The sequence below is a fragment of the Lagopus leucura genome, unplaced genomic scaffold (genome assembly GCF_019238085.1).
Source record: "Lagopus leucura isolate 7727_CA_CO unplaced genomic scaffold, USGS_WTPT01 Super-Scaffold_100009, whole genome shotgun sequence".
Classification (NCBI taxonomy): domain Eukaryota; kingdom Metazoa; phylum Chordata; class Aves; order Galliformes; family Phasianidae; genus Lagopus; species Lagopus leucura.
In genome coordinates this window covers 7,383,632-7,455,720 of record NW_024962266.1, presented here as the reverse complement: position 1 = coordinate 7,455,720, position 72,089 = coordinate 7,383,632, and the positions used below count along the sequence as shown (strand labels likewise).

Below are 72,089 nucleotides of genomic sequence, written 5' to 3'. Positions count from 1 at the left end.
ATTATAAAATAAAGCATAGTCAGAATTTAAGATACAATAGCTTTTAAGACAAAACTTGTTGCAACAATTAGGTAAGAAATCAAAAGTCTAGAAGTATCATTACCATGGAGGAATGGAAAGAAACCAAACAAATTATTTAACTAAATCAAGAACCGAGTCCAAAACAGACCACCTCCACTCTGAAATACACAGAAAGCCTGAAAATTAGTAGCTATATGGACAATAACATCAGTAAAACAGGACAGTAAAGTCTTTGGGAAGAAAGAAAACAAAAATGAAAGACGAAAAAATAACCAACAGCCAAGGCAAAGGTACAAGAACATGCATGGCATACTAAGCAATTTTGACCTACTCAGAATTCAGTCTGGATTAAAATTGATGTGAGGCTCTTTGACAGCAACCTGTGGAAGTTATGCAAAAGAAAAAAAACACACTAAAGTTGAGGGTTGAAATATTGACAAGAACAGTACCAGCTGCCTCAAAAGGACAGTAGGACAGTACTGTACGTTTATTTTCCATAGTCTAGTATACTCTAGCATCAGGTCTTTCAGAGGACAACTTTACAAAAGTTATAAGGTACTTGAAGCTGCAGAAAAGTGACTATGGGGGGGAGGGGAAGGTGACAAAAATTATCATTCAGATCAATGCCTAACTATTGCTGACCAAACCTTGAACTGGGTATAGCCTTGCTGTGGAAGTACCTCTATCCCTAAGTAAAATCCATCAAAACAGATTTTAATGCAGAAAAGCTTATTTAAAATAAATAAAAGCTGGGAACCTGTTTAATAGAGAGAACTCAAAGCACCTACAAGGATAGGACTAAGGAGGCTTGCACAAACCACCTCCTGCCTACTATCCCGACTTGTCAAGACAGGTTTTTCTTGTACATTTATTTTTTTTCCCCCCCTCAAGCCACAAAATCAATTTTTAGATGACTAAAAATTCCACCTTATTTATCTACAGTAAATACAGGTGGACAAATTTATCTTATGATTCTCTTTCTGTCCAGTATAACCTAGAGTTTCTGAAATCTCTTCTGTTGACAGACTGAGCAGTAGCTATGTTTTTTTGCATCAGTTTAGCTGTATTGGTGGTTTGTTGTCTTTTTTTGGTCTACGTTCCTACATAGAATTAAAAGGCTTTGGTTTCATACAACTCAACTTCATATTTCCCCCAAATCCTTTTTTTTTTTTTTTTTTTTTTCTTCCTTCTCCACCATTTCAAGTTTGAAATGGTACTTAATTTCCATTTTAACATGGTGCATTTTCAAGTTGCATGCACAGGTGCTTGGAAGTTGGAGATATACACATGGATTTTATTATTTTATCATTAAGTATGTCATGCTCTATACGGTAAATTTATTTCATTTGGAACAGCAATAGTGATCTTTATACGAATCAAGCAAAAAAAATCTAACATTAAGTTTTTCCTATCACATTAATTGACCTTCAAAGCATCAAAGTATTTTTTACGCTATCAGATCTATTCAGTAGCTCCACTGAAATTTGTGAGCTGCTCAGACTCTTAAAGATCTTATTCCATCAGGAGTAACAAAATAAAGAGAATGGAGAAGAAACCTTCATGTTATATTTTTATATAATTACCGATATTTTCAATTTGCCTATACAGTTCATTAGAAATGATTCTTCACTCATTTATTTTGTCTAATATTCTCTAAATGCTGTAGCTGAAATGTCATACTCCCTACTTTCTCGTGATCCTGTGTTCTCAGAAAGCAGAGCTCCAACAGCTTCTGTTTCAAACAGACTTTGCTACCAAAAACGTGCTTTTCATTAAATTACTAGTAAAATAAAAATGGAAACAAAGGTGGCATGAAATTAGATTACACAGTATGGAATTATTTACAGCAGCCCACCAAACCCTTCATCAGGGGAGACCGTAGTGCCTGAATCTACAGAATTTATGCAGCTTGACTGTGTTACATCTGGAGGTTGACAGCTGGTTGCTATGTATACCTAATTTATCCACATAGTAAATACCACAAGTAGAGAAGTCTACTCACCTAAGACCTATAGTTCAGCTGCTTTAGCATGTTGTGCTGAAAATGTAAAATAAATTATTAGCACTTCCTCACACTTCCTCAGCTGTGTGTGATACTCCATAGTGTAAATACATTAAATGAAGTGTTTTCATTGTAATTACACATATGCTAAAGAACAAGATTTCTGATGACAAGAGAAAGGGTGAAAAACCCTGCCAACTGCCTTTTGTTAGCATGGTAACAAAATTAATTTAATATGGTCTAAGTACATGACAAAGATTACTAACAATGATGAATGTCAGAACGCTAAAATTTATTTTCTAAGAAAATCTATAACTAATTTATAATCTACTACTAAGAAAATCTATATCCCCCAATCTTATGAGATTTCCACAATAAAATACAAAGATTATTGCTCCCTTTTTGAACTTCCTTAAGGTGCATATAAATCTCAAGTAATGCAATTTCCTTTCTGAATGATCATATATATCTTTTTCTCCTGTAAATATTGCCAGCTGAAGGATACAACAGTTTCTGGATAAGTTGTAAGTAATCTCACCCACTACCGTGAATATTATCCTCCTGTCATCATACATATCTCTTCCTCCAATTTTTATTTGTACCACATGGGCAGTATGTTTATACAATACATAACAAATCTGGGGAAACTCAGAATTCTTTCACTTGAATGTAAGTGCTAATGTTTGCTCAAATAGTATTGAGACTGTCTGCAGTGAGGTTTTGCATCAGAAACAGCAACAGAATATTCTGAAAGCTGCTACACTATTTCTACCTTTCAGCTAGCAAGCTGGATTTCGCTTCTAAGATCTCTCTGCTATGTGAACACATAGGTGACACAACCTGTAAGTACTCCCTTACTATGTCCATTTTGGTATTCAGCAAGCAACATATCAAGCTTCTCACTGACCTCACAAATCTAGTTGCATACATTCTTCCAGAAATGTATTCTCTCTGTATTACATACTCCTATCAGTTGGAAATACTGATGCCAGACTATTATTTTTTCAATAGGAAATGACTCAGTACCATGAGAAGACTGGGTTAGCAAGGTAGAAAAAAGCAGGGCTGCAAGTTCAGACTACTCCAGAACATTCCCTAGTGCTTCGCTTGTGTAACTTTCTCCTTCAACTCTTTCAGTGCCACAAGGTCAGTCACAATGAAGGAATACTCTGCTCAAGAGGGCCATGGATTACTTCACCCACACTGCATTTCCATGTCAACAGACTGTACAAAGATGTGGAAGTGATCATATCATTTAAAAGTTTTAATCCTCCTGATAAAACAACAAGAACAACCAGAATAGTTCTGTACTACTAAATTGCCTGTTTTGGACAAAGACGAAGTCATCTCACCTCTGCAGATGTTGAACAGTACAGGATCTTCCTGAGAGAGTCAAGTAATAGCTTATTGCATTTGGAAAAAATTCAAGTATTATTTCACAGAAATCCAGTAAAGTACAATTGATTTGCTATTTTCAAAAGAAGATAGAAATCTTATGCACAGAGTACTGCAATACAAACAGCACACAATCCAAGAGTAATGTAATATAATAATGTAATATGTATGTACTTGAAGGGAGCATATAAACAGGAAGGGGAAAGGCTGTTTATGAGAGTGGATAGTGACAGGACAAGGGGGAATGGTTGTAAACTGAGACAGGGGAGGTTTAGGTTAAGATATATGAAGGAAGTTTTTCCACACAGAGGGTGATGACGCACTGGAACAGGTTGCCCGAAGAGGTTATGGATGCCCCATCCCTGGAGGCATGCAAGGCCAGACTGGATGTGGTTCTGGGCAGCCTGGTCCGGCGGTTGGCAATCCTGCACATAGCAGAGGGGGAGAGGTTGTGAAACTAGGTGATCATTGTGGTCCTTTTCAACCCAGGCCATTCTATAATTCTATGAATGCCATTTCTGTTGCTAGATGGGTGACACAATGAAGAGTAAGACAATGAAGATAACTTAACCATCCAAATCTTTGACTAGCTATCCAGAACAGTTTATAATACATAGAAATACCACCATTTCTAAAACCTCGGTCTGTCTTTCACTATCCCACCTGAATTTGCCTTTGAGAATGAGAGCTGAAAATTGTAAATACTATGTATAATAATATAACTCTATTATACTGAGGACAAAGTTTTCCACATTCAGTACCTGAATCTACAAAAATATAGGTCAACATTAGGGTTCTGACTTCGTACTTCATAGCTAACATTAACATATTCTCCTTCGCATTTGATAAAACTTTTTATACAAAGTGCCAAAAAGCCCTCAAGTTAAAACATATCATATGGAAATACATAAACCTCAGGCATACTCATTCTCTTTCCAACTCTGTTGAAATGCATCATCCTCAGTTTCTTTGCCTTTGTTTTTAAATCACTTTGTTACATCTCCATCATTCTCTCACAACTTTCCGTGACCAAACAGTCACAATACCCTCCAAAACACCCTGCTTTATCAAGTTGTTCAGGTAAGCAATACTTAAAAAAACAAACAAACAAACAAACAAACAAGACTTACAAAACAAGCCTAAACCATGCCTTCCAGCTTAAACGATTTCAGAGATGTTAAAAAAAAAAAAAAAAAAAAAAAAGAAATCAGCACCACAGAAAGCCAACACAATGGCTCTGAAAAGTCACGTGAGAGCAAGCAGCTTTAGTTTTATTTATGTTTAACACTGAAGATAATGATTCACTCAAATGAAGGCTTCTTGTTTTAGCTAATACAGTCCAACAAAAACAAAACACTATCAGAAAAGATTCTTTGAATCAGCAAACAAGAAAGAAAGCAATCACAAAACAGTCAGATGTTCTACGGACACTCACAGCTGGGTAAAGTGAGTCAGAAGCAAATCTCTGCTCTAAATCTGGCCAAGCAAGCAACTATCTCATTCTTATTCTCTGCAGTTGATACATGTACAAATGTGGAAAACTAGCTGCAGTTCCAAATGAATAGCTGGCCATAATCATCATGTTTTTCTACACTTTTTACTCTTAACGCGTCTTACAAACTGCAGATATTGCTGTTAATAATGGTTAGCAGTTTCACTTTCTTTTTGGAAGATAGAAACCACACTAGATATGTTTCTGTGGTTCTGAATGCCTTCAATATTAAAAAGACAACAGAACTTCTATTAATGCTTCTTAAAAGAATGTTCCACCCCTGTAGCTCAACATTTTTTTAAGATATTGTGCACACTAGCTGTTGCTGCTTTGCTTGATTAGGATACTGACAGTTTTACAACTCTTAAGATCTACACATTCAAGCTATGTTATCTCCTTCATTTTCTTGTGTTTTAGAAGTTCAAGCCAGAGTCGCAAGCACAGGACCTGCAAGATCTTAGCAGAGAGAGGCTAGACTTTAAACAATGTTTTATGAGATGACCTATTTTTATTTTAAAACTCAAAGTAATATTAGTAATTGAACAATATTTAATACTGCCATTGCTTCAGAGTGCATGCTTTTTATAGCTGACAGATATGTTGTATAGAAAACACATTTATCAATAGTAATCGAGTATACATGTGAGAAGCTAAAATAACCTTCACTGTGCAACACTGCTCAGCTGCAAATAAAACATTGCTGTTATCAATATTTTCTTCTAAACCCAAAACACAGCATCATGCCAGCTACTCGGAAGAAAATTTACTCTAGCCCAGCCAAAACCAGGATACTCTGTTTGCATACAGTACTTTCACAGCATGAAGGAAGCAGTGATATTAATTATTCAGATACTTTATATTCGGAGTAAAATCTACTTGTGTCACAAATTGCAGACTGATGGTAAAGCTGATAAAGGTCACAGACTATATCACATAGCGAAGTCAGAAATACAGGATATCAATATTTTTGCCAATTCACTGACATTCATGACAACAACAGGAGGAAAAAAAAAAGAGCCAGTTGTTAATGGGTCAGAAAGTCTGTTGGGTGATATGCATTTATAGTGTCACATTTAACTTATTTCTACTAATTGTATGTGTTGGAGAGATTTAAATACCTTTCTGACTGACCTTCAGACTTGCAGCGTGTTTACATAACATGATGCATTCTTTTTGACTTCCTCATTATTATATTTTAAAAACACCACTGACAACAGAAAAGACTCCAAATAGCAACTGCACCAAGTGCAGCTCTCCATTACACGAATGGATTTATAATGCCTGTAAGATCCATTTCACTGTGGAATGCTACACTGTTTAAGCAGGCTCATTACATGCTGCTACCCAATTCTAGCTATAAAAGTTCATGTGTTGTTTAAGTAGCTTTGATTGTGCATACCCTTCAGCAATAGAAAGCTTAAAATACTATGAGAATATCTACCAAAGTCATTTATGTCTAAATGCTGCACAGACTAATCCAAGATCTCTTAATTTTTTTTTTTTTTAAATTTAATAGTTGATATATTTACTTCTTTAATAACATTTCCAGATTTCAATTATAAAAGATCCTGAAAAGTGAAAATTGGAATGGAAGCCTGGAAGTATACAAGGAATTTTGTAAGTCCAAATGTTTTTGAAACAGTTCCTTCCCCACCCCCCCTTCAAACTGTCAAGTTAAACTAAGTTTAATATAAACAAATCTTAATGCATAACTTATAATCCTCTTTAATTAAATGCATAGTTATCATTAAAATAAAATTACCATCCAATCATACTCACTCAGTATCAACAAAATGTTAGCATTTTTTTGTTAAATCTTAAAAAAAATCCAACAGCAACAACAACAACAACAAAAACAAACAAACAAACAAAAAAAAAAACGAAAAAACCCACACCTTATGATCACCTTGCAAGTTAATTGGCAATAAGTATTATCTTGAGTTGCCCTTGCAACTAGCAACTGTAGTCAATACACAAGTGAAGAATTTACACTGGACAAAAAGGCTATGTTCCATTTCTGATACTTTCTAGCTACAATTATATATTCCCATACTCTATTTAGGAATTCTCTAAACCATTTATTAGATGAATGTTAATTCAGAACTTGTCATCTTACAATTGTCATATGACTTTAAATGAAAATCAGCAAATAACACGTGCATACAGGTATTTGCTTATGTGTTCACAAGAGCAGAACTTTCTATTTATTTGTCATGGGCAATGACAGCCTTTTCTAGAGACACACTTCCAGAGAATGACAGCAACAATAACAGGAGTACTTGATTTCTCAATAGCACATTAATACACAGTAACAAGTATTTGGAGCTTTCCAGCCCAGTGAGCTCATCTTTCTCAAGTTCAGCTATACTCTCAGGGATTGAAACCAAAGCTCTCTGTCATTTGTTCTGCACAATTGACAGGTTGCAGCAATTTCAACTGCATCCATGCCCACAGAATATCTTGCAAAGTTCCCATCTCAGATACTACCCCCCAGCATTAAAGAAAACTAGGACAGGCTACACAATTCTACTATGCCAATTATGAAGAGGGTGAGAGAGATGGTTTGTTTTCATTGGAAGCCAATTTTGAACATCAGTGATGTATTCACAAAAAAAAAAAAAAACAACAACACAGCTGGTATGTGATATGGAACGTGCTGGATATTATCCCTGTATCAAACTTCCTGCTTATATCTCATCTACACTGATGATCAGCTGTTCTGCTTCTATAGCAGATGAGTAATTTCCACTAAAAAGTCCTGAGAATCACTTCCTGCATCACTACAGCCCATATTTCACAATATATACTTCAGCAATTGTAAGAGTTTATGATTTCCATACTTGTAGTTGCCAACAATTCTCCTCAATGAGAAAGGAAGCCATCTGGGGATTTCTGTTCCCGTTACTTGAAGGACACATGCAAATGCAGGAAAAGCCCTGTGCACGAGTCAGTTCAAATAAAAAAAAAAAAAAGAGAAGCTTGATTTGAACAGCTCCTTTGAACATCTAACGGCTTCAATACAACATCCTTAAAAGAATAACATTTATGTTTTTCAAAATACTCAAGTATAACCCTAATTCATGTAAGACTTGCACATGTTACTCTCTTATTTTGTATAGTGTTATAAACATACCACTGAACTAACACATTTAAATACATACCTCCAGTTTTGTGCATTAAGTCTTCTAAAGAATCATGAGTTAATTTCCCAGAAAAAAAAAATTCACTTCAAAAGAAACTTAATATTTTATTGGAAAATGAACTTTGAAGTTCTCTCTACTGTTTTGCCCTGTTCATATTTAGCAATTAAATACACATCAAGAATACACCCTGCCAACTCTGCAGAAAACATACCTCCAAAGGGATAACACTTCTTTTCATGCATTTATTTGCTGTGGAAACAGATTTGATAAACATCATGACAATAAGCAATCCCAGAATTTTTATACTGTGAAGTGAAAAATGTTTAAATGTAAAATGCATCTTGTGGCAGATACTAATTAAAAGGGGGTAACGTAACATTGAAAGAAGCAAAGTCAACTCAGTACATTAATTTGCTGAACTGTGTCTGTTTTATGTAGACTAACGGAGATTAAAAATATAAACAAAAAACATCCAAAACCAAACCTGAACAGAAATGAACAAACAAAACCAGAAGAACACAAGAATATATTCCCTACAATAAACAAAGAGGAAACTGTAATTGCATCTCACACAGCACATCGTACAGATGATGAACATTCTCCGATGCAATCATTCATTATTATCTTGCTGTATATTTTATAAATTTGTCTCACTTTTAATACTTTATTAAAAATGTACAAACAAACAATTCAGGTTAGTTTTTTCCTATCTCAGTGAAGATTAGTTACTCTTGCCAGATCCAATCAAATATTTAATTTGTGATGACTATGAGAACAGAAGAGAGTTTCATTTCTTCCGATAGCATACATAAAAACCATTTAGCTGTCTCATTGAGAGAAGTCCTATTGAAGAAAAAGATCACAAAACTATCAAGAAAAAAATCTTTTAGATGCAAGATTTTTAGTAAATATCGTCTTCACCAGTTACAAGTAGCTATGATAGCTATGACAGCCTAAATAGTAAAGGTTTTTTTTTTTTTTTCTTCTTTTTTTCATCCTCAGTGATCTCAAAGTTCATCTGAACATAGTCAGAGACTCAATGAAAGTCTGAATATTTGGCTCCAGCTGCCTTTAATTCATTCTGTGACCTTGATCAAACTACTGACCTTTATTTTTGTAAGCCGAGATACCATGAAAACTCCTACTACACAAATTGCTTTTGTTGTCTCAATGGAAAGCTACTACTAACAGCAACAGATCTTACCTTTTTGTTTAAAAGCCTGTAAGCTTTAAATGTCACATGCGGGAAAACCTGGGATATTACAGCAAGACCAAACTAGAGCCGGTATTAAGAAGAAACATACATTAGCTTCTCACATTTCACTCGTGTCAAAATTTGTGTATTTGAATGTAACATTGGTACATGAGGCACAAGGAATGCCACAGAGACCAACAGAGATTCATGTGTTAGAGAACAGTAGCAATCAGCATGCATTCTGATCTTTACTCATTCCACTAAGAAGTACTACAAAGAACAATCAGCATAATGAACTATCAACATATGTGCTAACAGAAGGTGCTTTTACTGTAACCTGTAAATAATACCTATCCAAGGAGAACTATTCAACACCCAACATAAGAAGCCTGTAACTGAACAAGGCCACTGAAGTAATTTCAATGCACTCATTTAATAATGATTTATTTATTCAAATTTCATTCATACTATGGCTGCTTATAAATTGATATTTGTATCCCTTCTAAAATCATTTACTCTTGTCAATGTACATAGGTCGCTCCAAAAATAATGCCTCCAGTTTATTTCCATTTGTAAAAGAAAGAGTAGAATAACACTATTTGATTGTGCCCTCAGCTACAAAACACCAGCTTTCAGCATAGTCAATACCACTAGCTGTGCATTTCCAGCAGCCTTGAGCAAAAGCCTGCATGCCTCACTCCTAATAATCTGCACCAGCAAAGGTGACTGTCAATGTTGCTACTTCTGAAACATGCCACCCACTGCCTCTCTGTGCTCACTTCACTGTTTGGTCTCCAGAAACGTTAACCAAGAATTAATGAATGTCAGCAAGGTGCTACTTTTTCCGCATGGAGGAATTCAATGACACACCTTTGCTTTTTACACACTTCCACATCAGACACCACTCTGTGAGACTGCCCTTCTGCTGCCATCTGTTACACAGCAAACACGTCACAGAACATTGGTGGGAAGGTTCAAGTTCTACTGCCACACCACCAACATCCACCTCTGATGTCATGGGCCAAATATTGAAACAGGAGGCATTAATTTCAGAGCAGCCCTTGCATTTTTTAAGACAGTTTGCATCAATCTCCTGAATTCACACAGCAGCAATTTTCTCTCTGCACATTTAGCTGTACAATTATATTTGTTGGCAAGCAATTTTGTTATAGAATCTTCAGCAATGCACATTGTTACCTATGGGGATTAACTTTAGGTTGCTCAAGCAGCATTTTCATTAAAACTTGAATTTTGCATGATTATTTTGTTATTACTTTAAGTTTAATCAATCTGAATTTTTCTCTGAGCACACATTGCCACAAGATTGCAATCAGTGCATAAAATAAATCCTTTTCAGATATCAGGTAAAACTTCATATGTACTCTGATGAACTAAAATATATTTCAGAAGTCTACCAATGCTTCACACACTTAATTTCATTTAACTTGTGTAGCAATTTCTTCACTGACAGTGAAAAAATAAAGTGTTTCACTTAGCACAGCTTTTCTTCTCACATTATTCTACATTACACAAGTGAATGAAAACCAGATAACAGCACCACATCTAACTTGAGAACATTATTGAGTATTCTTCCACAGAATCATCTTTGAGGATGATTAGTGCATTAAAACAGAACTAGATTAATCCTGCAAACCTGTAAGTGATATAAATCAGTTTACCCAACTGAATCTGGTGTCATTTAACTCAGTAACTAAATGGAAAGGAAAAATGGTCAAAATGAGTACAGAGGTGCCATGTTGCTGAGAATCTGATGTTATTGCAGATACTAGAAGTATTAGCACTGTTTCCTCCTCAAACAGTTCAGATAAAGAGCTATCATGGTGTATTCACATAACAAAGCAGATAGACTTGAAAGCGATTTGTTAATTTGTTTTCAAGCACTTGGTTCGTGGGTTAACTTTGACAGCAGAAAAGTTTAAATGCAGGAAAAAATAGAATTGTCCACTTTTCATCAGTCCTAGAAATTGCTCAGGATTTTGGAAAGAGAACAGTGCTAGAAATGTGATATACTGTTGACAGGCAAAATATTTATTTTCTTGTGAGATGCAGAGTCATATTCTTTGTATCATATTTAGGAGATGATACATACACAGCTTTACTATAAACAGAAACAGAAGAAGAATTACACACAGAAGGCTAATGAAATATTTGACTGTAAAGTATGTCAAGTCCATCAAAAGGGGTTGCAAAGGAGCTGACATACCTATAAGCTGATAAAAGAGAAACTGTAATCATGAAGGGGTTACAAGCAACAAAGCAAAAGGTTACAGAGGCCCCCATCTGATTAAGCTAAATTGACACAGCAGAAAATTACTGTCATTTGACATTTAATAGTCAATCATGAATCACAGTAACTCTAAATTTAAAAATAAAAAATGGATGCAAAATTTTATAAGTATGTGTCTTTTTGGATTACTTCATCCTGCAAGTCAGGACACAGAGTTGGAGACTTAATAGAGCCATTTAAACATTTTTTGCTGGTAGTTTGTTGTACACTTTTTTTTTTTTTTTTACCAGTTCTCAGCCCTACTTCTTACTATTTGCCAACCTTTTTAATTAGGCTCATTAGTAAATGACATAAACACTCCTTATTAGTAAATAAAGTAAACAATCTATGAACTCAAGATTCACAAAGTATTAATAATTACATTACCTAACTTTTGTGATCAGATATTTTCTAAGGCAACTATTTTTTTATTTTTTTATATATATTTTTTTAACTACTTGGGAACTGTCCGGAGCAATGAATGACTCCAACTTTTCTTTAATCCATGTATTATCCACAGAATGCTTCTGGCAAATATTTCCTGAGTTACACATAAACATTTCATTTCAGACTCAGTGTGGCAAGGATGAGTTAAACAACACACCAAAACAAGTCGTTCAGTAAGTAAATTCAGTAATGAATTCATTACACGTGCAGATTGGGGAACCCTGGGGAAACAGTTTTGGCTCAGACTGTGTTTACCAACTTCCTCAAATATCTGACATTTTTGGAGGAAGCAGGACTATTCCTCTTCCATGCTTCCCCTCACCTTCCATGACAAAACCCTTATGCATTTAACTCGAACATCTAACTTAACAGTCCAGTTCTCAATGTTGATCGCCCAGTACCTCTTGTTTACATCAAAGAGAAGCAAAGATTTTGGTAGTTTTCCGACATCCAATTTGTTTGTAAAATGCTAGGCCACAGAAATACAAAATCACAGAAACACCACAGTTGGAAATGACCTACAAGGTCATCCAGTCCAACCATCCACCTATCACCAATAGTTCTCACTAAGCCATGTACCTCAACACAACGTCCAAATGTTCTTTGAACACCTCCAGGGTTGGTGACTCCACCACCTCCCCTGGGCAGCCCATTCCACTGCCTGACCACTCTTTCAGAGAAGTAGTATTTCCTAGTGTCCAGCCTAAATCTCTCCTGGCGCAGTTTGAAGCCATTCCTTCTAGTCCTATCACCAGTTACACGAGAGAAGAAGTCGACCCCCAGCTCACTACAACCTCCCTTCAGGTAGATATAGAGCAAAATTGCCAAATGCAATCATCAGTAATGTATTTCTTAAAGGTGCTGTCTCTCCACTAGAGTCAGAGTGCATGCACTTGACAGATATTCCCTAGATAATTCCCATGAGGGTTATAAGCAATTACTTTACTTTCCAAAACACATTTGAGGTATGCAGTCAAGCAATTTTAACAAATATTTAAGAAATAAAAAATAATTCTAGGGTAGTTTTATAAGTTTTGCTTCCCAAATGCTGATTTCTTGCCCTCAAGTACCTTGGAAATACATCCACCTTTCACTTGTAGTGGATTACTACTAAATGGTATTTCTAAATACAGTTTAGGTCCTGTGAAGAACTCCAAGACCTCAATACACAACCAGGGATCTGGACCAACTAACAATATGGATAAATCCTCCTCAGTTCTGAGCTCTGCAATGGTTGTGCAGAAGTACAGCACCACCAGAAACAATCACCAGAAAACTAGGTAAAAACTACATTGAGTGATTCACAGAGATGCAACTAAAATAAAGCTTATATTTCACATACTATGATATATGCTGGTAAATTATAATACAAACAAATTTTCCAGATAATTGTCTACATCTAGGGACTCTAATTATGTTTTTGGTACATTTTAAGATTGAAATTAGGTAATTATAACACATTCCAATTTATGGAAATTAAAGAAAACCTCATGGCTGTAGAATTATCTCAGTGCTGTTTTCCAACTGTTCTTACTCTCTCTCTCACCGGTATCTGAATGCAGCAACTGATGGAGGAAAGTGTAAACATTTTTCTTCTCTGAAATTTTAGTATCAACATTCTAATATGGGTCCATAAGCAACAACCCAGAAACAAATATGATGTCTCTTACATTGTGTCAGTCTCAATCTTGTATTCCCATAACTTAATAAAGACTGAAGTGCAGCCCTGCTGGAGAGAAAATTGCAATGTTATTGTAAATCTTATTTAACTAGCTTTAAAATGGAAAGCAAATCTTTTGAGTTTTTCTTAAGTTACATCTATTTTAGACCAGTCTTCCGCAGTAGTTATCATTATAGAGTATTTCTCTTGTAAAACAAAGCCTGACATGGCAAGGTCAATAAGAATTGTCACAGAAGAGACATCTCATATTTCTTGTAAGCTCTAACGGATTCTATTCTGATGACAAAGTTGGTGGGAGAAGCACACAAAAAACTCCACCAGGTAGTTTTTAAACAAGAAGAATTTTCTGACCCCAGGAAGTTTTATCTTTTTTTCTCATGTTTTCTCTTGAACTTTCTTCAGCAAACTGTGATTTTGAAGTCTAACAGTTCTGAAGGGGCAATAAGGAAAACATGCTTGTTCATGTAGCTTAAATCTCATCTGGTAGGTGACAAAGAAACTAAGACCATGGCTGTTACACAATGGTACTGTGCTTTGAACAGCTGTATTCCACATAACATGGGAACAATATTAACGCCGTTTCCAAACTCACAGTGCTGAAGCACATAAGGAAAGTCCATCAGCAAAATAATTCTCAGAACATGATTGTTTTTCTACTAAGAAAAAGATTTTTCCCCCCAGACCCTCTTCTTTGAAGGAAATTTAATCTTTTTTATACAAACCACCACATCCTGGGGAATATACCATAGGGCCAATTAATCATGAATATAAAACAATACAAAACCCACATGTTTTCCAACACCATTTCTGAGAAATCCAGCTATATCTTGCTAGACTGGAGACAGCTACTTCGAGAGAGAAGCAAAACAGTTCAGTGCCAATAGCTCACAAACTACTTAACAAAATTCAGAGTTAATGGATTTACCCATATGTGAACAAAAACCCAAATATTTATATTACAAAATTTAATAACCCTGTTCCACAATGTTAACAAGCACAATGCAGGCAGTGGACTCAGTAAGCCAGTCTTACATCCTGTCATGACAAACATGAAGAGCAATTGAAAGAAGACAGCTGTGACAGTAACAACATGAAACAAAAAGCTATTAGACTGGCAAAGTAAGAGCAGCACTGCTTGACACTGAAAGCTTCCCTGAGGACTGATATAAACAGAGTTAGAAAACAGAGCGGTCTGAACACGTATCATTGTGAATGAAGCTGTGTGTCAGGAGTGGACACACAGTGGAAAGCGAAGAAATCATAAAAAGATTTGGGGAAGGGACTGAGGGAAACAATGTGGAAAAGAGTTTGCTTATTGGGTATGCTGTGCACTTTAAGGTTTTTCTCTGCAGACAGATTCAAAGCCGTTTCCTGTTCAAATCCTGCTGTGACCTGGGAAATGAGAGTTTCTGAGCAAACAGTAAGAAACAAAGAGCTGACAAGGCACAGGTGAAATGGGCAGTCAAAACTGAATAGGTACTATACAACAAACCGAGTTGCATATAAAGAAGGCTGCAGTCCTATTATCTGCTTTGACTCTGACAAAACTCTAGAACTAGATTCACTGCTGTTGGTTTTGAGGAGAGGGTCAAGATTTGATTCCATGTAAGAGAATAATGAAGATGGCAGGCCACTCATCTGTACCAGTGGTTACCTTCATCTACTTCTGTAGTTGGAGAAGAAATGAGGTTAACTGTCCAGAATTCTCTCCCATTGCTCCCCACAAACAGGTTGTGTTCAAACCCTCAATTTTCTTTCCCGTTTCCCCATTCCTGTCCTTCTCCTCATCCTTGGAATAACAGACACCAGTCTTGCTTATTCTACAGAAAAGTTTGGATCTAACCCCAAAATGAATTATTTTTATTTTAGCCTCCTGTCCAGATAAAATTGTCCATATTTCATCTATCACTAATCAGAAATATTTTGTGTAGAACTAAGCAACTCATAGTTCCTTCCTACTTTAAGGATTCTATGACTCTAAATTCAACGACTCCAATCTTTAATGAACTCTGATTGTCTAATTATCTGATCATCTTCTGACTTTTTTACTCTTTGTTTCTTAATAAGTTTAAAAACTTGTTTGTACCAGTAGGAACTAGGCTTACTAAGGCTGCGTACAAAGAAAAAATAAGAAAATAAACACCACAACAGCACATAAATTGTTTATGGTTTGTCATGATTGGGTACAGTTGAAGCACACTTAAGTCTGACTTAACCTGCTCCTCACAGAATAACGGAATAGAATGAAACCAGACACTGGTATCTAATAACTTCCTTCTAATGCCCAGGTTATTCTATACAATAACAAGAGATGCATTGTACAATGAATCTAACATTTATTTGGGCAACAGTGCCTTCAAAATAAAAATTACAATAAGATTTAATTCACAAGGGAGGGCAGGAGAAAAAAAAGAGGTAAAACAAGAGAGATTACGCAAACTCAGAAGGATCAAATCAAGGACTTGGATTAAGGAAGGAACCCAAGAAGATACATATTCCCAAACAGACTGAAAGCACGCTAGTAGAAAGGAGATTTAATGTTATCAACAAGCATTTTTAGGCTATTAAAAATATTTTGCATAACATTTTAATTTTAGCAGAATAACCATGACTACAGAACTTTTTTCCTTTCACTAAATATTTCTCTTAATGCTATGGCTTCAAAGCACAGCAGGTTGTGCTTCATTTATTAAAGAGAAGACTTCTGAATAATTTTTTTTTTTTTTTCTTTCCAAATTCTATTTTTTAATGCCATGGAAACAATAGTGCAAAAAACACGAGACACTGCTCAGGTCAGCTTTACTAGATAATTACGAGAGTGGGGCTGGGGCACTGTTTTGTTTTAGTGAATCTACTACAAGCAGAATTAGTTATCATACTTCTGGAATTGAAACTGATAAAAACGATTTTTACCAGAAGACGAATATTAAACTCACTAAAAATAAGGGAAGTTTACGAATTATGTAAAAATGTAGTAAGAACCTTGTCAATTCAAGAACTGTGATACCATTATTTCTCTTACACTAGAATTTAAGATAAATAACCTTCAAACGATAAATTTCTCATACATCCAGTGGATATTCATCTCAACTTAAAGAGCTATTAAAGAACTAACCATGAATATTTTCCCAGAAAAATGAGACTATTTTGCCTCTCCTTCCATTACTGCTCTCCCCCAGCTCCCACCACTTAACCTCACATTATTGACATGACAACATTGTGCACTCTTATCCTGACAGGCTGCATTGTGCATTTGGAACATACACTCAAGTCATTACTTTGAGATCTCAAGAAGTTTATTACTGCCAAAGGCACAGCAGGAAAGATGCTAACATTTGAAACAAATACAAGAATTATTAGGGAAGACAAATAAAGTAAGTAATTAAACGTATGGAATCTTCACAACAGAGTTCAGAAACTTCTACAAATGTAATCCAAATCCTCTCTAAAAGCGAATGCTTTTCCTAGCCCCACAGTGAAACAGTTAGTGCTAGGTTTATGATCCAGTTTAACGTCTCTGACAGTAGATAGTAGCTCTAAACAAGCTAACAAGCAGCAGCTAATCACATTACATGAGGAAAGACGATAAATGAGTAATTACTTCAATCAGCATGAAGAAATGGGGAAGCCATAATCTAAACTGCACCTCATAAAATCTTTATCCAGTGACCCTAAAGGAAAATACCTGACACATTCATTAGGTGGAAGACAAACCTCCAATATTCAATTGTAAGTAATGCAATAGGTAACAAATAACAAGATCAATAGTTATACAGCATCCACGGATACAGTACAAGAACAAGTCGTTGTACAAATCATACACACTAGAAAATTATTTTTATGGTGAAATAATTGCAAAGCTGAAATAGCCAAGTGGAGTTTAAGACGAATACAACATTTACTCCAAGAGAGTTTAAACCTGTTAACATCCTCAAGAACAACTCCATTAGTTTTCAGAGAAGATAATTTTTCCGCTGATTTTTAATAATTACATATAAAATTACCTAACAGTCATTTAACACTTCAGAATAAGTTCTGATTTTTGCTCCTGTTGCATTCTACAAAGTGTCTGATTTTAAGTTTAATTAGCATTTAAACACCATGTTTTATTGATTAAAATGGCTGAATTGAACACATAAATACATAATAAAACATTTAACAGGATGTGTTACAGCTCTCACAGAGGAAGTTCATTAAAACTGCATTAATTTCATTTTATAATTGTATAACATATTAGAAGCTCACAGCAGCCATTACGGCAAACACTGGATTTTTTAATAGGACTGTATTTGTACAATCTAGATTTCACTATCATATATTTTTAAAAAGAACCATCATTTTGAAATATAATTGAGAACATATGCAAGGAGGGATTATTTTTATTTTTTTTTAAAGGGTTAAACTATAGAATATCTTTCCCTTCCTACCTCCCTTAGTATATACTGCTTCCAGCAGTAAAGCAGCAAAAGAAATTAAGAAATAAACTGAGCCAAATTGATGCATTCACCCAACTAGTCTTTTCTCCCTCTGGCCAGTTTAAAAATGTGAAAGAAATTGATTGATTTGTAACCACACGTTCACTGTATCTCCAAACACAACAATATGCCCTTTTAGAAAATGGCAGAAAAAGCTACACTTTAAAAAGTAAAGGTGTCATCTAAATATAAAGTTCAAAAGTTCAGCTACTAAATGCTTTTTTAAAAATTACTCAACATCCGTTATTCAATTGCTGTATTTGATATATATCATATTTTTTGAGAATTGCCAATACCTCCTCTTGTTGCCTTCTTACTCAAGTTAGGGTTTGATTTAAAAGTAGGATTTAAAGTCTGGTAGAAAGACAATCAAATCTATCCTTGACTTCTATGTCTGACTGCAACTCCACAATTCCATTTTAAAATCCAGTGTTATTTACACCAACTCAAAAAGGAGTTGCAAATATATAAAAACTGAACTTTGGAAATCTTCAAATCTATTCTCAACTTTTTCCATCAGAACAGAAAACATGGCTGCATATTTTATGCTGCTGACATGACTATCTCCAGAGAGACACGCTCATCTGCACTGCCAAACAAACCCTTAAATGATGCCTGGGAAGGGCTATAGATGTTTATTATGCTAACACCATTGGTTTTAATTTTTTTTTTTTTTTTTTTCTCTCTACACTAGATAATGGAACCAGTTTAAGCATTATACATTAAAAATTTAGAAGGGTTAAAATTATTTGAAAAACAATATTTTAAAGAAATATGTATCAGCTTTATCATACATTTATATTTTATCATAGAAACATCATACTTTTCTTCACGTATTTTCTAACAAAATAATTCCATCCTTAACATTCCTTCTTGCCTGCTGGAGACCCCTCTTATGCTTTTAATGTATAGCTTTGACAGTTGATTACTTTAGATTCACTTTATTCTCACATTCATGTCTGAAGTATTCTCTTGCAACGATGCAATGCTGTATAGATGACTTCAAACTACAGGATTAAGTAGGGAGACTATAACAATATACTTTTCCTGACTTCACAAAGGATACATTTCAAACTAAATCCAAAACAAAGTTGATTCAATATACGTACTTTATATTAACACTCATACTAAAACAGACAAATGTATAAACTTACACTAGTTGATGGAGAATATGCCCTGAAAACAAAGCAAACTGAAAGCACTCCTGCTTAGAAGAACAGTCAAAATGGTATTCATGAAAGACTAGATGTTTCTCATTTAGCCTCTATGAAGTTTTCTTGCACTATTTTTTTTTTTTTTGAGTACTGATTCAGAAATGAGAAATAACTTACTGAATAAAAGAGCTTTGACATTTAGATGGCTATCTGCATATGAATTAGGAAGTTAATTACATTCTCATGAGCTGCATATAATGAAATTTGCAAAGAACATTTTATGTTCAGTTAGAGAAGTGAATTTGTCTGATTATATTAAGTGTTTTTAAAAATTGGTCATTTGCATAAACTTGCAAATCATTGAAAAGTTACATTTAATTTCTATGCTAATTTACTTTTTTTCAAATTAATAGTTCATTGGAGATATTACAACTTAAGTAACAGCAACTGTCAGGTTCGATAATGCAGAGTAGAAGTAAAACTAAGTAACAAGACAGCCACCACTATCCTCTCCACTTTGCTCTGATAGGTTGTTGCTACTTTATTATGTCCAGATATACAATATTACGATCCAAGCTAACTATGTATGCTCAGGTTATTATTCTCAAAAAAATGATATCTGATATCCTATGGTTATTCTTCCTATCTTCCTATTCTATCCTATGATATTCTTCAAAAAATATATCCCGAAAAACGATTGTCAAGAAAAAAAATCTGTTGGACTTCTTGTCCTTCCAAGTCCTCCAAATGTAATAAATTAAATAATAGAAGGATGCTGTAGATTCTTCCTATTTACTCGCATCATTTTCATTCTATACTCTGGAGCTCTGTGGGAACAATACAACTTGAGGCTCATAGAACTTCACTCCTTCCAAAGATGGCCATTATAAGCACATTAAAGAAATACCACATAAATCTCTATGTAAGATTGTAATACAGGGTCAGTCCTTTTAAGGACAGACAAATTGAACACCTCAGTTCACTAAAAGCACAAAAATTCCTCCTACAGTAAATCTACTACTGTAGAATAGCCTATAGATTTCAGTTTTTAGTTTTAATACTTTTCAAAAAAAAAAAAAAAAAAAAAAAAACCCAAACAAACCAAGTAAGAACTGCAAGAATATAGAAGCATACATGACTTCACACATGGATAACTGACAAAGAAAATGCTTTTATGAAGCTTTGTTGCACCTTCTATTATATAAGCAATGCAACTTTCTAAAACTTGTCCCAGAAGGACTGAACCTCTTATAACTTAACGGTGATAAAAGATGCTGGAGCCCATAAAACATCTACAGTTAAAGCTCTTTTGATCTAATGGAGATGTCTCCAGTGATGCTATGATAATTTCAGTAAGAGTCTCTTTAATCCATTTGAAAAGGATGAGCATTACTGTGAACTTTGCTTTGCAGGAGACAGCAGGAAGAACTTGACAAACTGTTCTTAAAGGGTTTGATATCCAAAGCCTACCAAGCATTTTTTTTCTGTCAAAGCCAACATGACTAAAACATTTCAGAGTGGCTTTGGGCTTTCTTTAACTGTAGATTGTTTTATTTAAGTCACAAAACATAGAAATAAGTAATTAGTATATCCCTATCTACACAGTAAAGGTAACACTTGCTACTACTAACACTGCAACTTGATTACAATAAATACGGTATTAAAGTCATTGCATAGTTAAGCACTCAAGAGTATTAGTATTATGAAAAGTGAATTAATAAGGGATGCTGAACTTTTGACCTCCATGTGGGGCCAAAGAAAGAAGTCAGTTCATCACATTAGTTGGGGATGTTTCAGGTTTTTTTGAGTTGCAACCGCAGCTTTGAAGTGGACTGTAAAGTAAGCTTTAAAAAGAAACTTTTCCTTCTAAAATAGATAGAATTCTCAATTTCTCCTCTAAAACAATCGCTCTCCAAAATCCAAAAGCACAGCAAACCACTTTGAAGACTAACAATTTAATATAACATAAAGGTGACTGAATGAATAACGGAACGTGTACACAACTCTGATCTAATAAGCACTGTATCTTCAAAGGTTCAGGTACAACATAAGTTAATAAGAAATTACTCTGATGAGTTGGATTACAGAAAACTCTCCAAAAAAATGCTCATTTCAAACAGGACAACTCTTAGCAGTTCTAAATAGTTACAATCATCAGCTACTATTTGCAACTGAAAATGCCTAGAACTAAGTGTGAAAGTGTTTCACAAAAACAAAAACAAACAAAGATCACTAGACAGTCAAGGTGTTTGCTGTTTTATTTATTATTACTCTGTGTACAGTAATATGGTAACAGCAAGATATGGCTTCATGTTGTTTTCTTCATTAAAAAAATGCTTTTATCTCTATTTTATTTTTAATTGTTAGTTGTTACACTTGTTTGGACAAGGACAATGCCTAACAACATAAGATTTTAACCTAGATTAACCCAACCTACCACCGCTGTAGAAGACCTTTCCGCTTCTCCAGCAAGATTTGGATTGCAAACTAAACAACAAAAATAAAATAAACAGACAAAAATATCCAGGCTTTTCAGTAGAGGTAGAATTCCACTTCCTTCATATTCTGTACTGCTGACTAACATTGCCTGCATTTTCTCTTACCCACCTTGACCCATTCACCAAGAGACTTTCATTCTTCTCTTGCCCCCATGTATCATCCTTAACAAATTAATTAGAATATAATTCTAAAAAGAAGTAATAGTAATTCATCTTCTTGCCACTTTATTCTCCCTGTACTCTCCAGTTATGATGCACTTATGATTTATAAATAAAAAATAAGGTAATCTGCCTGGTATTCATTTAAAATGGCATAGCATGGTATTCCATAACTCATCCTATTGCATTCAAACATTTAAAAAAAAATTCCAAACCAGAGCCAGAAGGCTTTTATTTCTTTCCCACAAAAGCTTTGTGGATGTGATTCTCTCTCTCTCTTCAACACATACACTGCATTTGGATCTCGTAAGTTTTCCTATTTTATATATATATATATATATATATATATATATTAAAATACGGATTTTTACTTTTCTACACATACAGCTGCTTGCATCACAAATATGGAATACAGTTACACTTCCCTTAATAATTTAGTATTCACCATAACCTACCGATGACTCAAAACTTATCTAGAATTCACATGAATGTCACAGCTACTTCCACGAGTTCCAATGTAATCCAGCAATGGTACCATGACCTGAAGCATATAGCTAATTATCTGAGGAATCAGAGCTCCTTATCCCAGCACTTCTATTCCAAATCAATGCAGTAAAACTTTACAAAATGAAAAAAACAAATAACTCCACATATCCTAACCATAAAACATAAGAGCAATTTCTTTTTTTCTCATTTTTCTTTTTCATCTGTGCTCAATTCATTCATGTGATGAAATTGGGGGAAAAAGAAAAGACTGATGTGAACTTATGATATGTACCATTCCTGAAGGCATTCAAGGCCAGGTTGGATGGGATCCTGAGCAGCCTGATCCAGTGGGTGGCAACGTAGCCCCGGGTAGGGGGCTGGAGCTACATCCTTAAGGTTCTCTCCAACCTAAGCCATTATATGATTCTAGATCAGAAAACAGGTTTGTCTTCCTCCTACATCCTCAGAGATCAAAATATCATAAAAATACAAATCTCCATCTCATGCTTATTTAAAAAAATAACTATTAATACCAAGCCTAAATTCCTTTCAACGGTAAAGATTCTCCAAATTCAGCACAATTTTATTTGAAACTACCAAAGACCGGAGTTAAGTCTGCATACGCACCATCAGTCATTGAACAGAGCTGCTTGCTGCATCAATTATTGCAGAAGTAGTTGTATGCTCAAGCAGATATTATTACTCTTAACAGGCTGCTCTGTTCATAGAAACCACGTGAAGAGAGCTGCAGCATGAACAATTGATTACTGTCTGGTTTTAAAACTGTTTCTAAGTTCAGTAAATATTAACCCAAGTTAAACATGTGGGGTTGGTCCCATCTCATACTCATCCTGGCTCTGGGGACATAATGACTTACTCAGGTTGCACATTACACATGCAGATCTCAGAAGAGTTCTTTATACCATAATGAAGTACTTGAACTGCCACCAAATTTGTTTGAAACAACATAAATCTAAACCTAATGGGTTAATTTATGTTGCTGGTTTTTTTTTTTTTTTTTTTTTTAAACTCTAGACTGTCCAGATTTCAGTGAAATTTTTCTCACATACTTAGTTTTAAAGATCCAGGTTGAGGAAAAGATAATGTAATGGTTTGTTTATGGTTTTTATTTTATAAATGCATGATTTCGTGTACCAGCAAAATTCATCATAGGGCAAGATCTTCAACTACTATCTTGTTTTTTAGGTGTTTATTTGCTTTAAGATAATATTCATGCCATGTATGACTAAGATTCCAGAACCATGCATTGACAAAGGGATTATTTACTTCAAGCACCAGACAGTTTCACTTCAGCGGAAAGAATACACTCAATGCAAGAACGATCATGTAAAGTGAAATAGATTATTATACTTGATAGTTATATATTTTAAAAGACTTGTTTGCTCTTAAGTTCTATAGAATTTGGAGCTAAATCTATAATTGTCTCTAAACAATAAGCAACATACTTTTACAATCACATTTGCTGTGTTGTTTTAGCACTACGTTTAAGCAGTACAGTACCAAAGTAGCTGATAAGCCCTATTTAACGACAGCTACACTACGTTCAAGTATATTTTTCTTACAACAACGTGAATGTTGTATTATAAATACTAAGTTTATAACGCTCAATTACACAGGAAGTTTGTCATAGCACATAAATATGCACAGTAAATTATGATGTTAATTGTTCATTTATACAAATACTAGTCAACAGCACTGAAGAGTACATAGAGGCATCTTGTAACATAATTTCAAGATGCATCTTGAAGAATACCACAAGCACAGGAACAAAACTAAATACATCTTTTCCAAAAACAACAAAAACTCTAGCTGTCTTCAAATCCAGCAACTTCCCAGCAGATGCTCTGAACTCAGAAGGATTTAATGAGTTTCGAACCAGAGAACAGTGAACTAAAAACACATTAGTACTGAGGAGAGTGCCAGGCCAGTGATTGAGTTCTAGTAGTTAAGAGGAGATTTACATTATATTTTAAGAAGCATAAAACAAATTGATTACCACATTTGAATACAGAGAACACGTCAAGTTCCTACTTCAATGATGTAACAAAGTAATTAAAAATTTTCATTAACATTTATAAAACTACACATGCCACAAGAAAACAGCTTCAAAAATATTATATTTTCTTACCTGCATCCATGAAGCAGTGATGCTGTGCTGTTCTGAGTGCTGCTGTCTATACGATATGACAACATTAAGGGACCAAAGGAAATTCCACACGCTGCTGACACAAAATCTACTGAGGGGCAAAAAGAAAAGAAAAAAAAAAGCCTTCTAGCACCTGTCATGAATCTTCTTTGATACTCCTAAATTGAGAGTTCTGACTTTTTATTTCCATATATTTTCACCCAATTCCATTGATGCTTAACATTACTAACAAGTCTCTTGTGTTTGAATTGCCCTTTTTTATTCTGGTAATAACCTCCCATACTCTAACAACTAAGGGAAAAGGCCACACCTGCTTTCTACTTGGAAATACAGAGCATCACAGGTGGGGGCATTTTACTTCAACTCACTGTTATTGATTGGAACATGCAAAATGGCTGATTTCACATGCTGCCTCCACGATCTCAGAGCAAGCCTCATCCCTGTTTCACTTTAATTCACTGCACAATAAAGCAAACCAGTGATGACTGCCTCAAATATAAAGAAAAAAACCCACACAAGTAGACCCTTTTCCTCCTGTTCTGAAGTTACTTCATTTTCACCACCACACCACAGGACTTTCCTTTGAGGAGAGAAAAAGTGGTACGGCAGTTGCAGCAGGAAACCTAGCCATCTTCTTCTGCTCTGTTTCTCACAGGTCCCACCATGCTCAGCGCTGCTGGCAGCAGACTGTGGCCCCTTAGGTACATCCCCACTTCTTTGCCACAGCAATAGTTGCAGCAGGACTGTCTCCTCTCTGACACACAGCAGTTGTGGCAATGGTAATGCTACCCCATGCTCTGGCACAGCATTGGTTGCAGCAGCACCCCCCTCAGGACTTTTCCCACTCTTCTATCAGTTCTCTCAGGAGGGAATTGTCCCTTCCACGCGGAAAGCACTCACTGTGATGGCCTGAGGTACAGAATGCTAAATGCCTCCTTGGTGGGTAACTTTTACATGAATTGTCTTTTTTCTCCTGGTCCTTGCTGCTGCAGGTCCAGCTGCAACCAATACACAGCCAATATCTCAGCTGTGCAACCCCCTGCACTCAGCAGCACATACCCAGCCCAGCTCACCCTACCACAGCTATGCCCAGACAGCTGGGACAACACTAACGAGGCCTTCCCACCAAGGTCAAATCCTTGCCTCCTAATTTGCAATACAACCAGGACACAATGGGAATAGAAACAAATGCAATTGCTCAAAGTAGAGAGGCTTAGAGTAGCGTTTCAACACAGCTCCTTTCTCTACAGATTCATTCTTAAGATGTATGATAAAAAAAATATCTGTAGTATGGAAACAGACTGATAACTCAGGAAAATGAAAAGGTCACTAATTCTGAACTCATCCTTGGAGCTAAACTATTTTACATACACCCCGTATATTATGAGTAGCCTGTATTCACACTAAATTGTGTTTTATTGTGAGTAATCTCTTGTTCTTGGCTAATATAATTGTGGTTCATCACTAGCGGAATATAAAGTCATAATGCTTTATCACTTCAGTGCCATCACTCTCTTGTAATTCATCCTGACGTGTAATAGGACTGCATGCCACTGTATGATTTGTTTTCTCTATTGTTTGTATTTCAGTAGAGCACAATGAACACTTGTAGTTGAGAACTGGAAGATTTTCAAGGACTTGAGTCAGATATGCTTTCATGAATGAGGCTACGCTCTCAGCTATATGAAGTGAGAGCTATTTAAAGCCATATATCTACTGAGAATCTATATCCTATTTGACAATGACAGAAAAAAATCATTATTTGTTTTTTATTTTTATTTTCCACTTCAAATTAGCATTTTTACATTTATACTACTAAGAGTAGACTTCAGAACCATGACAATGATGGACACCATGACTTTCAGAAAGTCAAAATAACTGAGATGCCTGAAGGGAAATTTTTTTAAAGAATGTTTCTTCATTTTCCACAAAACATACCTTGCAAGTTCTAACAAACAAGAACAATTTCACTATACTGTAAAGTCCAAATTATCTGAAAATCAGTTATTATCATATTTGATTTGGTTAAGGAAGATTTCTAAATACAATGAGTTCAAGGGTAAAGAAGTGCTCAATTCACATGACTTAAATCAAAATGAGATTGGAGAGTTTTACTGATTTATCAACAATACATTACTAAAAAAGAGCACAGATCAAAACTGTAGACATGAATATAAGGCTTACCTGCACTAAATCATTCAGACCTGAGTATTTTTGTAGCTTAATATATCAAGTGCAAATAATTTATAATTAACTCCTTATTGATTATAAACATACATCACTAGAAGTAAAAGCACTTCGTAAATAAAATATGCTTTTAAAAAAAGAATAGCATTAAGAAACTAGCAAAGAGCTGCCTTCCTGGCACTTACTTCATACCAGCTTTGTTTTTTACTGAGAGTAGAACTACCCCACTCTAAACAGATTCTTAAAAGAAATAAAATTCATTAGTCTTGAACCTATGTCATCTGTGTTGTTAAACAAATCTTTTTCCAGAAACATTATTTCTGTAAAAGGATTTTCCAATCCATTAGACCTAAATGGATTGTATTTATGTGCTGTCCTGCTTGGGAAGAAGCAAAATCACTTCTGACAGGTTCTTGGGTATACCAGGTAAAGTATTTCCCAGGTAGGCAAAAAAATCGTATACAAGAATAGAACTCACCTAACTGGGGAAAAGGCTCTTCAGCTATGCAGCACTCCTTTGCAAGAAGCAGTCTATATTAAAGAGATGCCCCCCCTTCAGAGGATGGCCCTTTTATGAGCCCAGAGTGGCTGCACACTGGGTCTACTCCTGCTGATCACCTGGGGAGCACAGATGCAAACAATCTGCCTGTGCTCCCCATGCCAGCCACACCCCTTCATCAGGTGCTCAATCATCAGCTCAAATCCCAAACTAACAGTTCCCCCACAGCTGTATAATATATGAATTATAGAATATTCATGCATGAAAGACAACAATCATTTTTGTGAGGGATATTGATCGATAACTCACCTTAGAACACAGAGTTGAACTGAAAGGTCCTTTTTGTTTCTTTAGTCTATTTTGATAGAGTAAAAAAAAAATAAATCACCAACCATTCTTAGGAAGTAATTGTACTAAAGTTACACTTGGGCATGTAATACATTAATCACTAGAAGAGAAAGTAGAGGGAAAAATGTTGTAAGCAGCAGCTGAACAATTGATGAAGTTATATTTTGAGCCAGATCCTGCAACTGGGGAATTAAGTTTTACAAAAATAGTACAGTAGAATACTGTATCTTGATCAACCTCACTTCTTTACAAAATGCAGAGGCAAAGCCAGATTTATTGTATGTTGTCTTCTTCAAAGGTACTAATTAGAATCCACGTTTTCCAATTAGAAGTAAGTGTTATGGAAAAAAAATCTTAGTAAATTTTACTCTCATTTGACTTTGGACTGAATTTGGATTGAAATATTATAAGCTACATAGAATGTAACAAAGTCTATTGTGTATGCATAAAAGGTTTGACAGAAAAAAAAAAAAATACTTTAAAGTAGTGTAAAATGCAAAATTAAAGTACCTGATTTTACTGATGCCATAACAGCAATGGCATTGTCAACAATGTAATTAAGAACATATGAATCTAGAAAGCTCCTGAATCCAGCTGAAAGGCCTCTGTAGAATTCTGTCTCTTTTCAAAACAGCCTGTTCTAAACTTACCTAATTACTGCTGTAAATAAACAGAGCAAACATTTTTTTAGCATAATTATTTTTACTGTGTTTTATAAAATTAGAACATTATGATAAAGGAATACAATTGGTTCATTTGCTCAACTATGCAATATTTGTAGACAGTTTACAATAACTTCTAACTTATCAAGGAGAAATAAAAAAAAAAAATTGATCAGCAAGCATTTTCATAATTGTCACTGAATATTATGCATTTGTTATTCCATACACTGATAATGTTGTCAGGAAAGACTTGCACAGAATGTCTATGATGTACTTTTGTTCCAGTATTCAATCATAATCAACAATTCTTGAAGTAGTAATAGTTCAAAATGGCCCCAAGGCTCCATAAAACAAGAACTGCTGAGCTTTCTGACCTTGATCTTTAGAAAAGTTAAAAAGTTTTAAGACTGGATGTGAATGTTGATAAGATGCCATTTAACACTTTTAGAATTTTGAAATATAATGTGCAATAATTTCAATACAAGCATTTAATAGCTTTTTAACTTCCATTCTAGCACTTGGTGTTTCTAATTAGATATAATTTGATCTAGTTGATGGTACACATTCCCTAAAAAAAGCCCTACAAGATAAATGCTGCAGGAAATGTAGTATGACCTTTTCATTACTGCCTTGTCAGGACATCTGTCAATAGATTTTTCTTGTGTTCCAAAGCAGTCAGACATTTCAATGAACTGCAGTAAGGTAAAGCTTGCTCTTGGTAGGAAGCCAGACTATGCTACCCAGTAAAATTCATAATGTACTATAGTCAACAAGATATCAAGATACAAGGTATGTAATAAAAATGAATTTGTCTTTTGAAGTAGAAAAGGTCAACAATTTACTGCACTTCTGAAGGGAAAATATAAAAGAAAAGAAATAAATTGCATTTTCCACATCCCTGGTAACATTATCAGTGATTATACTCTAGAATGTATTACATAAATTTATTTCAGAAACCATTTAAATAAGCAATTTTGTAACACCGGCAATGAAAGGCAAATAAGAAATGCAGCTCAATATTTACAGAAGAATAGACAGAGGGAGATAGTTCTCTTGCAAAAGAAAAGATTGCGAAGATATTTCAAATTCTGGAGACAGTAATAGTTACGACAGCTTTTAGGAAGCTCCTAAAAACCATTCTATCTTCTCAACTTAACATGAATTCTTTCAGAGACAAAAGAGGCGTGCCAATCCAAAAAAACCTTTTTCAAATTCTAGTTATTATAACGGATACAGAAGTGACAAACTGAGCATGTTTTCTAATTCTCTAATTTCTTCGAGAGAAATGCCAAGTGTAAGGAAAGCAAAAGATACACGTCAGCAGTATTGACAGTTATCTCTGTCGGGAAAATTCCAGAGGCCTGTTAATCAAAATAATGATATTGAACAAGTTAAAACTTAACAGTAATCAAATACTGTAACAACAGAGCCTCAGACAAATATTTACTAACTCTGAGTAGTTATGCCTTCATTCTAAGCAATATACAACAGAAATATTTAGAACCTTCTTTAAACTTTTTTCCTGTTAATTAAACGTATTTGGACTACAGCCGTCTTTCTTTTCTCTGAGTGTTTCAATTCACTTGTAATATCTATTATATAGTTGACCTTCCGACCTTGTAATTGTTGGTATGTGCAAAGCCTGCTGAACCCAAATGAAGTCCCTTTGAATCTTTCCACATCTCATTGTACAACTGAGGCCTGAAATTGCATTCTGTGAAAAATAAGTTTACAGATTTCTTTTTCTTTCTTTCTTTTCTTTTTTTTTTCTTTTTCCTTTTTTTCTTTTTCTTTTCTTTTATTCTTTTTCTTTTTTCTTTTTTCTTTTTTTTCAACTAAAATTTTTATTTTTTTTAATTTTAATTCTTATTTTAGTGAAAATCTTACATTTTCAGAACTTACGGGTGGCTGCTGGGGTTCAAAACAATGTTCAGAACAGAGGCTGAAAAAAAGAAGTTTGACAGGATGTGGAAGAAGACACTGAGAACAAAAGCTGTCTCCAAGAGGCAGGAGCACAAGTCAACTGGGGAGCTTAATCTCCACTTGGCAATGACCCTGACTGGAGAAGCAGTGCATAAATAGAAGCAATTTGTGGCTCTGATTGGATGAGCACTTGCATGGGCAGTTTACTGCCTAGACACGAAGTGTTAAGTGTTCAGCTGACATGCTGGGGGGGGTGGAAAGTTACAAGAGGAAACTTAGAAATTTATATAAGGGATACTGGAACCTTATTATGGAATAAAGGATTTGGATTGTTCACATTTGCATCCGTGCTTCAGAAGCTGCAGGTGTCAGGACACGTTTAGCAGAAGGCAGACAGTTAGGGAAACACTGTGAGTCCAGCCCCACAATATCAATGCTATAGGACTGCCCTCAAATATATATGAATAAACACAGGTCATTATTGTAAAGAACAGTTGCAGAAGTCCTCATCCTTCTTTATCAGCACACTAGGGAAGAAGGCAACTAGAAAGAGTGCTTCCCAAGGTGATATTAAGGAACATTTTGGAAAGTCAATATGATGAATCAAGTACTTCTTATCTTGTATAGTTCCATATGATGTTTCTAATGCTTGCTGGCTCTCCAATGAGCCCTTTTTATCTTCCCCAAAGGGGAAGATAAAAATCCCAGGATCTTCACCCTGGGATCCATGCCTGCTTACAAGCCCAGTAGCCTGGTTCTTTGTCATTTCCTGGACTGGAGTCATGCTTTAGCATGTCTAGATTATATCATTTTCATAAACTTCTCATACAATGAGTCAAGCTGAATTTTCTAATGCATAGAAACTACCTACAGCAGCTAGTGACATGTATGTTTTAGAGCATGATATTCTGCAGATATCTGACAACAGAAATTGCTTTCAGTGAAGAAAGCAGAGACTCACATCTCAGCAGTTAAACCATTCAGAATTGCAAACTTTAACTTGAAACACTGGTGAGAGACCTCACAGTGAGAAAAAGATAACAGAGCAGCCATCTAAACCTGGCTTGCTATTGACACAAATTGACTCACAGGTACCACAAACTGCCCAGGCCAAGCAGAACACCCTCCCATTGAATACCACAAGCTGCTCACATCCAGCTAGAGGAGTAGTGGATCGTGCAGCACTGGGGATCCAAACCTAGGAAAGTGTATGTGACCATGGGACCCTCAAATAGCATTCACATGCTGTTGTGCACATGACAGGAACATACGAGGAGCAGTTATAAAAAGTTTAGAAAATTGTAGGTCTTCATTAGCATTTTGCGAGTGCAATTGTAGCTACGTTGAATGATTACCTATTTGATATCCAGTTAATAACATGGTGCCACCTAGCTGCTTCAACACTGATCTGGTATAAACCACGAGTTGATCAGTTTTCCCTGTGACAGCCTAACTCTCAGTTGTATTATACACAGAGCTCCATTCTGGGCATGTGCAAGTTTTCCATGTCCTGTAACTGTAATTCTCCAGGATCAAACTTTCCCATCAGGACATTTTTCATACCTAGAAGTGTTATGGTAGTTTTGGAAGTCATTTTCAATTTACTTAGAAGTGTACTGTTTGGCAGAATCAATGTCTGTTCCTATTTATCTTCAAGAGAATGTTTTGTTTCTAAACAAATTATATCCCAAAGGACTAAAAGCTGTATTTTAGCAGACTCTAAATGTTTCTGTTCTAAATAACTGTAAATGTGCTGGTTGCTTTTATAGCGTATGATCTTACTTCTGTGCAAAGATCCAAGAAAGACGCTTTGGATATACAATTTCCTTGGGGAAACAAATCCATTGTTTGAATTAAATTACACTGAGATTTCTATGCAAAGCTAACACATTGCAACTTTAGTGTTAGTCTGATAGTACCTTGCTGTTCTTGCCACACGCTATGTTTACCCTCATCAAACTGGGGCTCAACTGAGAGTAGGTTTCAGTGTTCCAAACAGACTGGCAGGTGGTTGAGTCTAGAAGACTTTTTACAAATGTCCCTGAGGTCAAGTACCAGGAGTTAGCACTCCATCCCAGGAAGAATATTATACTTATCATCAATAAATGCTTTTGGAAATGTGGCATAAAGGTTGGTGTTTCTGGCAGCCACATTATTTGAAAAACAATGCACTACTTCTAGAACTGTTTCGGCAAAAATAACATCTTCTTTGCCTGACCTAAATGCAGGATTGTTCCAAGTGATTCTTTGCTTGTTGTTTTTTTCCTCAGATATATTTGTTCAAAAAGCATGCCTCTTCTGCAATCTTAAAACATGGGACTGACCGAATCCAAATTCCATTTGGTTTCTTTACCTATACAAAAATGTTGTGCATCTTTCTGATCGGATAAGACAACTATGAAGCAACTTTCCATTAAAGCATATCTCCCCTTCATAAGCACCACAACTTACTTGTTCAGTGCACCCTAGCAGTTTACTTCCTTACAGACTGTAAACATTTTATTAATGGACCATAACAATGTATCTATCCTGCTCTAACAGAAGGTCACACTTCTTCTCTCTCTAGCAGTGTGTTTAATCTTGTGAGAATCAAGCCACTTCTTCATTCTCCTGAACCACAACTCATTTTTGTAGACATGCTTCTTACTCCCAAGTCAGAATCACCAAGATTAGAACAGAAACATAATTATGGTTTTTACAGGTGTGTGCATTCAGGTCCGTAGAGTCTCTGCTGGATTCTACAATGAAAACTCATCAGTCAGCTAACTAATCCTCTCACAAACCATCCCTATTGGATTCCCTATCTCTAATCTTTTCCTAATTTCACAAGAGTTTCCTTCTTGGCTTCTCAGACCATCATTTATCTAATAGATCACAATGCTCTGATTTGCTCAGACCATGGAGTGCTCAATAAGGTTTTTCTCCCCAGAGACTGAACTGCCACTCACTATCTGAATTTTCTGTGGGATGACAGCGTTACAGATTCTCACCAGTCCTTTTAAAGGTAAGAAAGTTTAAAAGATCACAGGTTTGAACATTGTATTTAAACTAGGAAATACTCTCAATTGCAGTGCCTCAGTAGTGTTAGAGAACTTTAAAGGAGTAACATGAGCTAGAGTAACTCATTTCATATTTAGGTTGAACCCTTTCTGTTCTCCAACTTAAGATTCATTCAGTACATACTGGAAATTAGACTAACTTGTATAGGCATACCTAATCTAGTAACCACCTGGTAGCATGCACTCTGATAAAACAAAATTTTTTGTGTCTTAATTCCAAAAATTCTTGAAACAACCAGTGTTTGCTGAGTACTGCTGGAGGAGCACTGTTGTTCTCAACTTTAGACTAGCCAAGGAGACTATTTGCTTTCGGTGTAAAAGTCGTAACTTAAAATACTTTTGGTCCTTGGAATCACTAGGTGTGGTCATCAAATCCTTTCTGTTCAGTTAGAACAAGTCACTTTGTGATAAACAGAATTTCTTAACACATCTAAGTACCTGAGCTGAGGATTTAAGACACTGTATTGAATCAGATAAAGCACAAACCGCAATTTCAGCAATTTTCTAACCAGTACATTAAATTGTTCTGTATATGTTATGTCTAAAACTGGCAAAGATTATTTTTGTTTACTGATATCTCCCTTGAACAGAGGACTAATTTTCTAGCCAGACCTGCTCCTAAACTAGGGATTTTTCATATGAGTGGGAATGCATGGATCAGGACTTCCCTGATGTATACCGCTATAATGGAGTAACGTTAGCTTAACATCATGTCTTGCAAAACAAGTCTAACTATCCATACAATCCATCTACCCATTACAAAGTTTCTGAAAAAAAGCATAGCCATCCAGCCAGAAAACATTTCTTATAGTTCCAATTAACGTTGATTAATCCATATTCCAACAGTGCAAAGTGTTCAATGCATTTTCTTACACAAGACAAGATCTTCTCACAGCAAAAAAGTTACGGAAATTTTGTATGTATTTAATCATTTACCTGGAAGAAAATGTTATATGTTCCTGTTTGACTGAACATGTAAAACTCCCAATGTTCATAATGTGTAGTGCTTGTTGCCTGATTAATGCCTAAATGTTCCACTCAGCATGCATATAGAACCTAACTGGTAGAAATAACCTCAGAAGAAAAGGCATATAAAGTATTGTGTTACATTGGTCTGGATGATAGAAGTTTGATCTTGATTCTAATCTGCAAGATATGCACCAAGAGCTCTGTGCACCAATACCTTAATTAAAGAAGGAAGTATGGATTTTTAATATAATTTATTGTTATTATTATTATGTGAATTATAGAATCAAAGTAAAACATCCAGCCAAGAAATGTTAACTCAGTTTAGAATTTAGATTTCTATTTTCCCTTCCAGGTTCTTACATTATACCAGTTTGTATCTATCTCTATTTATTCAGATTCGTAGACAACTGTAGAAAGAAAGTTTGTTTCCCTTCACACTGATCTAGGAAATCCATTTGCACTAGTGTACATTAAGAGAGCAATCCATTCTTAGTAATGATCAGAGTAAGCTGTTGCTGAAGTAAGAACATCAATCAGGTATTTACAATCCATATAGAATGCATAAACATAATTGAAAACATAATGGACAGGTACTTAATGTAAGCTCAATCCATGAAAAGCTGAGAGCAAATCATGTTTCGTGGAATTTTTCAGGATTGTGGGGTTTTTTGTTTTGTTTTAAATAAGAGAAACTAAAATTCTATTTAATTGGTGTATTAAATGATGTGCTGTAGTAGAAGGTATACCAAACCAAGTTCCTTTCTCAAATGCAGATCGTTTAATATTCTTTCCCTGTGTTACTTTGTGACATGCATATTCAGTGTGTCTTCATCTGCACTGCTAAAATGGTTTTTTTGGCCAGTGGACCAGTTAAGAAAATTACATACTTAATCCATAGGTCCACATATAACTGCAAAAGTTTAGAAGGACAGTAATATCACAATGCTTTTTCCCTTCTTAACTGGGAAGCACAAAAATGCATGGTTGGAAGGGACAGTCAGGCATAATAAGAGTGCAATAAATAAACAATAAATAAGGTATACTTTCTAATTAAGAGCTCCTTGTTCTCACATTTCTTAGCGAGGTGACAGTGATCCTGTAAGACACTGAAATATATACTGTTGAATGTAAAACATTTATTGTGTTATGATTATTTCCAATGTCTGTCATGATATGCCCTGCATGTTCTCCAAGACAAAGAGCCCATGGAACACAAAACACTCTACAATGATCAATGAAGAAAATTCCTAAGGAGATAAATGGCTAGATAGCATGCAGTCTTTAGAATCAAAGAAAGGATAGCCATAATCATTGATGAATAATTTTTCTAAAGATAAAACAATTGGAACAATACTCAGTAAAAAAAATGAGTAGCTATTCTGAGCTAAAAGTCCCATTTAAGTACTGATTGACAGCCTTGCACTATAGGACATTCTGAAATGGTAATACAGGGTGCAGTTAAGCAAGCATTACATTGCCTCCCATTTAAAAGCCGCACTGTTTTTCTCAATCAAAAATATTTATATGCATCCAGCAGATGTATTGTCTGATAATATCTCATAGACAGCAATAGTGTTTCTGCTCACAGCAAAGCTGGTAACAAATAGAAAGTTATTATAACAAAAAATTAAAGTACTGCACTATTTAAAAAAAAAAAATTATCTGTACATAAATCGCTAAATCCTCAACACACAGATAGCCTTCCACAATCACATCCAAAACATGCTCAGAATATAGTGAGCTGTGAGGCAAAATATGAGAATTTACTTTTTAGTAGCATGTCAGCAATAGCTATTAAAGTTATTATTTCTGATATTATTTTAGTGGGAAATCATAACACCATTCATGTACATAAGTCAGTTCAAACATGCCCCGTCCTGCGCCATTCTCCTTCCCCTCCTTTACACTAGACTAGATTTAGTACACCACTGTTTGTGTGAGTGAGCATATGCAATTCAAGCAAATGCTACTCATTTAAACTCAACTTGTACTTCACTGCGTTGCTAAATGCAAATATTAAGGAGGTGAAGAAATCATTACAAAGATTGCATGCTTGATTTTGCATGGTAATTGAGTATATATAGACAGCCAATTCATAACACATATTCTTAGGAAATTATGTAATTCACCATTCAAACTAAGACACTGGTAATCACTTCATTGGTTACCTTGTGGAGCATAATATTTTATCACTATTCCTTTGGCAAGGATAAAAAGCTTTCACTAAAAATTAAGGGAAGACATCCTACTTTATGTGACGGAACTCAGATCCAGCCCCAGGCACTAGGACTAATGCTAGGTTTGAGAATACCATGTCAGCTGTGTCAGACCAGGTGACAGATCCCTGGCCTCCATTTATAGTTCAGAATAATTCAGGGCTGTAACACATGCAGAAAACCAAGTAGATGTACTTCTAATTATTTGAGTGAGTAGCTCAGAGACACTAGCAATACCTACATGTTGTAAAGAGCTGAGAGTCAGGACTATTTTCATACTATTTTCGTAAATGTTCATTCCTTTACCTGTTAGCCTTTCAGACAGTAATAAATGAAACATCAATATCAAATCCTCTTTTTTTTTTTCTAGAAAAATTACATTATGAAGTAATTTCTGCAGAATTAGATGCCCAATTTTTTTCATGAATAAAGGTTTTAGAGCCATTAGATAATACTGATTGCAGATGGAGGAGGCTTTGGTAATCAAGCTGACATAAAGAAGAATATATAATCTTATGCAACAGTTCTATTACTCAAGATTAGGTATTGTTAGTATAATTATTGTTATATTGCTGCTATAGCATGAATTGTCAATATAAAGCCTTACTAGAATAACATATTCCCACTCTATTTAGGAAACATACAGGAAATATTCTAACAAAATGCTTATCTATGAGTTTGAGTACCTATGTAAATACAGGGGAAGGCAAAAGCAGATTAAAAAAAATCCTGATATAATTCAGAGTTTACACAAAGAATTACACATTTCTACGGCGTCCTACTACTCTTTCTGGTAAGAAGCTAGCTCTGTTAAATGACATCTAAGACAGTTACATTTGTTTCATACTCAAGATAGACTCTCAGAAAGTAGTATACAAAATTAGCTTGCTGTACAACAGTGTGGTGAATAATTTCACCTGCTTAACAATTTCTCATTTACAATGTGTACTTACTTCTAAATGTAAACGGACGGAAAGTCAATGCATCTTAGCGGACACGTTGACTCATTCATGGCTTAGCTGGATTTGCTAGCTGTCTGTGGCTTTTATTTCCTTCTGTGTATTTTTGAAGGCTAACTCAATCAGCATACTGAGGTGAAGTACTGATCTCTCGGGGAAATGATTTCCAGTGGGCTGAACAACATCTGAAGAGAGAAAACAATAAGGGTTGGTCTTAACCTGAAGAAATACAAAAATTTCTATTGGAACTTCAAAATTATTCGATTTTCAAAGGTGCTACTTCATATTTTCAATTTTTGTTTGTTTGAATCCACAAAGTATATTCCTAGGTACTGAAGATATTTGGCAGCAAAAAAGACTTCGGTGCTGGAGGGGAGGGGAAGGGAGGAGAAGGGAGGGGAGGTATAATTACATTTATTTTGCTATTTTTTCTGAGTAGATGGTTAAGAGAAATCTGGACAGAATTGATTGTTAAACTTAGTATTGCAGAAGATTACAGTATCAGAACTCTACTATTTATAGAAATTATTTTGAAATTTTGTTCAGACTACCATTCTACTTACAGATTTAAAAATATAAATGAATTATTATAATTTCAACAATCTGTAATTAAAACCAGCACTGCCTATTTTCTGCCTCAAAAGAAAGTAATCTCAAAAATCAAATGCTGCCTATTTAACCATCTACCATATAAAAGCTTAACAATGTTTCAGTACTCAAACAGAGTATTTCTTTGCAAGTTTTTAGGATTTTGTTCTTTAATCCAATTTCAGTGGGTTACAATTTATGTTACCTATGTAAATTTCACGTCACATGGAAAAGGCAGAACACATTGGAGGCAACCGTCTTTCTCAGTATAAAACAAAGGAGCACATATAATCATGTGTTGCATATACTTATCTTGTGTACACTGAGAAAAATAGAGCTCAAAGGAGCCAGAGTATGATGATTTGTATGGTCATTATCTAAACTATAAATTATATGTCATGTCAAAATAGCCACTGAACTTAAAGCAGCATTAAAAAACTTCAGCTCTGGTTCCAAATTTTTTGTAAGTAAAGTGAAAAGTGTTCATTTCCAGATAACCTGGATTTTTACATATCAACAGTGAAGTACACCTCAGTTGGAAAACAAGCAATCTCACAGGGAAACTGAGGCCTACTTAGATGAAATGTACAAGCATCTAAAATTTATGATATACATAACTATCTTGTATTGGAATTATAGTACCATACTTTCAATAAATTCTACTTTTTTTACACATCGTGTTTTCTTAAATGGAAAAAATCAAGGGTGCTCTAAGAACTGTAGTTTTAATTAGGAATTCTCTTCTGCTTATCAGAAAATGAGTTTTGATAGTATGAAGGCCATTTTGAAAATAACACCTCCTACTTCATTATGTTGGGCCACATTGGGTTGAAACCTTCCCAACAATAATCCATTCCATTTTGTTGCTGTGTGACAGATGGCAGCAGAGGGACAATCTGACAAAATGGTGTTTGACTGGAAGTGTGTATGAAGTAAAGGTGTGTCATTCAGTTCCTCCATGTGGAAAAAATGGCACCCATTGACATTCACCAATACCTTGAGACCAAACAATGACATGAAAGACAAGCCACATTCTGGACAGCCATGCATATTTTACAAGCACAGCGTACAGACTTGTTCATTGCTGATGAAAATGCAAAGCTACTGATGGTAACTATGTTGAAAAATAGTGTTTTGTAGTTGAGAATTTGCTCTATCAAATAGTGTTATTGTGCTCTTGGTATTTGCTGTGTTCTTCATGGAAATAAACAGGAGGCATTACTTTTGGAGTGACCTCCATACGATGAAAGCCAGCTTTTATCTTCTCAGTCAAATGGATTTCAGTTAAGCAGATGGCTCCTACTATGTTGTTTAGTGGCAAGACTGCAATCCAGAAGAAATATATCAATGAAAAGAAAGAGATAACACGAAACTAAATAAGTTAGTTATATATCAGTATTACAATATGAAACAGTAGTTTGTTCTGTTGCACAGTATCTACTACAGCGGCTTTGGCTGCTAAATACTGCTTAATACAAATAGTAAGAATGAGAAAGCGAAGTAGCTGTGCCGAGAACATACTGGGATTTCACAGTACCAATACGGAGACTTTGCACAATCTCAGGATTTGTTAACACGTAGTAATCTCACAGGTATATATATATGAAAGAAAACCATGGCATGGAGACTACACTGATGTACCATTTACTTTCTAAAGCAGAAAATAAAAAAAATTTCTGTCCCTCAACACTAATTATAGACCCTACGGATCTTGCACTGTCTATATCAACTTCATTTCTTCGTAAAATTTTGAGTCCCAGGTATTGACTGCTAAACTGTTCCTCAAAAAATGCTGAATTCAATTTTATTAACAATATTGACTCACATTTAAACTGTCTCGTGCACCATACCTCACTGTAATTCATCACTGCTAGTTTAAATGTTTTCTATATATTTACTGCAATAAAAATTCCATTGCAATTAAGAATATTTCAATATTACACTCAAAATCATCAGTTTTAATTGTTATCTGGGAAATACAGGCTGTTAATTCTGTATGATAAGCTTTTACATAGCCTAAACAATTTATTATAATGAATGTTTCAATAGGTATGTGATATTGTTTTTAATGGTATTAAATTATTCAAATTTATCGTAGTCAACATGACCTTAATTTATTGTAATGCATTATTATAAGGTAATTGCTTTCCATATATTCAGTATACATCTTGATTGCTGATTACATTCAGTAGCTTTTCTATTTCCCATGGAGCCTGGCACAGCTCAAGCAGTAATTGCAAGTGCTAATGCAGTGTTCTTAGACAGTTCATTCCTACATTTTAAGAGAGCGTGGAAATGTTTTCTTCCCTAACATTTTCTCCCTTTTTTCCACAGTAGAAAAAAGTACTTTGGTTTAGGCCTAAGAAAACTTTTCTTTACTTTGGGATTGTGATAGCATATCGTAAAATATTTCATAAAAGTATGAAACAGAAGGACAACAACTGACAACAACTTGGAAGACACCTTCCACCCTGTCAGAAATTAAAAATCTGCTACCGAGTCTTATTCTGAACTGAATCTAAATTATATGATTCAAGGATTGGATAACCAGATTGATCTCCTGGTGACATGCATGAACTTTTTATTATTTTATATCAGTATCACATCATATGACTGCAAAAAAAAATTGTACTTCTCACTGAAATATCCTCTGCTGGTACAGAAGCAGAATATTTGACTTATGGTAGCTGCTTCAAGTAATTTATTAGATCCAATATCATATTATTCTGAAAAAAAAAATAGTGTTCTCATCTGATTAAGTTTTCTGTAATAAGGAGAAAAATTGTTATGTACTTAACAAAATATTAGAGTTTGGTACATTACATGCAGCTACTTAATGGATTAACAGCCTCTGCTTAATTTAACTTTGGATTGTCCTTAAAGTCTAGATTAATAATGAGACATCATTTTACTTTTAACAGTAGCAATATAAGGTAGATTAAGGCCACGGTTCTTCAAGACCTCATGACAAAGACCATATGGTCTACTCAAAACTAGTGAGATAACCTATGTACAGATGTCAAACTGTGGTTGACAGGAAAGCTGTAGGTTGTATTCTAGCCTCAGTTACAGTGGCATAAGAACCTTATGTTTATATCTGTTATGTTAATTTAAAAGCTGAAAACATCTCTCCTCAAGCTGTAGTTACAGATAACTTCCATTTTTCACATAGCTATAGTTTTCTTCCACTAGAGTTATCCTTTTGATACAGGACACAGCAAGAACAGCATACAGTCGAGAAAGAGATTACAAACCTAAGCAGGAAGTAAAGCATTTCCACATCAAATATTGAGTTTCTATTATCCTACCATTCTCAAGAATTTACCAGTGCATGGAAAAGATTTTAAGTCACGTATCTGCCTCAGGGATTGACACTGACAAACTTAAAAGTATTAAAACTACAGCTGCAGGATGGGCCACTTCTGCTTTTGGCACACCTCTGGAGGTGATGGCTCAAGGCACTAGGTTCTTGCACCTCTTCCTACTTCACTCCTTTTTTTCTCAGGTTCAGAAAACTGCACTGTGGCTACTTTCTTTAAATGTCTCTGTGAAAGAGATGTATGATTCCTTGATAGCACCTGGAGGAGTTAGATTTTAAAGGAATGGAAATTTAAATGCATTGAAGATGTAAATAGAATGCCAAACTACCAATAGACATATGAAAATGCAATTCAATAAATTTCATTCTGAATTGGCTCCAAAGCATCCAGATGCATCTGTAATCCTAGCAGGCAAAGTTCATTTGAGAGCACAGATATAATGCTACTTTTATAGAATAACAACTCGGACATCAAAAGCATTAAAACCATTTAGCGTAGAACTTGAGGAAATTTTTACAGAACAAATTTCAGCATTATATAATTTATCTTAGCTTTACTACTTCCAGAATCTGAACAGATTTGGAATACATAAGCTCAGTTTTTCCAGAACTTCACTAAATATCAAACTTGCTGCCGTGTGAGAGTTACAAATATCAAATCAGACCATTTAACTCTTATATTGACACTTAAGAGAACAGCTGTTCTCTCTCATCTGTGCTAAGAACCCGATGATTAAGATTACTTTGCCATAACCATAGAAGCATTTTTCGATACATATGCTGTTTCTTGCCAGCTTGATTTAAACTAATAACAAACACGTCTTTATTTGCTACATGCTATTCCTTGCACTGTAAACTTTGTAAGCAATATATTCTGAAAACAAACAAAAAAATACACACACACACAAAAATCAGGTAGTGAATATACCAATATTTTCCCTATTTTTTTTCCATTGCTATATTGTTTGACTTAAAGTGAGGTCACTACTTGCTAGGACTCTATTCTCTGCTTAACCTATATAAGGAAAATACCAAAGCTTAGTAACAAGCACAGTACATTTGTCACAGGTTTTGATAACATCTAACAATTATTCTTAAAAAAAAAAAAAAAAAAAAAAAATCAACACTGATTTGCTATGAATGTAACCTTCTTGATGTTTTAAAGCAATTTATAAAACCATAAACAAAATCTCTACACACAGAACACTTGAAGTTTGAATGAAAGTGAATGTTTCACAAATAGGCTGCAGATTAAATTTGAATGACTGCTGATTTTTTCTGCTGATAGTACTTAAAGTTCTTGTTAGTATTTTTATGGATGAATTTTATTAGTTCTTAAATTCCTTTCCACTGTGGATCTGCTTTTGAGACTTTGTTCATTACTTAATTTGCCTTAAATCCTGACCCATAGGCTACTGGTAGGAAAATCATTGCCCTTTATGCCCTTTTATTATTAATTTTCTAGGTAGCACTGAAGGAATAAAAAGTCATCATGAAAAGAAATTACACAAAGGTCAACTGTAATCATGGCTTTTATCCGTCCACAGTATTTGTTTCAAGTTAATTTCAATTAAACTAGATACTAAGAAGGTGATCTGAAAATACTTTTCCAATGTTGAGAGTTATACTGAATAATTAAAATGATAATAGTTGACTTTTTTGTTTCTTTGTTTGTTGGCATTTTCAATCTTTCACTTAGGGAAATAACTTCTAACAAAACTTACCAGATTAATCATTTTTCTATTACTGGGAAAACAAAACAAACAAACAAAAAAAACCCACCTCTAGAAGCAAAATCAATATCCCATGACAGAAGCAAAGAACATGACTAGTAGATTTGTTATAGGAAACGGTTCACAAACAAAGAGGGAAAAGACATTTGTTAAAAGTAAAAAATGAGAGTAACTTTTAATGAGTATTCTTTGCTAGATAGTAGTGAATAAGTTCTAAATTAATGGCATTTAAAGTTGTCATCTCAGTATCATTTTTCATTTCTGTTAGTCAATACATTTGGTTAGTGAAAAAGGACCAAAAATGACTTTCCACTCTTTCTCTTTTAGAATGAATGTTCTTTCCCAAAAAGCTCTTGCTATTATAGGTATATACACGACAAAGATGATTTACTGGTATCACTGAGATATTTTTTATTACAGTCTGTTCTACAGTGTGTGCCTGCAACATGTAAGGGCTGCTCTGAAAGAACTGCCTCTTATTTTATTATGTTGCCCCACAATATTAGAGGCAGATATTGGTGACATGGCAATAGAGGTTGAATTTTTTCACAAGTATCCCATTATATGTCATTGCCATGTGACAGATGGCAGCAAGAGGGCCAGTCTGGCCAAATGGCATCTAACAAGAAAAAGTACATGAAGGAAAGGTGTGTCACTGAATTCCTCCTTGCAGGGAGAAAGTTGCACCCACTGACATTCATTGACACTTGCTGAACATGTATGGAAACCAAACAAAGGACGTGAGCACAGTGAGGTGGTGGGCAGTGTGTTTTAGCAATAGCGCCATCATGGGAGCTGTAAAACACTGGGTCATCTCTACTGGTGCGGACATTACAAGGTTTCCTTGTTCATTGTTGGTGAAAACGCACACTTAATGGTGATGACTATGCTGAAAAACTAGTGTTTTGCAGCTGAGAATTTGCTCTATTGAAGATTTTAATGCTCTTTGTCATAGTCTCCACAGAAATAAATGGAAGGCATTACTTTCAGAACATTCTATGTACTGATTTGACCACAGGGGCTCACTGCTGGCTTATGTTCAGTCTAGTAACAAAAAACATTTAATAATCAGAAAACAGTTTATATAATTGCTCTTAGCGTACAGTAAATCTCTACCAGAATATTTGTGTCTTCAATTAGAAGACTGTGTTCTTCAAGTCTGTGTACAATACAAATGATTATGCTGTAATATGGTGTAATTTTATTAATATGGAAACTCTTAGGAATACAGAAACTTCTGTTTCTCTAGTACCAAAACACAGTACAGCAAACAGTGCTGTCCTTCAGCTTTGAGTTAATATCCCAATAAGAGGCACGATGCCTATACTTCAGTGTCTCACTGCCAGCATTTCAGGTCCTCAGTAAGACCACAGAATTCTGTAGCATACATCACAACTTTTCATCCTACCATGAGCACAATTACAGCTTTTCTCACATGGCTATCTGTGCATGCAAGACTCTTGCTGAGATCTAACCAGTACTTTGTAATTCCTTTAATTTGATTTTATGCATCTGGGATTCACGCCAGTATCCTGTTCCTTCTGTCAAGTGTTGACACCTTAATTCTTTTTGTTGCTCAGTGTTCTCGAACCTTATATGTGGTCACTGTATTCTAGCACTTATTCCTTTTTTATTTCTCGAAAAATTCTGCATTTATCTCAATTTACTTTTGATTTCTATACAAGGACATCAGCTTTTACCTTTACTTTCTGGAGAAAAAGAATGGCACTCTAACTTGAAACAAAAGAGAAGGAAGTGAACTTTCACTCCTAAGTCATCTATAGCGGTTATGAATTGGACTTTTCTAATGTAAAATTGAGACAACAGTATCAACAAATAAAACAAATCTTATTTATTTCTACTTTTACACACACATAGGAATTTCCTTGTGCAAGCAGCATTTGTACATGGAAAGTGCTCCAAGTTAACCAGCTGTGCATTGAAAGACAACTGAATATCCACTAGGCTGCACTGTACTATAGTGCAATGGTTTGCAAGCTATTACAAGTGTCTGTTGGTTTGGTTTTTTTTTCCTCAAATCTATGAGCAAGTCTTAAAACTAACAGCAGAAATAAGAGCAAAAAACCCCATCCCTACTACTGGGGAACAGTTTTACTCTTATTTACACTACAGCAAAATGCTACTGAAATACCAAAATTACTGTATTTAACTTTCATCAGTTCAATGCAAAAAACAGAGATTCTTTGAAGGTTATTTGTGACCTGAGAGAAATAACCGTCTTCAATTACCCAACATATCACCGAAATCAACAAGGCACAATACAGACTCAGTGACTGCACATTCAAAGCAACTACAGGGCTTTTAAAAAAAAAAAAAAAAAAAAAAAAAAAGAAAAGCCTCTGATTTATGTTTGCTTCTCATATTAAACGTAGCATTCAACAGCTGAAGAAAACCTTTTACAATTGAGTGAAATGCCTCCAGAGAACCTCAGATGGAGCATTAAGGAGAGAAAAGGAAAAGGAAAGGGAGGTTTATGAAGGACTATTTTGATTAAAAATGAAATCTTCAAGAAGAAATTAAGACACAGAAATTACAGGCATTTATATTTTGTCACTAGCTCATACGAATTATATAAGTTATGCTGTCAGAAAATAAGTAATAGAAAATTCAAAATATAATGGTTTAAAAGTGCTTAGTTAAGAAACATTAAGGCACCTCCTGTGATGAACACCTGCTAGAGTCTTTGCACAGTTTCTGAATACTTGAGTTTAGAAACATAGTTTTTACAATAATTAAACTTTGGTTTGGGGAAGCAGGTGTGAAACTGGTACCATCCGAATTTTTTGGCCATGTTTTCTTAAACAAATAATACACCACTTTACAGACAAGGAAAGTAATTTCAGTTTAAGAAATAGGTGTCTCACCAGTGATGTTGAGAGAAGGGACATAAAAAGGTCACATAAATATGGAGATTTGTTTTGAATCACTCTTTTCATTGTCATAACAAAGGATATTACTGTTACAAGGCAAGATTAAGCATATGCAGCAATGTCAAAACTATCAGATGTAAAATACTGCCCTAATCTTTGATTCCCTTCTTGAACTTTCGTATGACTGAGTAAAAACTGCATAAATAGATTCCGTGACTTAGAATTTCTTAAGGGTATAATTAACAACCAAATACAAAACATACCAAGTTTATAGACACCATTCTCCAGAAGTATTTCGAAGTAATAATACTATCTCTTTGATTTAAATTGGCCAGGCTGCTGAACTACTGAGAACTGAGCCCACAAGGAGAGAGCACAGGTAGAGAAAGAGGAGACAGAGTGTGGCTGTGTGACAGTAACAGCCTGTGTCCTTTCACAGCAAAAGACAGATGCGAGCTTATCTTAACAGTAAAGACTTCAGATATTTTTCTTCCAGTAATTGCTTTTCTAAGATTTCACAAAAGTTAGAGGAGGAAAAACTAGGTGAGGTTTTTTTTACATTAAAGGAACTGAAACATGATAAACAAGTAGGGAGTTTTTCCTTCTTACATCACAATGACTGACTTCTCAATGGATGCTAATACAAATCATTTGAACTAGACAGATATTACGTGGGTTCACAGTGCTATCTATGAGAGTCATCACTAACAAGTTTTAATTACTTGTTTTTCCTTAAGAATCCATTTCACAAACTGAATAGACGGGGATGAAGGAATCAGGGTTGAGTTTCTACTCTGAGCCACAGGGCTTTTTGTAAAGCTGGGTTGGGCATCTAAGCTTGCCTATTCTAAATTATGTAGGGGATTATGATTTAGATAATGGCCGTGTTTATTTTATCAGGAGAAAGCTTCTACATGTTTGCAATATTACAAACATGGCTGTGTAAGTCCCCTAGCATTTTTGAGATTTCTCTACAGCACAGCGTTTGGACTCCCTGTAAGGATATTTCTTTTGAGGAGCAGCAGAAGCAGGGCAGCTCTGTGGAGGGAGACCATGAGGAACTGAAGGTGACCCAAGCACAGGCTGTGTCTTCTCCATCGCTTGCTGTCTCGCAGAGCCTGGGATGGGCAGGCAGCTTTGGATGTGGCAAAAGGATGGACCAGGGCTGTCCAGGGAAACAAGGCAGGGCTAGAAACAAGGCTACAGCATAGACAAGTGCAGCTCAAGAAGGGCCTGATCCCTCACCTAGAGCTCAAATGGATATCCCATACCAAGGGCAGGATGTATGGAAGGGACACAGGTGAGACTAGTCAAGGCATTTAAGGCCTAAAGCTGCTCTCAGGCCATGGCAATGTCCTGGAAACTCAGATAAATTTGTCTTAGAAGTGATATGAGTTAAGTACTTTCAATCTAGTTCAATTTGCTCTTTAGTAGCTTAAAAGAAAGCATGCCCAATTGTCAGGATGCCCAGGAGAGGGCTGGTAATGAGATGACAAGCGTTTGGCTGGACTGAAGCAAGCACTGTTGGCAGAGCTCTACAGAAAAGCTTGTAGAGCACCTGCTTCCATTAGGCTTGGCTATAGCTACCAGATGCAGCTTAATAATTTTTAATTTTTTTTTTAACATAAAATGTTTTTTTTCTTCCTGGAAGGAATAAAATAGTCACATAAAATATGTCCAAGGTAGTATGTTTATTTTAAGTAGTTGAAGCAGCAGAAGGAGCTCATAGGGAAAAAGAATCAGGAAAGCAAAACACAGCTAACAAGACATTATTATGGGTTTATAACACAAAATATAATCAAGAATGAAACTGGCATAATCTATCATGTAGTAGATCAAAATATTTAAGAAGCTAGAGAGAAGACATAAAGAACTCTTCGAATTAATGGCATTTACCTCACTACTTTCCTGCTTTATTCTAATTGCTATTACTTGCTCAGAAGAGCTGTAGGTGTAGCTGTACTCTTTCCCAGTCTCTTTCACAACTACTATTTTTTTTTTCCCCTCCATTTTTCTTCATCTTGGGATGCTCAGTTTTCAACCCTTTCTACTTTGCTCTGCCCTCTCAGGATCCTACTATAATGCAACAACACCTAAATATTCCAGTCAGTCTCTCTCTTCTCCCATTATGAAATTGCAACTGGGAGAGATTAAAAGATGCATTAGTTAGCAAGCAGGAAAAGTAAATATTTATTTAGGGATGAAAGTGACTATACTGAAGTGGCAACTTTGCTGGTTTTATATGTTCAAAGGGATTACTGGATTTTAAGAAATATTTTTGATCTGACTGTATACAATATCACTTTGAAAAGACTGTGCTGTCAAAGAATTTATTCCTTTGGATATAGGTAGATATGGCAATTTAGGTACACATAAACAGAGATGAAAACATATCAATTCAAACATGCCATCTTCATTGCTATATATTTATGCAGTAATGTGTTGAATGAGCCATGCTTTGATCTGTACTGCCCACTATCATCTTATTACTCTGTGGAGAAAAAATGTGTGAAAAATGCATTATGTCTCTTGAATTCTAGCACTATGATTGGATAATAATAGCCCAATATAGTTCTTGGTCTGAGAAAGCATTATGGCCTATAAAAAACCAAAATTTTTTTCAATAGGACAGACAGAAGCAAACTGAATCGTAAAGATCTTTTAGCAGAAATAACAGCTCTAGTTATTTCACCCCTTCACACTTTATCACTGACAAACTTAAGCGTTTTTGTAAGATATCCATATCATATCTGTCCTCACCAGTACTCCCAATGAATTGTCACCAGTCCAGCTTTTGGATACACAACTGAAAAGATATGTTTAGCAGAAAAATATTACTATTAAGTACTGTAATTAATGCAAATTATGCAAAATGATTAAAACCCATTTACCAAAGAGATTATAACCTTTGAACTGAAAATTTAACACTAAATGCAGAAGTCCAGACTGTAATGCCTTTATTGTGGCAGAAAAAATATTGAACTTGGATTTCGGTTCTACATAGAATCATAGAATCGTAGAATGGCCTGGACTGAAAAGGACCTCAAAGATCATCCAGTTTCAACCCCCCTGCTGTGGGAAACGTTGCCAACCATTAGACCATGCTGCCCAGTATAACATGCTAAGGCTGTTTATAAAAAGCTGCATAAATATATAAAATGCTAATATATGAAATATGATGAAAGAAATGTATTATATGAATGTAAACAGGTAGAAAGTCTCTCTTAAACCTCTTGTTTTATAGCATTTGATACTGCTCCTTAAATCAGCTGTTTAAGAAAGTGGCACACTCTAAGTTTCTTACAGAGGATAATAGGCTGTATTCCCTTTTTGAAAAAATCCTTGTTTTAAATTACCAAAGTAGACAAAATTCGTCCAAAGTTGCTGAGCTTCATTAAGCCATAACTTCAAACACAGCATGCCCAGCATTTCAGTATCTTGAGTTTTTGTGGTGTGGAAACTTACCTGAAATCTTAAATTCAATTGCACCTCTAGTCATATTTAGAAGGTCAAGAGCTTTTTTTTCATAATTATATTATTTTTTAAATTAAAAGTAATATACCTTTTAAAATATTTTTAATATTTTAATATTAAAAAAATAATATAATGATCAAAGAACAATCAACATTCTCTGTACAATTATTAGTTCAGTTACAGAAGGCATGAAAATGTCCTGGTCCTACCGGAACTAGAGGATTATGGAATTCCTGTCAGGGAAACAGAATTCCACCCAGACATGTAATCAGATCTAAGATGGGAGGGAGTGAGCTTCAGAGCTTTCTTTTTCAAACTCCACCATCTTAGACCTCTTTGGCTGAAGGGATTATATGAGTAAATTTCAGGACACTTGAAAATTCACTTGAAGAGGAAAGATATTTTTCATAACTGCCAGTTATGAACTAAGCACTTTAGGAGACAGGTATTCTTAATTTCAAGCACTGTATGAGTGTGCAGGTTTATGTAAATGTCATACATCCAGTGTAGCTGTGGAAGTTCTCATGCATTTCTTTTACGAGTCCTCCAGAGCTCTCCAATCCAATTATGTTGCTCAGCAATCTGTCTCAAATATGACTTATTTGTCATATTAAAAAGGAAGTAATTCCTGTGTTTCATTTTATTTTGTTCTACTCAGATGGTCTTTTAGGAATAAAAGATAGAAGGCGTGTGTTTCATACTGAGCTTTCTAGATTTATATTTCAAAATCAAGACTTGCTTTGCTGTCAGATATTTCACATGATTACGTTATGCCAAATGTGTGAAACCAAACGTATTTCTTCAGAGGTGTCACTATTTAAATTCACCTTGCAATCTAGTTGTTTGTCATGCAATATCAGCGCTTTTCCCTGCAATTCAGGTCTCAATTTGTTTTAAAAATAAATAAGGGTACATTAATTTTAAGATGGCTTATGCCAATTAAAAATACAGCTGCTGTTTATCTGAAGAACATACATTAAAGTTTTAGCTATTGCTTTAAGTATGAGTTAAGTGATGGTCAGACACTGAGAGATGTGAATATTAAAACAGTTTTGGAGAATCAGACAATAAAACACTTTGGTAAAATACATTTGCTCCAAAAGTAATGCTGTCTATTTATTTACAGGAAACTACAACAGAAAAAAAGGAGTACAGAAACATAATTTGATAGAGCAAATTATCAGCTACAAAACACTATTTTTTGAACACAGTCACCATCAGTAGTCTGCATTTTTGCCAGTGATGAACAAGAGTCCGCAGGAAGAGGGGAAATGTCCTTAAGTTGTGCCAGGGTAAGTTTAGGTTGGATATCAGGAAAAACTTCTTTACTGAAAGGCTTGTTAAGCACTGGAATAGGCTCTCCAGGGAGGTGGTTGAGTCACCATCCCTGGACATGTTTAAAAACCGTTTGGATGTGGTGCTCAGGGACATGATTTGACAGAGGGTTGTTAGAGTTAGGGTAGTATGGTTAGGTTGTGGTTGGACTCAATGATCTTTAAGGTCTTTTCCAGCCTAAGAAATTCTATGATTCTATGATTCTACTATTAACCGTGGTGCCTGACTCCAAAGTAACATTCTTTCACCAGTGTATACTGCACTTACATTCTCCAGCTGAGCTTAGAGGCCAGTGAAAACACACATCACTGGCTTTGCCCAGTCTTGTACGCTCCTACATAACAAAAATCAAGATCTGAATACACAAAATTTTGAGGTCACCTTAGAAATCATTAAATACATACATAAGTGACAAATTGATGCATTTTGAAATGATACAGAAGTTTAAAAGATGGCTTTAAAAAGCATTATTTAAAGTATTTTCATATTAATATTACTAGTCCTGTACTGAATTCATGCCAGCACAGAGCATTAGCAGTTCTGAAAACAATGTGTGATCATGAAGGCAGGACTAGTTTTTGAACAAAATGAGGCAGGAAAATGGTCTCAATACAGGACAACCCAGTGGCAGTGCATACCAGCTGTTCAAGAGGGGTGACTTTCAAGCTACTGATCTTGTACCGCACAGCCTCATGCATAGCTGGTCCTGCTCCTGCAGCCACCACAAAATGCACAAAACTCAAGATGTGAAGGAGTGACATCTAATAGTTCTACATGGAAGAGGGACTCTTCTCCAGATGGAATGAGTTACCCCACTCAGAAGAGCCATGTTACAAACTGTACCAGGTAAATAATCAACCATAACGGAAAGTAAAGGCTACTTACCAATAGTAACCTATTCCTGATGCAGCGGCCCACTCCCAAAGCAGCTTAGGTTCCCAAATAGCAAAACATCCTTGCAATGAGTCACTGGTAATTTTGGGAGGGTCCACATGGCTGTATAAGCTCTAAGAGGACTACACTGCGTCCCTCGTTCTTAAAGATGGTGCTTACACAGAACCTCAGTCTAACAGAAACCGCATTGTTTTCAACAAGTTTAACTAACATTCCAATGTTTTTAAAATGATGGAGATATTGTGGAGTAAAAATTGAACAAAAGCCAAACACAGAAATGAGTCACATTCAGATCTAGAGGACAAAATAACTTATTGTCAGTTTCCACAATCCTTATTTCATCATTTCAGACAATTAAAGTCCTTTCATGAATTTCAGCATAAGCAATGATTTTTTTTCTTATCTTATTTATGCTATAAACATCAATTTAACGCTGTCATTTTTTGCAGCTGTATTTTGAATCTGTGAATAAATAAGTTTATTTTTTTTTTATTTTCCTGAAAATATGATTCTAACAAAAAAGCTAATCTTAAAAACAACAAAAAAATAATAATAAACAACAACAAAAAGAATAAAGGCACCCACAAAACACAGTCTTTTGAGGCCTGGGCATTCATTACTCCTCGCTGCTTGTGGAAAACTTTTATCCCCTCACTCTCCTTCCTTAGAATTTAAAAAAATCTTTTCCAATTGAACCGAATTTTCCACTCTGTTTCTGGAGAAAATCCAGGAATGAAAGTAAGATTCTTATTTCTCCTTATAAGACATAAAACAATGAAAGGGAATTCTTTCTGTGATGGATGTAGAAAAGTCAAAGGTGCAATTGTACTTTAGCTGAAAGCAATAGAAGCTCTGGCAATCCTTTCAGTAAGCCAAGATTTGCCCAAAATATTTCCAAAATTCTTTCACTCTTATGCTGAATATTATATAAACTATTTTCCTATGCAGTGTTCATGCAATCTAAATACTTGGCATTAACTTTGATGTCAGCAGAGCCAGAAAACAAAGTCCTGAGAGAAAGAGCTCATTCCATAGCTACTGGGTTATAAGAGATTAGTGCAAATGATTCTCTCAAAAAGATGCATCAACAGTTCTTAGAATCTAAAACAATTCTTGAAAAATATTATGCATACCTATCTATTTCCATTATTTGTTTTGCCTAGTAATATCACACACAGAATCACACAGAATCACACAGAATTGTAGGGGTTGGAAGGGACCTCCAGAGATCATCGAGTCCAACCCCCCTGCCAAAGCAGGTTCCCTACACCAGGTAGCACAGGTAGGCATCCAGGCAGGTCTTGAACATCTCCAGAGAAGGAGACTCCACCACCTCCCTGGGCAGCCTGTTCCAGTGCTCCGTCACCCTCACTGTAAAGAAGTTCTTGCGCATGTTTGTGCGGAACTTCCTATGCTCCAGTTTCTGGCCATTTCCCCTTGTCCTGTCTCCACTCACCACTGAAAAGAGTCCGGCCTCGCCATTCTGCCCCCCACACCTTAGATATTTATAGACCTGGATCAGGTCCCCTCTCAGTCTCCTTTTCTCAAGGCTGAACAGACCCAGTTCACTCAGCCTTTCCTCATAGGGGAGATGCTCCAGGCCCTTCACCATCTTTGTGGCCCTCCGCTGGACTCTTTCCAAGTCCAGCGTTCCAAGACTCTGCACCACCAACAACGACCCTCTGTGCTCTGCCAGTCAGCCAGTTCTCAACCCACCTCACTGTCCACTCATCTATCCCACACTTCCTCAGCTTTGTTATAAGGACGTCATGGGGGACAGTATCAAATGCCTTGCTGAAATCAAGGTAGACTACATCCACTGCTCTCCCCCTATCCACCCAGCCAGAGACAACATCATAGAAGGCTACCAGGTTGGTCAAGCACGACCTCCCCCTTGTGAACCCGTGCTGACTACTCCTGATAACCTCCTCTTCTTCCAGTTGTCTGGAGATGACATCCAGTACAAGCTGTTCCATCACCTTTCCAGGGACAGAGGTGAGGCTGACTGGCCTATAATTGCCTGGGTCTTCCTTCTTGCCTTTTTTGAAGACCGGGGTGACGTTGGCTATCTTCCAGTCTTCAGGCACCTTCCCCGTCTTCCAAGACTTCTCAAAGATGACCGAAAGCGGTTCAGCAATCACCTCTGCCAGCTCCTTCAGCACCCGTGGATGAATCCCATCGAGTCCCATGGATTTCTGAACATTGATGTTGCCTAGGCGCTCCCGGACCACCTCTTCCCTGACAGAAGGGGGGTCTTCCATTCCCCAGATCCTCTCACTAATCTCCAGGGTCTCAGATTCCCGAGGGGGAGCTTTTTCACTGAAGACAGAAGCAAAGAAGGCATTCAGTATCTCCGCCTTCTCAGCATCCCCCGTTACCAGAACACCCCCGTCACTTAGCAGGGGAGCCACATTCTCCCTAGTCTTCCTTTTACTGTTAATGTACTTGAAAAAACCTTTTTTATTATCCTTTATCCCCTTTGCCAGATTTAATTCCAGGCGGGCTTTAGCCTTCCTTGTCGCATCCCTGCAGACCCTGACAACATTCCTGTATTCTTCCCAAGTAGTCAGACCCTTTTTCCACATTTCATGGGCCTTCTTCTTTCCTTTGAGTTTGTGCACGAGCTCCTTGCTCATCCACACAGGTCTCCTGCCACCCTTTCCCGATTTCTTCCTCACAGGGACGCACCGATCCTGAGCTTGGAAGAAGAGCTGCTTAAATGCCGACCAGCTCTCACAGGCCCCCTTGCCTTCCAACACCCTAGCCCATGAGACAGCTCCAAGTAGGCCCCGAAAGAGATCGAGTTGGCTCTCCTAAAGTCCAGGATAGCAATCCTACTTTTTGCTTTACTTCTTCCACTCAGGATCTTGAACTCCACCATCTCGTGGTCACTACAACCCAAGCTGCCCCCGACCTTTACTTCCCTGACAAGCCCTTCTCTATTAGTGAGAATAAGGTCCAGCAGTACCCCTCTCCTTGTCGATTCCTCAACCACCTGCATCAGGAAGTTGTCTTCAACACATTGCAGGAACCGTCTGGACCGCGCGTGCCTGGCCACATTGCTTTTCCAGCAAATATCTGGATGATTGAAGTCCCCCATAAGCACCAGCGCCTGGGATCGTGACGCTGCTTCCAACTGTTTGTGGAAGACCTCATCAACCTCCTCCTCCTGATCAGGGGCCTGTAGCACACACCCACAACGGTGTCAGCCATACCAGCCCGCCCCTTGATTCTTACCCACAAGCTCTCCACTGCTACACCACTCTCCCCCAGGTGGAGTTCAATACATTCAAGCTGCTCTCTTACATAAAGAGCAACTCCATCACCCCGCCTTGCCGGCCGATCTTTCCTAAAAAGCACATAGCCCTCCATGACAACATTCCAGTCATGCGAGCTGTCCCACCACGTCTCTGTGATCGCAATGAGATCATAGCCATGTGACCGCACGCAGATCTCTAACTCTTCCTGTTTATTTCCCATACTGCGCGCATTAGTGTATAGACACTTCAGGGAGGCAGCATTCCCCTGCCACACTCCATCCCTTCGAACTCCACCCTCGTCACCCATCAAATTCACTTTTGAGCCTTGAACTACCTGAACCTCAGCAGTGCTCATTTTGTCCCCTTCCCCCTTCTTACCTAGTTTAAAGATCTTTCAATGAGGCCTGCCAGCTCCTGGGCTAGGATCCTTTTACCCCTTGTAGACAGTTGAGCTCCATCTGCAGCCATCATGCCAGGAGCCGAGTAAATTGCCCCATGATCAAAAAAACCAAAGTTCTTCTGCCTGCACCATCCTCTAAGCCATTTATTGATGAGGAGGGCCTTTTTGATCCTTTCAGAGTCCTTCCCCGCCACTGAAGGGATAGAAGAGAAGATCACTTGCATTCCCGCACCATCCAGTACCCTCCCCAGACCCTTGAAGTCATTTTTGATTGCCCTTAGGCTTCTCTTGGCAGTATCATCACTGCCAACCTGAACTACCAATAAGGGGTAGTAGTCAGACGGGCGAATAAGCCCAGGCAGCTTTCTAGAGATGTCCCTGACCCATGCCCCAGGAAGGCAGCACACTTCCCTCCGGGTGGGGTCAGGACGAAATATCTTTGTGAAGTCTTCTAGGCTGCAGTAAGCTCAACCGTATGAGCAGGTTGGTACACTGGAAATCACATGGAAATTACTCTGATGTGCTTAATCTTTAGTGCGATGAATTTTAACTGAGCTTGGCTAGAGATGCTTTGCCCTGTTTTTTAGAAAGGAGACTTGAATTGGTATCAACTTTTTGAAAGACGAAGAAAAATCACAGAAATTGAGTATTTTGCTGTCTTGCCCCCACCCCCCCTCCTAATCCCGAACTTTTCTGAGCTTCTCAGAGAAGGAAGCAACATGCATGTTACTGTGAAAGTCCTATACTAAATCTTTTTTACTGTTTTGTGTTTTATCTCAGAGAACTCCCATTTAGATAGACAACTAAATTTGCTTCATGAATTATTGTTCTGTATTGTACCCTCTCAACTGTATGGTTCACTAAATAGTGAATAATATCTACACAGAGCAATATCCAATATCTACTATCTCAATTTACACCTGGAAGGCAGGTGTGTCCTGCAGATGTATTTGTAGCTCTCTCACACAAACCTTTAGCTTTGGCAAGATCACAATGGAATAACTTTGCTTTCATCATTTAGTATTTTGTTTGATAATTTTACTGTAGACTTGCACATTTGCTTCCCTAATGCCACTCTGAATTACCAATAATCCTGATATCAGTTTACACTGCGTACTAATATCAAGCTCTTTGGTGGAGTCAGAGCATTCATAAAAGATAAAAGAATAGAAAACATGAATGAGAATAAATCCACACTAACAAGTAGAAAAACTGTTACTGTCAAATTTGTCTGCAGCTAGTTTTTATTCTTGAAGAATCAGTACAGATTCCTCATGAAGTTCAATTAAAAGCAGCTTTCCCTTTTAAATAAGCAATTTTCTAAGGCAACAAAAGGCAAAACTGTGTCTGAGATACTGATTTTCTGCAAGTTGAAAACAGTAGAAAATACTACTTCTACGCTTAAGTAACTGCACCTTGTTTATTTTGTATCTAATCTTTTAAAGTTTCATACTGAAATGGCCAAGATGCAAGAAACCAGTATATTTATGATCAAAAACTAAAACAATGGTCCTAAAGCCCATCCGGTTAAAAACAGTGTCATTTTCCCTGCTTAAAATAAAATTTTTAATGAACTCAGTGGCAGCTTCAGAGGATATCTATCCTACTACTATTCCACAGAAAGGTTGTCATAGAAACAAGAAGTAGTTCAGAATTATTTGCCATTTTATGAAGACATTTTAAAGCTATTTCGTATACAGGGGAAAAAAATGTGAACTCTAAGGTACAACTTTTCCAATTTTCCAATTAAATTACTCAATACCAGAAATCCAAATATATATATATTTTTTTCCTTTGAAGCTGAAAGTAAAGTAATATCTCAGGATGAACAGACATCATTATTCACCTAATGCAATTCTTTACTATTTAAATTCTGCTGTGTGTATATATAATGCCAATAAAAAGAACTTTCTGTCCATCTGTAATACAATTTGGTGTTAAGAAGCATGAAAAAAAACCAAAAGAGTAGAAATGAAAGAACTGTGGGCATACAAAATATTTTAGATGTAAGAAGAAAATGCTGTACACACATTCTTGTGATGGTAATTCACACAATGCTTTTGACTTGATTAATTATGACAGCCGTACTAAACTTTATATATATATATATATATATATATATATATATATATATATATAATTATTACATAGACTTTTATTAAGTTGGAAGAATGCTTTCAAAATATTTCATTTTCTCGGGAAACAAAGGAAATGGAAAAAATACAATGAAACAGTGGAGGTAATGAAATAATAGTCCAATGTGGACTAGTGAACAACCACATATGGACTTGTTAGAGATCACAAGTGCAACCCAAAAACAATGAGTCACTCAATTCCTTGTGAGAAAACAAAGATACATGTAATGTCTGTGCACCTGTACATAGACATTTAGGACTTAGTTTGATAAAGAATGAAGAAAAATTTACTGCAAAAACATATCAAACCATACATGAATGCACCAAAGAGGAGTACTAGGAAAGATGTAGGCATTACGAGACCACGCAGACATATGTAAATAGCCATGTAATCTTCACGTTCTCTATTAAAAAATAAAAGTGCAAGTATACTTACTCTTACCAGACCAGACAGTCTCAGCACTTACAGACTGATAATGGAATAACTTCTGCTGAATGTCTCTTTGATGTGCTACAAACAAATATGATTACATTGTTAAGGAAAATAATTTATGTTGATAAATTATTAGAGATTTTAAACCCAGAGTGGTTAAATCCAATACGTTTTTTTAAATCTAATCTTCAGAGACGAGAAGGTTAGGTGCATTATATAGAATTTTTCTTTTCTTGTTATGTACTGAATTACTGCTATTACAATAAGTCCTACTACTGTGGAAAGGCATTTTTCATAATCCATCTCAACTGATGTTCATGTGAGCAGAAGGGGTAAAGTACCAACTAAAGAGACAATTTCAGACACAGAAAAAAGATTGTTCTGTTTCTTTCTAAAGTAAATAAGCTCTTTTCTATTATTGCACAATTAACTGCAGAACCAGTGTACAAATAGTACAAATGTAAATCCTGGAAAAAAATACGTACATTTAAAGCTAGAAAGTAGATTAAAGGCCAGAAAAATGAATCTATGTTACTTCATGTGTTACAAACATTCAAAATCAGACAGATTAATAGTGCTGAAAAGGCAATCAATTATTGCTCCCTTTCATAGAATCATAGAATCCTCAGTAGATCAGAATAAAACTATGCAGTATTTACAGCATTACTTTACAATGCACGTTTTCTTAAATGGTACATGATACAAATTATTGCCTACAAAATGAAAAAAATGCCCCATTGTGTATGCCAACTATTTTTTGTGCAGTATAAGGAAAAAAAAAAACCAAAAACTTCCTAGAACATTTTTAGGTTCCCAGCAAAACGCTTAAAGTAATTGTTCTTTCTCCTATTAAAGATAGTATGTGCTACAGCATTTTGTATTCATTTTAAAATAATCTTGTTTATTAAGTTCACATTTACTATGTGAAAGCAGATGTGTGAAAGAATGAGATTGTTCTCAAATTTTCTTGCAGTTGTTATCTACACTTGAATTTGAAATGGCAAAATAACATCAGAGTTGCAACTCTCGTGTGTGAGCTCACACCACTTTGACCCATTACTATTTATCTCTTCACTGTTACAAATATTCATAAATTTTCCTGCTTTTTTTTTTTTTTTTTTTTTTTTGTAGTTAAAGATGCACTGTTATCTATATTTTACTGAATAAATTAAATTTCTGAAAGCCCAAGAATATGCAGAAGCTTAAGAACTTGGTAACTAAAGCAGATGTTGGATGGGATGATTGGATCTCCCCTCCAACTGTGTGTTCTCAGAGCTATGTGTATTTGAGAGGAAAACTGTAAATAATGATTGTGGTGGGTAGTGTTGTAAAATGATACAATTGGGTTAAACTTATTTGGTAATTGCACGTAATCTCCATTCCAGCTCGATATTTTTTGTCTGGATTTCTGCAGTGTTATCCCTTGGGGCTATTTGTATGAATATGCATTTAGAGTAGTAAACTGTCCTCCATAAGCAAACCTGTGCCTTTACCAATGCTAACAAACAAGGCACGTTTTTACAAACAATGAAAAGCCTACCATAAAAATGATGTCGGCACTAATTTGTGGTCTGTGCCAATTTGCTCTCCCAGTACTAATTTCAAATGACTCTAATAACCTGTTTATAGATACTTCTCTGCCTTTTAATTTTTCATTAAACCCAGTAAACATTTTACTTCTTATAGAAATTATTTCACTGATATATAACTTTTCCACTATTCTGAGTTGCACCTGGGGAAGAATAACTACATGCACCAGTACAGGTTAGGGAACAACCTGCTGAACAGGAGTTCTGCAGAGAAGGACCTGGGTGTTCTTGTGGAACAACAGGTTGGCCGTAAGCCTTCAGTGTGTCCTTGTGGCCAAGGTCAATGGTATCCTGGGCTGTATTTAAAAGAGTATGCCCAGCAAGTTGAGGGAGATTATCCTCCCCCTCTATTCTACCCTGGTGAGGCCACATTTAGAATACTGTATCCAGCTCTGCACTCCTCAGTTCGAAAAAAGCAAGGATCTCCTAGAAGGACCCCAGCAGAAGGCCACAAAAATGCTAACAGACCTGAAGCATCTTCCTTACAAAAAAAGGATGAGTGATCTGTGTCTGTTCAGTCTGGGTAAAGACTGAAGAGGAGGGATCTGATTAATGTTTATAAATGTCTAAAGGGAGGTGGGAAGCAAATGGATGAAGTCAGGCTCTTCTCAGTGGTGTGTAGTAGTAGGACAAAGAGCAATACCCTAAAACTTAAACCTAGGAAGTTCCATACAAACACATGGAAGAAGTTTTTTATGGTAGGGTTGATCAAGAGCCCTAAGAAGAGATTGCCCATAGAGGCTGTGGAGGAGAGGGGTGTGGAATCAATGACCACTTGAGATCCCTTCCAAGCCCTGCACTTCTGTGATTCTGTAAGTTTATAAGAGAAATTACATTCATTTCATATTAACAGAGAAATTACAGAATGCACACAAGCCTCTTCTGTTTATTTTAATTTAGCCACAAGGTAAAGGTGTTGAAGAATATCAGAGAAAAGCTAATACAGTTAAACAAACCTTTTCTGCTATAGCTTTTATTTTCTTGGTTTTAACTCACATACCTGTAACTAGAGCTTGCCAAATGAATTGTGAACATATTTACTCTGCAAGCATGAAATGATGACAAATCTTAAGATGGGAACAGAAATTCAGTTGCTTTTACCTTAAATATATAGGTTATAAGAAGCATTTCCACATCTAAAAGAACTTCAAAAGCTGCACAAACCTCTGTAGATAACAATCTAAGTAAAGGACTTTATTACTAGCACAGCAATGCAATATATAAAGTTTAAGGGAAGAAGGATAATTTCCAATCTTTCCAGTGGAGTTAGCCTGATTTGAAAGGTACAGAAAGATAACAGAAGAAGGAAAAACACAAGAAGAAAAGGACAGAACGGAAAATTCTTCATAAACTTCAAACTTTGCATAAAGCATACACCTAAAGCTTTAAAATTTCAGCTGTCCTGCAGGACAGGTTATTAAAGTATCAGCAGTTGTTTTCCTTTTTATTCTATCTCATTATTCTTCACAAAAGATTTACAGCTGTAAACAAGCATGAAAGAAAAACTCTGTATTCCCTATTACCATATTTCTTGACAGTTGTTCAAAGCACCAAAGAAAATCAGTATTTTTGTTGCTACGCTGATAACTATGCCCACCCCCTTCCAATGTCAAGGTAGTCACAGATATGAATAAGGTATCTAAAATAATATTTTTTTCTTTCAAGAACAATCAATTACATCAAGATATTTTCCTATTAAATGCCTATTATGACACTCTAAAATACTGCATGTATAATACAAGTTATTTTAAGGTCTTAAACTACCCCAAAATCAACACTTTTTTCATGATCTGTGTTCATACTGCATGGCTCTATTAAATTCTGTTTTGCCTCAACTATTCTTGAAATTCTTCTAATTGAAATTTGAGGGGAATATGAAACAGGAATCTAAAGTAACTTTTTGGTGAGGAACACGACAATATTACAAAAATGTTTGGTATATCACAGTAATTTATGCTTTCTTATAGTAAATGTGATGACTACGCTCATAGTTAAAAGCATAGTACTGCCCGGTGTTTCTGATTTCAACTATTTATTTTCTAAGACACCATTATTTTTGCTTGCAATTAATTTAATTTTTTAACACAGATGTGTGATGTTCATAAAAGCAATATTTTATTGACTCAGATTTCAATCTAATGAATTTCTTGATTTTATAAAGACAAGGAATATGATATGCCTCGTTTATTGTTGGAGCTTAGTTAGTGAGTAGCCTACATTTCTAGCTAAACAATCCACTGAGGTGTTTCAGTCTTTGATATTTCAGACTGACATTATATTTTATTTACACATGGTACACTTTTGCAACAAGCACTTGATGAATATTTATTCAAGAACTCCAGTTTCCATTACAGACATGAGATAATTTTAGAAGCAGCTTTACTTTTTGCGACAACTAGACCAAGAACATGATGCTCAATGATTAAAATGGATAGTAAAAAAAGGAAATATTGAATAAGCAAAAATGCAATGAAACTTGGACATAATATATTCTACTGGAATTCAGCTTTCTTTTACAGAGAAGTTACAGAAATAAGACTGAGTAACGTTAAAGAAAAACTTAAGATAGATAAAAGACTATTATATCATCCCATTATAATTTGATAATTCATGTAGTACACATTGAATAAAAATCAAAGAATCAGAAAGAGATGCTTCTAAATCCAGCCTGAGAATAATTCAGAATTACACTACAACCAAAAACAGAATGTGAGCAAAACAAAATAAAAATGTGTCATCTCAGAAAACCAAGGAGAAAGAAGTAATACAGCACTATGATTACTGATAGTCCTTTACACAGGTACACATTAGAGCAGGAGCCACAGTACATGGAGAAACATATGGAAAAGGCAAGATTAGCAAGATCTGACAATACCTACAATGCAACTGGCCAGAAAAGCTAAGAAATTCTGCCATCAGGAAGCTTTTTAAAAGACGGCAATAATAATGATCTGCATATAGCTTGCTGATTCAGACTATACATATCAGTAATATTTTCTGAAATGACTGCCATATCATATGATTGCATAGACACTGAAAATTTAATATATAATTCAGAAATAAGTAAAGTATTCCAGAGAAATCCTACAGCAAAATATTGGCAAACAAAAATGCTATAATTAGAACAATAAGAACAGTGAAAATTTTTACAAACTCACTGTGAAATGATTTCCTTTCTTCAAGTCTTCCTCTTCATACCCAGTTACAAGATCTGACTACTGTTGTAATCACCCCCTGCTCTGCTGCATGTAAAAACATGTGCAGGATCACTTCTTATCATACACAAGTGTTTCACAAAGTATAAGCCGTGCTCGTCCTCACAGTTTCTTACTATTTTGATACACATTCTTTACTAGGTGCTTTTTATCTGCTTACACCGCTTGTCATTTTCTCAGCCTTCTCTCGTCCTTACTTATAGTCTCTGGGCTGCTCTATAGCCTGTGGAGTGACGGAAGAACCTCATCACCCCAAGTGTCCCTTTCTTGTTGGGTCTCCTAGAGATTTTTTTCTTCCAGAGGAGGAGGATCAGGAAGCTAAATTTTAGTTGTTGCTTTTCAAAGAATGCTGTTTTCCTGTGACAGGCTTCCAAATGGTCTCAAACTATGTGCTTTACGAATGGCAATGAACTGATCTGAAGCTTGACCCTCAAACTGTGATTTTATTAATATATATGGCATATGTAAGAGGAATGTAGGGACAAAATAGTGAATCTTAGATTCTGAAAGGAAAGAGATGCTCTTATGTTAATACACATATTATTACACAAATGTAGAATTAGTATTATGATATACAAGTATGTATGAAATTCAAAGCTGGACCTTTCAATTTTCAGTTGCTTCTCCATCTAAATAGTCAGAATGTAGCAAATCTCTGCTCTCTGCTGTGACATCAACCTAGCAGCCTTTTTGATAAAAAAAAGTTCTTTGGCTACAGTGATTTCTAGTATGTGGACTGATGCTTTAATCCTAATCATTAACTATAATCTTCCATAAAATAACAGGTACTCTGTTTTCCATCAACGTGTCTACACACTAAGACATTCTGGTGCTGCCTCTAATTGTAATGGATAAGAAGGCTAAGGACTTGGAAATCTGCATCTAGTCATATAGCAAAGCAGTCTGCAGTGAACCTAAAGTTAGCTTTTACAATGTGTCTTTTTTTTTTTTTTTTTTTTTTTTGGAAGAACAGGGAAAAGTAGGAAAAACTATTTTTGGAATAAGGTTTGATTACTTACAGTCCTGACTGCTTTTATTTTTGTGAGGTTTAATAAGAAAACAGAGCAGGAGGAAGTGAAGAGTGATATACCTGACACAAGAGTACACAGAGGATTTTGGCTTGACTGAACGATATCAGAACTTGTTCTTTGGGCAGCATATTGGGGTTAGTGATCCTATTTACTGAAGATACCACGGGAGCTTTTAGAGATCACATTGATATCTGAATTGATATAGACTAGCTGAACCAAAAGGCAGCATAACCAGCATCTCAGTGCTCCCTGAAATTGCTCTGTGACAGCAGATGAATATCTCAGGGGTAATCATTTGAAGTTCCTAGGCCATTCATCAGTCAAATATTGACACATCTTAATCACAATTAACTTGAGTATTTTTCTTATTCTGATTGCATAATGAAGACACTGTAGCTATCTCAGGAACATCAAAATGGAACTAAATAGCATCCCCAGGCAGCAAAATATGTTTTATCAGGTATGGCCTGCTTTTCTGTGAGGATAATAGCAATAAGCATAAAGTCCCTTGATATTCAGTGTGATGCATCTCTTGCCTTCAATATTCAACTGTGATAACATTCTGCTTTCACAAATGTACAGAGACCAAAACATCATTATTTTGTAATGCTGTTTACAGTGTAATGAAGAAATCATCACTGGGCTAGAAACACTGAAGAAAATCCATTCCTGTAGGTAATACATGCCATCACACCCTTTACATCTCCTCAATAGATGGTCAGATACCATTCATATTTCCCAAGCTTGCTATAAAATCAGCAAAGATGAAGAATCGTATATTTTAATTCACAGTAACACATCCTGACTAAAGTGTAAAACCTAGACGCTAAACTTCTAGAGAAAAGAGTCGACCAAAACAGACAGAAAGTAGAACATTTTCCATTGGAAATGCTCCATAGCATCTTATTTGTCCTGTGTATCTAGGAGAAAAATTCATGTATGTAAATAAGAATCCCACGCCCCACCATGGTTTTTTTCTGCTTTTTCTTGATCTCTTCATTTCAAAAACTATATTCTAAGATAATTTCATAGGACATAACATAGCAATAGAGGCTACCGCCAACTCCACTGGAGTAATTTTATTTCTAAAGAGAAACTTATAGGATTCTCAGCTCCTTACATTTCAATTTGTTGACTTTTTAGCAGGTTCCTGTGTTTTAAATAGGCAACATGAAGAAACAACCACATTTATTCAAAAAAGGAACCAGCTATTTTTTCTCTACAGAAGATAAGGATTGCGTTCACTTCTGTCCTTAAGGAAGGAGTGGCTCTTCCAAATTTAAGCAGAAACACTTAGAAAAATTTCACCTTTCATATCAGACAATTTTCTTTGAGTAATATATTTACCTTTTATGCATTATGCAAGGTTTCTCTCCCACAACTACTAAAGAGTATTCCCAATCAATGATGGCTACATGAATAATTAATTTCTACTTTTGCCATCTTTGCATTACACAGAATTCTGTCGGTTAAACTGTAAATGATAAGAAAAACAAGCATTTCCAGTTTTACTTCTTTTGAAGTTTACAGAAAGTACGGCAAATTCTTATTTTCTCAAATAGTTTGGATGGCCTTTGGAAATATTGATTCTGTATATAATAATATATGACTACGTTTCGCATTTAGCCATTCTTAGTCCCAGGTTCTCTGTAGATCATTGAAGGAGAAGAAGTAAAAGATGTTTCAAATTCCCAATTCACAGAGCAGCTGTTAGGAATCTATTTATTCCCAACTAAATCTACAATGAAGTAGAGATAATTGTATCTAGCTTGTGTGCTACATATTATATTTGCACATTTCATTTATAAAGAAGGTTAATTACATTGCTCCATTATTACAACTGCCTTGCATGCTCTAGCCAGAAAGCATTAATGATTTTTGAAAATCCATAAAGGGAGAGGGTCTTTTTCCTGTAGGACTGCTTCTAAGTCTTTTGTGCTCAGCCAAGCAATAAGAGATGTACACATATCTGCCATGATTATATTCAGAATCTCAAGAAGCTTGAAACTGAAGGACTGTCAAAAAAAAAACTCAATAATAATGAATTTTTTTTATGCTGGCATCAAAAATCTAAATAAGCAAAAGCATTTTAAAATAATCCTTAAGCTATATTCCAGGAAAACCATGGCTACACATCCTGTATATTTTCCCATTTACAGCTATAAATGCATGCATTATTCAGGTAAATTATTTCCTAGCAATTACAACTTCTTATAGAGAAGAGTCATGGCAAGTAATTGATACAATTCCGTACATAAAGTACATAAAGTGTATCCGGTTTGAATATACTGCTATTGCTTACAAATCACGACCATATGAGAGGCTGAGAATATTAAGCTCATATTAGTAGGAATACCGAGTAACTACGGAATTATTTTTTCAGACCTCTAAGCACAAGGCATGATGCAACCAGTACATTCTGTTCTTCATCTGCTGTGAAGACACTGACTGCCCCCAGCGCTCATACTGGACGTCTGTATGAATTCTAGAAATGACAAAGACCTATCACATAGAGCAACATGGAAGAACTGGGGAGTGGAGTAACCAAAACATCTCTGAGAGACTGTTTATAGGAAAAGAAATTTCGTAAACCGGGCGATTAGTTACAAAAGAGCAATTTTAATACACAAGAACTTCAGCAGTGACTTCCTCCTAATTTAATGTAGGAAGGAAAAGATTCAAAATGGTACAAATCATAAATCACTTGTATATAGTAAAGAAGTCAGCAAGTTTTCTCAAGACAGTTCCTATTTATGAAATATGTGGTAAGACTATTTTTTTAATAAACGCATGAGAAAACCCTCAGCCCTGTCCACCTAAATTTAATACACACCGATACGCAGCTAACTGTTAATAAACAGTTTAAGTCTATGGCTGGTTAATGCTAATAGCATACTGTGCTGTAGATAAGTGTGGCAGCAGAGGAGAACTGTAATGCTGATCAAATTGTATGAGCTTTATACTGCATTCTGTCATGCAGTTATTTATCTGAATTTGAGAAGTGATGCCTGATACAGAACAGCAGGATATCTGATAAGAAAAAAATAATCAGTTCCAAGAAAATATTTAAAACAACCTCTGAGAAACAGAAGCATTGGAGAGTCCACGTAAACCAAAAGAGAAAAATGAATGCTTTTCATCCATTTGAATGCTTACAAATATTTGAAGTGAAAGAAAATATAATTTAAAATATATGAAAGAAAATACAAACTAATCTTTAAAAAGGCACTAAATAAAGGAAAAAAAGGCACGATCTTTACATATACTTTGTTTGCTGTTTTACTTGCACTGTGTTGACTGGCTTTATTTTCTTCTAAAAAGCATACTTTTTTTTTTTTTACCATATAGCTCCCACAAAATAATGATCTTTGTGTGGATTCTCACAGGTAAGACGTTTTATCCAGATCAAGGAGTGTGAAGAGATGATGGTGATACACCTTCCTCATCTTAAAATCTACTAGCCCCAATTACTCCTGTCAGTTAGTCTTGTGACTCAAGGAAAAAGAAAACAAAAACAAAATACAACTCACAAAAAAAACTAGAATACATTGAGACATTCATTTTATATTTTTATACTTGCACAGAATATCTTCATTATTAGTAAAACACACCATTAAAAGGATTATAAAAAATTCTTAGTGCCTATGCAAACAAACAAAATTTTCAAGGTAATATTGGTTTGAATGTACGCAATAAGTATTTTAAGGTAATTCTCAAAACTGACTTTCACTATAGGCTCTAAAAATATCTTAAACCGGGATGTCTGGGGAAATTAATATTACACTGACGTGAATTTCAGCAATGCTCCTAGAAGTTTGAATATTTATATTGCCATTAGTTTGGAAGCATACCAGGTCCCCTTCCTAATTAAATGGTCATTCTGACTGTTTTACTGCTCTTCAGAGAGAGTTCATGTCATCTTCTGTATACTGTTTTATCAACATTCACTTTTAGCAGGCAAGGGGAGATATAAATTCATACATTTACAGAGCTACGGATATCTAAACACCATTGAAATCAAACCTCCTCAACAGGATACTGACAATGGTAAGGAGAGATTTCCTTCTTAATATTCCAAATAAGCTCCCTGGCTGGAAGTTCAGTATCCTGAGAATGAACTGCCACAATCTGGCTGCTCTTTCCTCATTGCAATGTGACCTGGATTGCCCTCATCTGCTCAGTCTCCTTGAAGTTATGCATTTCTACACAGTAGAGATTTCCCTGTGGCTAAGAAATACTTTTTCATTTATTTTTTTTAACCAAAATATCTGAGAGAAAGTACATTGTGAGAAGGATGAGCAGCAGCTACTAGCTTAATGAAAAATTTTCTGCAAAACACATTACGTAGAATATTTATTGCCAAATGGGATATGCACTATATTTGCTCTATGTTTAAACAGCTACAGGATTTGTGTACCTGCTCCTTTAGTCTTTTGTCTCGTGTCTTGTTTTTCTAGATTGTTTACCTTCTAGTAATAGTTTCCTTGAAATGAAAAAGAGTTCTGTAATTTCTCTTTAATGGTTCACATTGTCATCCTCATGCTTTTAAGAACTGAAAAGAATAATCACTAAATTTTACCAATGGTCACAATCCACTGCAGTGTTTATCCCTCTCTTCTGAGCTCTCAATGCTTTGTATTTTTATAGACATCTATTATGGACTCAGGTGTCAGTCCTTCAGAAAATATCCTGCCATAAGCACCACAAAAGTCTCCTGTATGCTAAATGATGCTCAGGATGGAAATAAACCGCTATGTTCCTGCCTGCATTTTTGGTTGCATTTTGTGGAATGTTGGGTGTGTAGCAGCTATAAAGAGCAAATTAAATTATACTTATTACAGTTTCCTAGAGAAGCTTCAAACTGTCTTTTATACTTTGTATAATTTATTTTCCTGACTCTTTTCAGTAAACCTTGATATTCCTCATGAGGAAGAGATTCATAAAGAAATCTGTCAGTTATTTCTTCCTTTATCTATTTGATAACCTTCATGAATGGTTCCTTTTCAGCTCTTTCTCCCCTTTAAACCATCATTAGCTTTTATATCTTCCTTCATTCAATCCATAAACTTTTTTCCCCATTCAAAATTAGTAGGGCATCCAAATGGCACCATTAATGCCTTTCAAACTTCACTAGATCAGCAGTAGAAAACTGCTTAGTTTTTCACTCAGATGGGAACAGAGAATGAAGACAATTCAGGGATACAGATACCTAGAAAATGTATGGAAATTGAGCATGCCTATCCTAGTAATGGAGAATTAACCCCTTCTTTTAGAAAATTATAGGAAGTATTTTAACATTTGCTTACCATTGCTAATTATAAGGTTGTTTTGCACTCTGCACATCCATGTATCCTGCTGATACTTAGGAAGCCACTGTACAACTGAAACATGTGAAGTGCACATGATGGGAATCTTAAATTGAGTTACTTCCTGCCTTCCTAACGCATACCAAGACAGGAAAGATTTTCCAGGAGTACTTTTCTTAGGAGCTGTAACTTTATTGATAAAAGCCTATTAAAACAGAACTCCTTACCTGAGTTTTCAGAGTATATTTTGTTTTCTTGGGAACACTTTGGCCATGTGAAAACACAAAATACAGATGTAGTCATTGTCTCTATTGCAACAAAAAACCTGCTTGCAGCAAATGTGAGTAGTTAGCACTGGCTTTGGTAAATAAATGGTCAATGGTTACAGACTTAATTTGTAAAAATTATTTAAGAAGTTCCTTATTCTGATGTCTCAACTTGCACAGAACTTTGATGTAAACACAGTCAGGTGTGTTTAAAACTAGAAAGAATTGTACTAAAATGTTTGGAACTACTGCTAGAAAAAGACGTTGGTAAGGAACTCAAACACACTGAATGTTTATTTGGATATTGCATCCTCATTGTCAGTATATCCTTGCATACACTTAATACTTAGAAAAATAAAAATATACCTTATAAGGACTACTTTTCTTCAGTTCTCAGAGAGATAACTAATGGCCAAATGAGAACAACATGAGAGGTTCCTGAAGCCCTACTGTAACAACTATTTCTTTAGGAAGAGTTCAGAATTTTTTAAGGTTAATATTTGCCATTTAACACCTCGTTCCTGTTGACAGTAATTTCCTTTTATGAAATGCTAAAGGGTCTTTCTTTGAATTTTCACAAGTTTTTCCTCTTTATCTTTGAAAGAGCTAAGCTAAATTATAGCTTATCGATGCACAGGGAATTCAATTAAAGTGCACTGTCTAGACTTCACAAAATCTTTCCTTTTAAATAATACCATAAGCTACTGACAAGCATCTTCCAAAAGAAATCTCACTATCCTAAACATTAGTTACTTTGCTTCCTCATGCCTCCACGAGGCTCAGGCTTCCTGAAAGCCAGCTTTTCTCATCTCAGTCCCCAAGCTGCTGCTGCTGCTGCACACATCTGCAGCTTTCTGGTTCTCCTTGAAGCAGGGGAGCTGTGAGGCAGCCAGGGGAGCTGGCTTTTGCTGAGGAAACATTACCTACACTGAGAAAAGGACACTTGAGTGTCCCTCTCAGGACAGCAAGAGCAGTTTCAGCAATCACAAGCAACTCCACAGCTTGAGTAAAAAATGAACCTCTCCCATTCCAGACTGATGGGGTATCTGCAATCTGTGTTTTACTACCAGTTGAGCTGTTTTACTCATTTGCACTAGTGCTGAGACCGTACGCAGATAGTATTTCACATCTTTATATCTAAGATTTCTATTAGGATAGCCACTAGGTACAGTCAGATTGTATCATTCTTTGAAATCATTGTCTCTTGACTATTCAGCAGACTGAAAATCACATTGAGGTAATTACTACTTTGTAAGCTTCCCTGTGATTTTCTTTTCTCTACATTTGTATAGGTTTCGAGTTGGTATTTCTACTGAATAAAAAAAAAAAAAGAAGAAAGGGGAAGAAGGCCAGTGCTTTTGCATCTTGTTCTTATCACAAGAAAACTCAGACTAAAGCAGAAAAAGATTTTAAAAAGTTGGTATTTCTACAGAATGCAGGCAAACATTGAAAGAGCTCTTTGAACAGACAATTTCATAATTTCTATTTATGGAAACCTGGTATTGCATACAGAAAATATAATTGATGCTATGCTTGTTTACCTGAGTAAATTTCTCTAACTACTTTTGAAAGCTTGAACTATGCACCACTGTACGTTAGGGGATGGTTGGACTTCTCACTAATCAAAACATACATGAGTGATTATGAACCAGAATTCTCTCATTAATTTCAACAGAAAGTTAAGTTTACTCTTTGCCAAAAACCTTCCATGTTAAAATGTACAAATAGAGCTTCTTATCTCATTAGACATAACTAGAGATTCAGATGACTGCACCTGCAGCACTTAGAATTATATCTTTGGAGTGTTATGCATGATTTGCTTAGTTAATTGATTTTACGCATTCTTACTGATTTATGTTTATTTATCAAATTCACAGCATGTAAATGCTGATCAGCACTTCCACACAATGTTTGGTATTCACACAGGTTTTCTGATTTAAAGAAAAAAGGTGAGGATGACTGATCACACTTCCGAGGATGAAAATGTATTTCCACTCACACATCTTAATCCATGATCATATGTAGTCTGATAAAAGGAAACTGCAATTATATGTCAGCGGCCTGGAAAGTAAATATTCACTATCGGTAAAATTAGTTATGCATTCAAACCCCCTGAAATGTTCCCATGTAAAACTGGGTATAGAATTATGAGCTTCCAATCCAAGAAAAAAAAAATAACCCAGAAATCTAATATAACATTCTTCAAAAAGAAGGGTAAGGGATGCATAAATAACAAGCCAACATCGCAGTATTACTGATATATTATATACATACTTATTACAAGAAGAAGAAAAAAACAAACTAATAAAAGTAATCACATTTTAATTTAAGGACCTTTTCAGTATCAGATGTAAATTATGTCAAACAACAAACAGAATTGGACAAATGTAACAAGTATTTTAAATACATTTAACACTGGATGAATTTAGCAATTATTGAACACTGAGTTAACTGAAATGTAGGGAAAAACTGGCTAAAATAAACTTATTATCTAGGACCTTAACTTGGCTAGTTCAACTGAAAAGTAGTTAATTTAGCTAAGCTATGGAATGTTTGTTGTTATTCACAGATCTCACAGTATCATTGCATTTGAAAGGGGAGCAAAATGACAATGCTGTACTTTTTGATGTTATGGAAATACAAATAAATGTTTGGTTTTGAATGCAGAGGTATCAAAACCTTTATCTTTTCCAACATCTGTACAAAACTTGCTACATTTGTCAAAAGAAGAAAGGGGAAGAAGGCCAGTGCTTTTGCATCTTGTTCTTATCACAAGAAAACTCAGACTAAAGCAGA

The 72,089-nt window shown here is 35.6% G+C and overlaps 1 long non-coding RNA gene across 1 annotated transcript; it reads right to left on the bottom strand.

Moving 5' to 3' along the window:
• Positions 1-24,589: 24,589 nt before the first annotated feature.
• Positions 24,590-51,785, bottom strand: LOC122181622. The gene is made up of 4 exons (XR_006179509.1): positions 51,650-51,785; positions 37,419-37,609; positions 27,598-27,643; positions 24,590-24,693 (listed from the first exon to the last, which is right to left on the bottom strand). It is a non-coding gene; the product is annotated as an uncharacterized LOC122181622 (long non-coding RNA).
• Between the last annotated feature and the right edge of the window lie 20,304 nt (positions 51,786-72,089).